Raw genomic sequence first — 72089 nt, 5'->3', positions numbered from 1 at the left:
CATACAGACTCTCCATCCCGTGACTGTCCGAGTAGGTATGAGCTCATTTTTATCATTAGTAACTACTGTGGTACCTCCTTTCTTTGGTACATACTGAACCGGATTCACGCAAGAACTGTCAGAAATGGGATAAACAATCCCTACATCCAGCCACTTAAGAATTTCCTTCTTCACTACTTCCTTCATGATCGGATTAAGTCTTCTTTGCTTCTTAACCGTAGGCTTACTACCTTCTTCTAGCAGAATTTTATGCATGCAATAAGAAGGGTCGATTCCTTTGATATCTGCTATAGTCCAACCAATTACCGATTTGAACTCTATCAGAAGCCTCAAGAGCTTTTCCTCGTCACTACCTGAAAGGTCAGATGCAATAATCACAGGCAGTGTAGATGCATCACCTAAAAAAGCATACCTCAAATGCTCAGGTAAAGGCTTAAGCTCAAGAGTGGGAGCTTCCTCAATAGATGGCTTGAGGCATTTAGGAGCTTTGTTCATTTACTCCATTCCAAGAGATTCAAAAGGTATATCAATCTTCCTCTTCCAGGGAGAAGCATTCAGATATTGCAATTGCTCTTCACCTTTGTCATCTTCACTATTTGAATTCCCCAATAAGGCCTTCTCTAAGGCATCAACCTCAGCAATTGATCAAGTTCCGAAGTCACCGCAGAATTGACCAACTCCACCTTTAAGCACTCCTTATTTTCCGTAGGAAATTTCATAGCATTAAACACATTAAAAGTTACATCCTGATCTAGCACTCGCATTGTAAGCTCTCCTTTCTTCACATCTATCAAGGTTCGACCAGTTGCCAAGAAAGGTCTTCCCAAGATTATGGGAATATTCTTATCCTCCTCGAAATCCAGAATTACGAAATCAGTAGGGAAGATGAGTTTATCGACCTTGACCAAGACATCCTCCAAAATACCTCGCGGATATGTAATAGAACGGTCATCTAACTACAAAGTCATATAAGTCGGTTTTGGATCAGGTAAGTCCAACTACTTGAAGATTGACAAAGGCATTAGGTTGATGCCAGCTCCCAAGTAACATAAGCATCTGTCAAAAGACACTTTTCTAATAGTACATGGAATAGTGAAGCTTCCTGGTGCTTTAAGCTTCGGAGGCAACTTCTGTTGCAACACTACACTGCATTCCTCCGTGAGAGCGACATTCTCTAAATCATCTAGCTTCACTTTCTGAGAGAGAATATATTTCATAAACTTTGCGTAACTAGGCATCTGCCCAAGAGCCTCAGCGAAAGGTATGTTGATATGAAGTTTCTTGAACACCTCCAGAAACTTCTCAAATTGCTTGTCCAGCTTTTTCTTCTGCAGCCGCTTCGGAAAAGGAGGTGAATGATAGATCTGTTTCTCCCCTGTATTACCCTCAGGAGGAGTGTGCTCAATAGTAGTCTTCCTTGTCTCCACTTCTACTTCCTGCTGCTCTACTTCTTTTTCAACCCCAGCTTTTTCAGTCGACGTTTGAGTTTGTTCGGGATTCACAACCTTTCCAAACCTCAAAGTGATTTCCTTTACCAGCTCCTTAGCTTCCTTCATGGCACTTCAGTGTCACTAGGTAATGTACCAGGTTGACGATTTAGAAAGGCATTGGCAATTTGTCCAATTTGATTTTTCAAGGTCTTTATAGAAACAGCTTGACTCTTGCACATAAGCTTCAACTCCTCTAATTCAGATTTTTCATTAGCTTGTTGCAACTGAAGTTGCTACTTTGGTGCATATTGTGGTTGCTGAAAACCAGGAGGGTTGTACTGCTTAGCTGGATACTATTGATAAGGCTGTTGAACTGCATTCTGAGCATTGCTCTAACTAAAATTAGGATGATTACGGTTGTTGGGATGATAAGTGGCTGGCACAGGTAGCTGCGAACGCTAAAAGTTGCTCACGAACTGAGCTGATTCACTAGAAATTGCGCACTGATCAGTCTCATGGGCACCAACACAAAGCTCACAGACACTAGCGATTTGATTAACTCCATAATTAGCCAAATTGTCCATCTTCATCGTCAAAGCCTTAAGTTGGGCAGCTATAGCAGTTGTTGCATCTAACTCCAGAATTCCGGCTACTTTTCTCTGAGTCAGTCTCTGAGAAGGATTCTGGTACTCATTAGCAGCCATCAGTTCAATCAATTCATAAGCTTCATCGTATCTCTTAGCCCACAAGGCTCCTCTTAATGCTGCATCGAGCATGGGTCTAGAAGTAGCACCCAATCCATTATAAAAATAGTTTATAATATTCCAATTAGGCATGCCATGGTGTGGGCACTTCCTTAGCATCCCCTTAAATCGATCCCAAGCCTCACACAGAAATTCTCCAGTTTGCTGAGCAAAATGAGTAAGAGCATTCCTGATTGCAGCAATCTTCGCCATAGGGAAGAATTTAGTAAGAAACTTTTGAGCAAGATCTTCCTAAGTGATGATAGACCCTGCTGGTAAAGAATGTAACCAGCACTTAGCTTTATCCCTCAGAGAGAATGTGAAGAGTCACAGCTTGATCGCATCTTCAATTACATCATTGAACTTGAAAGTGTCGCAAATTTCTATGAAATCCCTGATGTGCATGTTGGGGTCTTCAGTAGGAGAACCCCCAAACTGAACTGAGTTCTGTATCATCTGAAACGTGCCTGACTTGATCTCAAAAGTGTTAGCCCTGATAGCTGGCCTGATGATTCTCGACTGAATGTCATTGATCTTAGGCTGAGAATAGTCCATCAAAGCCTTATGATTTTCTGTTTGATCTCCCATCACTACTAAAAGTAGTTCTTCGACTTTCTCTTCTTCTCCTACCTTCTTTTCTTCTTCAAAAACTTCCTTTCGAACCAACACAACTTCTTCCTCGGCTTTATCCAAAGTTCTCTTATGAGTACGCGAACGCGTATGCATACACCCTCGCTAGAGTACCTGAAATAAGACAAGGAAATAGATAAGTAACAATGCCCGAGTCAATGAACTTTAACGACCACTGACGGAAAACACATAAACTAAAATTAACATTGCAGTCCCCGGCAGCGGCGCCAGAAAATTGTTAGTCGCTAAACACGCGCAAATAATACACGCAAGTATACGAGTTAGCAAGTAGTATAAGATATAAATCAGATTCATTCCCACAGAGACTGGCTTGGTTAATTAATTAATTTATGTACTTAAGTAACAATGGATGGTTATTATTCAATGCTAAGACGATAACAAATTGAGGTTGTTTATAACTAAGATTTAAACTAACAATTATAACTAAGAGAATAAGATTGATTGAATTAATATGTATGACAAACATGGGATTCTAACTTTATTAAGTACTTCATTCAATAGCCTTTTCATTCTCAACCTTAGCATGTAATGGTGATGACACTAATCAGATAACACGGAACTGATAAACGCCAACTTTCGTTGAACGAATACCATACTACCAGACATCTACAAAAGATATAGAAGCTGAATAGGCACCAATTATATTGAGACCCCATATCTCTACAGAATTTGACAATATAATGGTTTAAGAACAAGTTATCTATCTTGATTACATAGGGCAAGTGAGATGGTTAAACTTACCCATGAATCATGCATAACAAATACATGAACCTATGCTAGCATGGAAAGTTCTAATTCCTTAAATTCACTTTCGCTTCCTTAAGAATTAACACACTATCTTATAAGTTCGCGACGCTCATAAGACGAATAAGCACAACCAATACTAGGTTATCATACAATCACCACATACTAAGGCATTGAACAATTCAACTAAAGAAATCTATAAATAAATTCGCTAAAACCCCACAATAACGATTAGCCCATACTCAGACTCATCATCAATGTGGGTTCCGATGAAAGCATGGTATAATAAACGTAGTCTTTATAATGAATAATAAATAAAACCAAGTATGAAACAAAAGTAAGGTTCATAAATAAGAAAACTAGCATCCAGGTTACAACTTAGAACTAAGATTTCACAAGTAAAAATAAGATCTTCTTCGTCTTTGTTGAATCGTGCTAACACGGTCTTCTTACAGCTCTCCTTGTGATATATTATGAAAAATGACCTAAAGTTATGATTATATAGCAGCCCTGATTAGCATAGAAGTCCAGAAATCAGTCTTCTATTTAAAACAGGATTCTTGAAACCCGACCTGGCGCGGCCGCGCACTTGATCAGTGCGGGCGCGCTAGCTCTTTTTAGTTTGGGCGCGGGTGCGCGCTTGATCAGCGGGCGCGCTGGGCTTCTGCCAAAAATCATCTTTCTTTTTTTTCTTGCAGATTTGAGTCGGTCTTTGCGAGCTTTATTCCTTGGACACCATCCTAACACCATATTAACATCAAATCAATGCTAATTCACCTGATTCTCAGATTAATGCCTGAAAAGCAAAAACACTAGAAAACACATTAAAACACCAATAACTTGAGTACAAATACACCAATTCAAAGCTTTACGGAGCATAATAAAGTGTCATGAATGCCACTCAACATGTGCAAGATCAATGGTGAAGATTAATTAACAAAGGAAGATCAAAGTAAACACAGGATGCTAAGATATGCTAAGCCAGAAATAAAAAATACACTTTTCCTAAAATGGAAATAACAATTGACAGTTTACTAAAGCTAATAGTATGTCTTATTGTACACTGTGTCAACCAATAGTTAAAGTTAACACTGGTCTTTTAGTCAGTTGTAACAATTTAGAAAAAAAATCTTATAACACTCTCAAGAAGAAGCTAAGCTCTTTATTCACTAAGAGCCTAGAAATTTTGTAGCAAAACATTCTTAATTTTAATATAAAATTAAGTGAGTTTTGAAAGATCCGTGTTCTTTATTATTACATGTTTAATTTCTGCAGTAACACATTTCACTACAAGATTTAATTTACTTTGTTCAACCATAAAAAGCTCAAGAAAAGCATAAAAACAGTAAAACACATTCACCCCCCTGTGTGTTATTCATTTCCTAACAAGTGGTATCAAAGCAAAATCTGAAAGTAAACAGATTCAAGATCTTGGAAGAATGAATACACATAAAATCAGTAGCATCAAAATTCCTACATTTGACAAAGCTAACTACACTCTTTGGAAAAAGAAAATGTTGTTGTTTATTATGATGGCCAATCCACTCTACATTCAGATTCTCAAAAATGGACCCTTCATTCCTATGGTTAGAGTTGAAGAATCAACAGATGGTGATATGGTCATTCCAGCTCATTATGCTCCAAAAGACCCTTCTAAGTATACTGAGCCTGAAAAGGAGAAAGTTTCCCTGGATAGTGGCTTGCAATTGATATTGATAGAATCACTTGATAATGTGATGTACAACAACATTGTCAACTATGACACTGCCAAGCAAATCTGGGAAAAGATTGAAATACTCTGTGAGGGAACTGAGGAAGTTAGATCTAATCAAAGAAGGATTTTGATTTCACAATATGAGGGTTTTATGGCCAAGCCAAAAGAAAGCATAACTGATGTGTTTGAAAGGTTCAATAAGTTGATAAATGATTTGCAGCTCCATGATAAATACTATGAAGCTGAAGAAGTGAACTTAAAGTTCTTGTTTACTCTCCATGATCATTTGGAACAGAAAATCTCAGCAATTAGGGAAGGGAGAGACTTGAGTAGAATAACACTGGAAGTTCTATATGGAATTCTTAAAACATATGAACTAGAAATGATTCAAAGGAAATCATTGAGATCTGGTCAAGGACATGTTGTAGATGGCTCAAGTGATTTAATTGTAAGTGAAAGCCAAACATCTATTGATGAGCCAAGATCTCAAACTCCAGTTGCCTCACCAAGTGAGCAAAGAACAAATGATTCACATGAACAAGTCATTCTGGAATTGGAAGAAGATGAGTTCTACACTCTTGATGAACTGGATGAGCTAGATCAGTCAATGGCCTATTTGGCTAGAAAATTCTCTAACATTAGAGTAAAGAAGCCAAGATACTTCAAGGGTAAAGGATAGTCTTTCAACAAAGATAGCAACTGGAAAGGAAAAGGGAAGTATACTTCTGATAGCAAGTATGGTTACAAAACTGGATCTGTTGACAGATCTAAGATAAGGAGCTTCAACTGTGATGAACTATTCCATTTTGCTACAGAATGTAGGAAACCCAAGAAAGCAAAGAAATACAAAGCTTATCTTGAACTGGAAGCAAAGTATGAAGCTCTTCTGAAGAAACAGCAAAGCAAAGCTTATATTACAGAGGGAAAAAGTTGGGATGATTCTGATATATTGAAGATGAGGAAGTTGGAAATTATGCTTTAATGGCTTGGAGCAAGGAGAATCATCCTCATCAAAATCACAAGTACCAACTCTCACTACCATTAATTTAAATGTGAGTCAATATAAGGAAACTGTAGAAAAGATGAGCACATAAATGTTTTGTTATGGATAAAAAACTAAGGTTATTATTTGCTGTATTTATTACTAAGATTCGGGAGCTCAAGGCCTTTAATGGCTGCTCTCGTATTTCGTGGCTCGATCTGCCTTTACGAGATGCCTACGTATCTCTGTGAATTAGAGAATCAAGCCAAAAAACGTAGTTCTGATCTGTGGGGTGAGTCCCCTTATATAGATGTTGGGAGTCCTTGAATTGGACTTGGTATAGGAGACTTGGTGGGCAAGTCTCATAATTAGAATGGACTTAGGAGTCCTAAATAGTAGGAAACTGATTCCTTATCCTTTTAGATCCCCTTGAGGATAATCTATAAGGATTTATATCCTTATCAGGACTCTTCTCAATAGCTGATTTTTACCTTATTAATTAATTACGAAATTAATTAATAATCAGGGCTTTTGGGCCTTCTTTATTCCATCAGACCTGATCTGGTCTATCAGGCTTAACCTTTCCGGTCTGAGTATCATATATCTTTTTATTGGGCCTAGCAGCCCACACCTTGCAGTATTTAATCATAATTTATTTATTCCTATCATTTGCCCCCCAACTTTTGGGAAACATTGATTAGGTTTCGCAGAAGTTAAGTCTGTTTATTCCCTTACAGGGTTTCGTTTTTGCGTAAAGTGTGGAGCGACCTACACATTTACAATGAATCTTCCTTTTATTCAGGAATTATCTTAATTCCAGGAATTTTTCCCTAATTTCCGGGATTTTCCCTAATTTTCTGGGATTTTTCCTTTAATTTTTGGATTTTCCCTAATTTTCTGGGATTTTTCCTTTAATTTCTGGATTTTTCCCTAATTTTCTGGGATTTTTCCTTTAATTTCTGGATTTTTCCCTAATTTTCTGGGATTTTTCCTTTAATTTCTGGATTTTTCCCTAATTTCCCGGGACTTATCCTTAATTTTCTGGATTTTTCCCTAATTTCCCGGGACTTATCCTTAATTTTCTGGCTTAAAATCGATCAGAATGCATTCAAAATCGATCAGGATGCAGACAAAATCGATCAGGATGCAGCCAAAATCGATCAGGATGCAGCCAAAATCGATCAGGATCCTGATCGAATTAGCTCAGGATCTTACACTCTGGTCGACAGGATTCCTGATCGATTTCGATCAGGATTCTGACCGAATTGGCCTTCAAAGTGACACCCTAGTCGATTGTTATACGGGCTTAATCGACCAGGATTCCTGATCGATTTCGATCAGGACTCTGATCGAATTAAGTGGCTCTCGACCATTTTGATCGAATGGAATATCGATCAGGACTCTCTTCTGTGTCGATCAGGACTCTGATCGATCTTAGGGGATTTCTTCCCTTCTGTTCGAATAAGATATCAATCAGGACTCTCTTCTGTGTCGATCAGGACTCTGATCGAATTAAGTGGCTCTCGACCATTCTGATCGAATGGAATATCGATCAGGACTCTCTTCTGCGTCGATCAGGACTCTGATCGATCCTAGGGGATTTCTTCCCTCCTGTTCGAATAAGATATTGATCAGGATCCTCTTTTGCATCGATCAGGACTCTGATCGAACCATTTTAAGATTCTGGTCGATTTTTGACCTTTTAAATTCCACAGGAGCTTCTAGATTGTTCCTGATACTTCTTGTAGATGGGCCTCTAGGTTGGGCCTGGCTAAATGGGCCTAAAAACGCCTCGTATTCCGAGCTTTTCGCCTATATAAGTGCAGTGTGGAGTGAGAATCCTCACTTCACTTCCCACTTCTCATTTTCTTTCACAATTTTCTCTAGAGTTCTCCCTTTGAGAAGGCGATTTCCGGCAACCAAAGCCACCGCAGCTCCACCATTCTCAAGTATTTCTGGGTTTCAAGCCTTCAGCCGAAGCATATCAATGGCGGACCGTGACCTGGCTCGTTTGCAGAAGATGAATGTCTCTAAGAGAGGTACAAACATTCAAATTCAATCTCCATATACTTCCCTCATTGATATGATTAACTCGAGAGGTGATGAATATCCTTCTCTATCTGAGTTAGAATCGTATAATCATGGTAACACTTTTCATGAGTTAGATGGTAGGATAGAGTCTATGAACACCCTGTATAGACTTCCACCCCACCTTAGGATCACTCCAGCCGCCCCTGGGGATAGGACTTGTAATTGGGAGGGGGATACCCTGTTCATTTATCGAGGAGCCCTGACCGTAGGTCTTAGGTTCCCATTCCACGAATTTATTCCTCGTTTACTAGCCGATGTACAAATCAACCCTTGTCAACTCCCTCCTAACGCCTGGAGGAACATTATCTGTTTTATGGTCCTTTGTCTCAGGAATAGCTTCCCTCTTTCCGTAGCCGTCTTTAGGAAAGTTTTCCAATTCTATAATAGTTCCATGAGTCAGCCGGGCTGGGTTTTAATTCGCCAACGGCCCAAAATTCCCCATATCTTTGATAGTAACTCTATAGTCGAGAACAACCCTAAATGGAGGGATGAGTTTGTCAGGCTGACCTGGGCTGGGGGTGATTGGGCCACACTCTTCCGTAGGCTATTTTGCAAAGTATCAGATGGTAGTCCTGGTAGCATCAGATTAACTGATGAGGAGGAGGTGGCCTATCAAGCCTTAATTTCAGATGATGGGAAAACAGACACCTGGACCCTTTTAGAGGAGTTTTACTTGAAGAAAGTTGGTCTCTCCCAGGCCAGTGATAAGGGTAAATTTATACCTGCGTAATTATTTTTCCTTCTCTTTAATCGCACTTTTTCTTTTTTTCTGGATTTTAATATTCCTTCTACTTTTCCTTTCAGCTTGTGAGGCTATTAATAATGTCAATAGGCCCAAGGAGGGGGAATCTGGCCGCCAGAAGAGGGCCAAGTTAAACAGGGACCCAGGAGCAAACCTGACGGTCCTTCTTTCCTTAAGCCCCACGTCCCGGTGGTCGAGCTGGGGGACGATGTGGATCCTCCACTTAAGGCACATTCCTTCAGGCCTAACTGGGGCTTCAGGAGGAGCGATACGGTGGTTGGATCCACCAAACATGCCAAGGATTGGTCGTACCATTCCATCACTCCCCACGATTTCACTGACATTGTTACGGGGAGTGATATCGAGACTATTGAGCTTCTGGGTTCTCAAGCCCAAGCTGCGGTAATTTTCTTTTTTCTTCTCTTCCTTTTGTGAATTTCAACTTTTCTTGTATCCCAATGAATTTGTGCTAACTCATACATATTTCTTTGCAGAGTAATACCTATTTCCAGGCGGCCCTACATCAGGCTAGATCCTGGAAGGGTAACTCTGATCATTTTGAGAAGGAGATGAAGAAGTGGGAGGAGAGAGCCAAGGTCCTGGAGAAGAAGTTGGACACGAAGAAGGAGGAGCTGGATAAGGCTCATTCCGAGCTGGTGAAACTTAGGAGCGATAAGGAAATGCTCATTGATGACTACATGGGTTCTGACAAGTTTAAGAACCTCATGGAGATTCATGATGATGGTCTTTATTCCCTACAGTTCACTCAGGGATGGGATGCGGCTGTGAAGGCGGTTTCTGAGAAGTACCCGGGCTTAGTCGACCCTAAGGACTTTATAATTCCTGAGCAGGCTGAGTTAGAGGACAGCATAGATGCCCTCTTCAACTCCCCTCAGCCAGATGATCGCATCTTGGATCCTAACACTGCTTCTCCTCCCGCTTCTCCTGCGAAGGACGCTGAAGGCGCTGATAAGGAGAAAGAGAATGAAGGCTCCCGCATGGAGGAGTAGTTTTTCTATTCTGTAATTTTATCCTTAACTTATGTCTGGACTTTTGTTTGTATTAAAACTTATTACCCTCCGGGGCTATTTTATATGCTACTTTCCTTATTTGCATTCTCTCCTTCATTTTTCCGATACTTTAATATTCAAACTTGGCTTAATGGGCCACACAAGTATTATCACAACTCAAACATCCATAGGTTGAAATAATTTCGAACTCTTCAATTTCAAGTCTGGTTTTCCAAAACCTTACATAATGTGGGTTCGACCATGATCTATAATAGCTAAAAAATAAAAATCCTATGCAAACAAAGCTTCAAGGTGCTTTTAAACCTACTTGTCATAATGACAAGTGAGAATCGTACTTCGACCATCTTACACGTAGTAAACCTTCAGGTTTTGTGCGTGCCAGGTTCTCGGGACTTCAAAACCATCCATAGTCTCCAGCTTGTAGGTTCCTCTACCCTGAACGCTCTTGACTATATACGGCCCTTCCCAATTTGGGGCAAGCTTTCCTTTCTGTCCAACACCAGAAGCCTCTATTTTTCTCAAGACTAGGTCACCTTGTTTGAAAAACCTCTCTTTAACCCTTAGGTTGTAGTAGAATGAAGCCTTTTTCTGATATTCTACTATCTTTGCATGTGCTTTATCTCGCACTTCATCGATTAAATCCAGGGCTAACCTCTGCCCTTCCTCATTTTCTTCTGAATTGAAAGCTTGAATCCTTGGAGAGGAATGTGATATCTCTACTGGAACTACTGCTTCTGCCCCATATGCCAACATGAAGGGGGTTGCTCCTGTCGTGACTCTACAGGTAGTCTTGTAGGCCCATAATATTGGAAGTATTTCATCCACCCAATTATTTCTTGACTTCTCGATCCTCTTCTTTAGTCCATCCAGGATTATTCGATTTGCTACCTCTGCTTGCCCATTGGCTTGCGGGTGAGCCACAGAGGTGAATCGTAACTCAATTTCATTTTCTTCACAATACTTCTTGAATTCCTCATTGTTGAATTGTGCTCCATTGTCAGTGACGAGGATACGGGGAATTCCATATCGGCACATAATGTTTTCCCACAGGAATTGTGCAACCTGCTTAGTTGTGATTTTGGCCAAGGGTTTGGCTTCGATCCACTTGGTGAAATAATCAATGGCTACAATCAAAAATTTCCTTTGTGTCATGGCCATAGGAAAAGGCCCTAGAATATCCATCCCCCACATGGCAAAGGGAATAGGTGAGTTGATAGAGGTTAGCATCTCGGGGGTTGTCTAACAACTGGTGCATGCTTCTGACAGCGATCACACTTCTTCACATATTCTTTGGCATCAGCCATCATTTCTGGCCAATAGAAGCCTAAACGGGTTATCTTATGAGCCAAGGCCCTGCCCCCCAAGTGTTGCCCACAAATACCTTCATGCACTTCCTCAAGAGCCAAGCGTGCCTCGTCGGGCCTGAGACACCTCAAGTAAGGAACCACGAAAGATCTCTTATATAGAATTCCATCTATCAAGGAGTACCTTAGTGCTCGAATAGTTAACTTCCGTGCCTCAGTTGCATCACTTGGCAACCAACCGGTCTGAATGTGAGCCTTGATGGAATCAATCCATGACGTCCCCAAGCCTATGGGAGCCACAAGCTTAACATCTATGCTTCGTGTCTTCAAAATACGGAAGTACACACTTCCTGAACTCTCTTTAATCTCAGATGAAGCAAACTTTGATAGCGCATCTGCTTTAGCATTTTCTTCCCTTGGAATGTGTTTAACATGGCATTCATTAAATTGGGTCATCACAGCCCTTACTAGGCGAACATACTTAGCCATCGTATCATCTCTTGCCTCAAATTCTCCCTTTACCTGGGATATAATCAGCTTCGAGTCTCCACGGACCTTTAAGTTTTTGACCCTAAGTGTCCCAGCTAGACCAAGGCCAGCAATCAGGGCTTCATACTCTGCCTCATTGTTTGTGGTTGGGAAGTCTAGCTTCATAGCATACTCAATTAAGAATCCATCAGGGCTTTGCAAAACCAACCCTGCTCCACTGGAATTTGTTTTTGATGCTCCATCAAAATAGAGAACCCAATATTCTTTCTCCTTGTCCCCATTGTCGACTCCCTTGTCTTGAGGTATGGTATCTTCCTACCCCCCGACTTCTTGGTTGGGTATGGTACATTCCACCACGAAGTCAGCTAGTGCCTGGGCTTTTATGGCCGTACGTGGCTTATACTTGAGATCGAACTCTCCCAACTCTATTACCCACTTAATCAGTCTCCCACTTGCCTTGGGACTGTGAATGATGTTTCTCAGTGGCTGATTTGTTAGCACTTCAATCTGGTGAGCTTGAAAATAAGGACGCAGTTTTCTTGAAGCCATTACCAAGGCTAAAGCGAATTTCTCAATAGTTGAATAATTCAACTCTGTACCATGCAAGATTTTGCTGACATAGTATATGGGTTTCTGGACTTTCAGTTCCTCCTTAACCAACACCGCGCTCAAAGCGCTCTCTGAAACAGCCAAGTACAAGGATAAAACTTCACTCAGAACTGGCTTGGCCAACAACGGGGCCTGGCCCATATACTTCTTTAACTCTTCAAATGCCTTCTGATTTTCCTCACTCCATACAAAGTCTTTAATGTTCTTTAATGATTTGAAGAATGACAAGCACTTATCTCCTGACTTGGAGATAAATCGTCCTAGCGCCGCAACCCTTCATGTGAGCTTCTGTACATCCTTGACAGTTTTTGGTGGTTCCATATCCAGGATTGCCTTTATTTTATCGGGGTTGGCCTCAATTCCCCTCTTTGAGACCATCAACCCCAAGAATTTTCCAGATCCTACTCCGAAAGCACACTTCGTTGGATTCAACATCATCTTGTTGTACCTTAGGACCTCAAAAGCTTCCCTCAAATGGGTTATATGATCAGTCTTTACTAGACTCTTGACTAGCATGTCATCAACATAGACTTCCATAGTCTTCCCAATAAGATCCTTAAAAATTTTATTCACCAACCTCTGATAGGTGGCTCCTGCATTCTTGAGACCAAACGCCATAACAAGATAACAATAAACACCAAAGTCAGTGATAAATGATACCTTTGGAATGCCATCCTTATGCATTTTGATCTGATTGTATCCGCTAAATCCATCCATGAAACTCAGCATCTCATGTCCAGCAGTGGCGTCAATCAAAGTATCAATTCTAGGCAGTGGGAAACAGTCTTTGGGGCATGCATCATTCAGATCAGTAAAATCTATACACATCCTCCACTTTCCATTAGCCTTCTTCACCATTACAGGGTTTGCTAACCACTCCGGAAATTGAATCTCCTCAATAAAACCAGCCTCTAAGAGCTTTTCTACTTCCTGTTTTATAGCCTCTTATCTTTCCGGGGCAAAATTTCTTTTCTTTTGTTTCACTGTCTTCCGGCTTGGATCCACGTTTAGCTTGTGAGTAATTAACTCCGGGTCTATGTCTGGCATATCAGCTGCTGACCATGCAAACACATCACTATTTTCTTGCAAAAATTTCACTAACTTCCCTTTAAGGGGCTCCTCTAATGTGGCTCCAATGAAAGTCATCCTCTCAGGATTCTTGGGGTCTAAAGGAACCGAAACCAATTCTTCTGCTGGCCTTCCTCTATTCTCATCATTTTTTCGAACATCCATATCTTCAATAGGAAGAACCTGCCCCTCAACTCCATCTGCCCTCAAAGAGGCCACATAACAGCTTCTAGCCATTTTTTGATCTCCTCTTTCTTCTCCAATCCCGTTTCGGGTGGGAAACTTCATGACTGAATGGTAGGAAGAGGGGACTGCCTTGAAGGCATGTATCCCTGTTCTCCCCATGATAGCATTATAAGTTGAATTAGCCTTTACCACTACGAAATCCAGCATCTGCGTTGCTTGCCTTGGCTCCGTACCTATGGTGGTTGGCAATTTGATTATCCCTTCCACAGGACATTCTACTCCAGCAAATCCATATATCGGCATGTCGGTGGGTGTCAACTGGGAGTCGTTATACCCCATCCTTAGAAAGGTGTCGTGGAGCAAGATATCCACAGAAGCACCATTATCCACAAGGACCCTCTTAACCGGGCTATTTCCTATTATCGGTGTTATGACCAGCGGGTCGTCATGGGGAAACTTCACGCCCTCTAGGTCAGAATCATCAAAAGCCAATGTTACTTCTGTCCTGGCCCTCTTCGGGGCTTCTCCAACAATATGCATAACCTCCCTCGTATATGCCTTTCTGGAATTTTTGGACAATCCAGCAGTAGTTGGACCTCCAAAGATTGTGTTTATCACAGGCTCTCGAGGGTGTCGCGGTCCTCCAAAAATTGCATTTATAACCGGCCCTCTAGGTTGGGGATTCCGCCCCTGATCGTCTTGGTCCCTCCTACGATCTTCAAAGTTCTTCCTTCCATTATTATTTCTGTCCCCTCCATCTCCAGTATACTTGTTTAATCTTCCTTTTCGAATCAAAAACTCAATTTCATCTTTCAATTGCCTACACTCATCAGTGTCATGGCCAACATCCTTGTGAAACCTGCAATATTTGCTCTTATCTAGCTTGGCGGGATCAGCCTTCAAGGGCTTAGGCCAGCGAATATCTCTATCTTTCTCAATCTCCATCAAAATCTGACTTCTAGGAGCACTCAGCTTAGCGTATTCAGTGAACTTTTGCCCAGGTCCTCCCTTCTTGGGGGTTGAATCAGGGTTTTGTTCGGTTCTAGGATATTTGTCCTTAGCGATATACTCCAGATCAGTTTTTCGCTTCTTGCCTCCAGTGGGCTCATTACTTACTACGGTCTTCCTCATGCTTTCTTCAACCTTGATATACTTCACTGCCCTCTCTTGGAGTTGCAACATGTTTTCAGGGGGACGTTTGGCCAAGGACATCTTGAAAAACTCATCCCTGGTTCCTTGTTGCAGTGATATCATGGCTACCTTATCATCAAGGTCTGGGACTTTTAAAGCCTCCTTTGTAAAACGATTCAGGTAATCTCTTAAGGATTCCTTAGCTCCCTGCACAAGACTCATAAGAGATGCTGAACTTTTCTCATGGACTCTTCCACTGATGAATTGCTTAATAAAAGCCTGGCTTAATTCTCTGAATGATCCAATAGAATTTGGGGGCAGGCGACTGTACCATCTTTGAGCCATACCCGACAGGGTTTGAGGGAAGGCCCGACACTTTATAGCATCATTCACGGGTTGCAGCAGCAGTGCATTAGAGAATGTCCTAACATGATTAGCGGGGTCTCCCGTGACATCATAGGCTTTGATAGTGGGCATCTTGAATTTCCTTGAGATATGGGCATTCATTATCTCTTCTATGAATGGTGGAGTTGGATCATCAGGATCTCCAAGGGGAAGGAGATTGCTTGGATCAGTTCTTGGGACAGCAACCCTTCTTCTTACCAGACCATCCAGGTCTATGACAGGAGGAGGATTTCTCCCCCTAGGAGGTATCTGGGATCTGGTGGCCTGGTGAGCCTCCAAATCACGCCTCAGCCTTTGGATTTCAGCCTCATGAGCCCTGATCCTTTCTTGCACTTCTTGGGGATTCGCCCCTGGGGTGCTTTGGGGGCGTTGCCTTCCATCGGCCATTGGCTCTTTTCCAGGACGCCTCCTTCTTGGGGCCACTTCATCATCTGAAGATTCAGAGTCTCTCTCAGTATAAGGACCAGAAAATTCCCGATCCTCAGGGATAGGACCCAGACCTCGTATATAGGGGGGCGAATGCCCTCGTGCTTCGCTTCGCCCAGCATATCCGCTTCCTCCAACCTCAGGGTGAAGGGGCATCCCATAAGGGGGTTAGTGGTAACAACAGTTGAATATTCATACCCGACGGGTCGAGAATTCACAGGTATATGTACTTGTTGAACTCGAGGATTCGTACCTTGAATAGTCGGGGGAGTCGTTCCTTGTGGCTGAGATTGAGTTGCCCTTATCTGGGTCTCCGCTTGAGTAGATGCATAAGTTGAGTGGGGAGGAATCTCCACGGTTGACGAAATCACCTGAGTTGTCCCTGATGGTGTTCCCTCCTCCAGAGTGCTGGTTGTTCTCCGTGTTCTCGCCATGGTTGTTGTTCCTTTTCCCACAGACGGCGCCAAATGTTATGGATAAAAAACTAAGATTATTATTTGCTGTATTTATTACTAAGATTCGGGAGCTCAAGGCCTTTAATGGCTGCTCTCGTGTTTCGTGGCTCGATCTGCCTTTACGAGATGCCTATGTATCTTTGTGAATTAGAGAATCAAGCCAAAAAACGTAGTTCTGATCTGTGGGGTGAGGCCCCTTATATAGATGTTGGGAGTCCTTGAATTGGACTTGGTATAGGAGACTTGGTGGGCAAGTCTCATAATTAGAATGGACTTAGGAGTCCTAAATAGTAGGAAACTGATTCCTTATCCTTTTAGATCCCCTTGAGGATAATCTATAAGGATTTATATCCTTATCGGGACTCTTCTCAATAGCTGATTTTTACCTTATTAATTAATTACGAAATTAATTAATAATCAGGGCTTTTGGGCCTTCTTTATTCTATCAGACCTGATCTGGTCTATCAGGCTTAACCTTTCCGGTCTGAGTATCATATATCTTTTTATTGGGCCTAGCAGCCCACACCTTGCAGTATTTAATCATAATTTATTTATTCCTATCATGTTTCACATACACACAAGTATGGTTGCTACTAATGAAGATGTTAGCAGACTGACAAAGATAAATGAGAAGCTTGAAAGTGAGAAACAAGAAGCTGAATTGTTACTGGTGGAGCTTGAAACTGTAAGACAAGAAAATGCATATCTGAAGAACAAGCTCAAGTGTGCAAGTGAAATTGAAGCTGTGCTAAGGGAGAAGCTTGAAAAGAATAAAGTTAAATTTAAATCCTTCAAGAATGCATCTGAGTTAATTGGACAGTACCATGAGAAAAATAAGCCATGTGCAAACATTGCTATTGGCCTTGACTATGATGCTTTGAACAGTAAAAGAAAGACACAAGTGACAAAAAAAAAGTAGCAGAAAAAGAAAATGTTCCATCAATGCTGAAAAAGGTTGTCTCACCTATGTTCAAGGCATGTGAAGTAAATTTCAGTGAAGAAGAGTTGATTATCGAGCAAGAAATTGCTGATGAAGATAAAGAGAAGAAAAATACAGAAGCAACTCCATCTTCCAAAGCTGAAGAGAAGCTCATGGATAATCAAAGCTCCAAAATATCTGCCAAAGAAATCAAGACTGAATATGCAAGAAAGAAAAAGAAAAATAGGAATGGGAAAATTGGGATAAACAAAAACAATAATTTTGCTTATGTTGCAGATGCTCCAAGAAAGAAGTGTGAAAAATTTGGCTATGTAAATCATCTAACTCACCTTTGTAAAAAGGTTGTTAGCAAGACAGCTGAAAGAGCATGTAAATACAATGAAGCTGATGCAAATGATCCCTACTCATTATGTGACAAGTTTGACTGTATCCCTTGCAACTTGAAAGTGATGAAGAGTTGCCACAAACTGAGAGTAGACTTTAAAGAAACAAAAATTGGGTCTACATCAGATAGGGAAAATGCACAACAGTCATTGAATTCTATTTTATCTGAAACAACTCATTCTACTTCTGCTAAATCAGTTAATAAGAAGAAAGTACCCAACACTGCTTGGGTTGCTAAACATACTTAAAACTCATTGTGTGCAGGGAAAAATGAAGAAAGTCATATGGATCATTGAAAGTGGGTGTTCCATACATATAACAGGTGATAAGGCCCTGCTATCACAGTTTGAGGAGAAGGCTAGACCTTTGGTGACTTTTGGAGACAACAACAAAGGATTCATAATGGGATATGGAAAGATTGTTTCCGAAAATATTGTCATTGATGATGTAGCACTGGTAGCTGGTCTTGAAGTGAATCTTCTCAGCATTAGACAATTTGTAAACAAAGGTTTTCAAGTCTTATTTAACAAAGAAGAATGCACTTTTATCAGCAAGAAAACTGGTGAAGTTGCTCTGAAAGGAGCAAGGAAAGGAAGCTTGTTTGTTGCAGACTTGAACTCAACAAATAAGGATATAATTTGGTGCTTCTATATCAAGGAATCAGAAGAACAAATCAAGTTATGGCATAAGAAGTTATCTCACTTGAATTTCAAAACAATTAACACCTTGGTCAAAAAGGAGTTCGTAAGAGATATGCCTAAACTGGAGTTTGCTCAAGTTGAAGTCTGTAAGGTTTGACAGAAAGAAAAAATGAAAAGATCAAGTCACAAGTCAAAAAATTTAAATTCTATAAGTGCACCATTGCAAGTTATTCACATGGACTTGTTTGGACAAGTAAATGTCTTATCAATTTTAAGAAACAAATATGCACTTGTGATGGTGGATGATTTCTCTAAATACACTTGGGTAGAGTTCATGCACTCTAAATATGAAACTCCAGACATCATAATTGAGCATATCAAGAAGATAGAAAAACAGGCTGAAGATCAAAATTGTATGAAAAGATTGAGAAGTGATAATGGAACGGAATTCAGGAATGCAACATTGAGTGTATTCTGCAAAAACAAAGGGATTGTTCAAGAATTCTCAACAGCTAGAACACCTCAACAAAATGGAGTAGTTGAAAGGAAGAACAAAACATTAGTTGAAGCTGCTAGCACAATACTGCAAGATGCCAAGTTGCCAACAAGTTTCTCGGAAGAGGTTGTTAACACTGCATGTTACACTCAGAACAGATATCTCATTAACAAGGCACATGGCAAATCACCTTACTCAATCATGTCTAAGAGAAATCCTACTGTAAAGCATCTTCATGTGTTTGGAAGCAAGTGTTATATTTTGATAGACAACTCTGAATATGTGGGAAATTTTGACTCAAAAGTTTTTGAAGCAATTTTTCTGGGATATTCATTGGAAAGAACTGCCTACAAGGTCTATGTGATAGATCAAAAGAAGATTATGGAGAGCACATATGTGACTTTTGATGATGACAAGTGTCCAGGATTGGAATGCCTGATGAAAATGAAGCTGAAGCCCTTGCATTTGAAAACCTCAACATTGATAGTGATTCTGATGGTGAAGATGAAGTCAATGCACAACATATGTTGAATAAAGAGATTACTGAACAGGAAAATCATGAAAATGGAAGCTCATCTCAAACACCTAAATTTGATAGCATAAACTCAGGGAGAGAAAGAGATAAGGATCTAACAGTCATACCAATAATGAAGAGAATGATGAAGGCAGAAGTCAACAAACTCATACAAGGAAGTGGGATAGAAGTCACACTATAGAAGCAATCATTGGTGATCATACTGCTGGTGTGAGGACTAGAAGTGCAACTGCTAATGAGTGTCTACATGCATGCTTTTTGTCTCAAATAGAACCCAAGAAAACTGAAGAAGCTCTAATGGATCTTGATTGGATATATGCAATGCAAGAGGAGCTCAATCAGTTTGAAAGGAACAAAGTTTGGGAGTTAGTTCCTGCACCAAAGAATAGAAGCATTATAGGAACAAAGTGGGTGTTCAGGAACAAGATGGATGAAAATGGTATAGTTACTAGAAACAAGGCAAGGTTGGTTGCAAAAGGCTACTCACAAGAAGAAGGAATTGATTATGATGAAACTTTTGCTCCAGTTGCAAGACTTGAAGCAATAAGAATTTTTCTAGCATTTGCTGCACATTCAAATTTTAAAGTGTATCAAATGGATGTCAAGAGTGCCTTCCTAAATGGTGAGTTAGAAGAAGAAGTTTATGTGCAACAGCTGTTGGATTTTAGTCGCAGCGGAGGCATGGTAAAACACTTTTACACATATAAAATCCAAATAAAAGCATATAAATCATGATTAAAACATAGGGATCGATTACTAACCTTTAATATGCGATCCAAAAGCAACGATCGGAGATCCTTAGCAGCTGCTCCTCAAACGTGAAGCACTCCACCGGTATCCACCAAGAAAACGACGTTAAGGAGGAGGAGGAGGTGGAGAGAATTAGGTTTTATAAAATTTTGGGGTTAGAATAAAAATAGAATTTATAATAGTATATTTATAGGCAAAATTTTCAGCTGAAATTTTCCCATAAATATTATTATTATTATCCCATTTATTATTCTCATTAATAATTAAAACACCTTTTAATTATTAATCCTTTTTCTAAAACCTTTAGAAATAATTCTCTCTCTTGATTTAATTTCCAAAAAATTAAATCCTTAATTAATAATATTAAGAACTTTTCTTAATTAATTTATAATCAATTAAATCTCATTTAATCAATTATTAAATATGCCAATTAATTATTTATTTCATAAATAAATAATTATTAGCCATTATTAATTAATTCCTCCACCATTAAATCATTCTCTTTTTATGGTGTGACCCTGTAGGTTTAATATTAAGCCGGTAGTAGAAATAAATAATAATAAAATTATTTTATCATTATTTATATAAATTCTCTAATTTATTAAATATGATTAATTAATTAATCACATTTATTCTACATCGTGAGGGATACTTCTCAGCATATCGCGACTATCCGGATAATATGAATTCACTGCTTAGAATACCAAGAACCTATTCAGTGAATAGTTACCGTACAATAAACTCCTTCTACCCTACAATGTCCTGATTAAATACAAGGCATGGATCTCGTGTCAAGCCTATCTAATTTAATCACTTGCTTACCATTTACTATGCTTAGTTCTATGCAAATTAGAAACTCCTTTCTAATTTCATTCACTCTGGCCAGAGATTCCTGAACTAGCATAAGTGGATCAGCCTTGAACATTCGCTTCCTTCACTGGAAGGAGTAGATCCTTTATTGATCATATACTATCTTCGTGTACAAATTCCTATACCCAGTAGAGCCCTAATAATTGTCCCTGGAGACTAAGAACTAAACCAAAGCATAGTTCAGTGTACACAAGATGACTATGATGACCTCAAGTCTAATGATACTTGTACAACTATCACTATGTGAACAACTGCTGACACGTGAGTGAACTCCATCAGTTGTTCAGCTGGGCGAGTCATGTTCAGTGAACTTATTCTATAATAAGCACCTACATACTAGCTATAGTGTCACCACATAAATGTCTATGAGAATAGACATCCTTCATAATGAAGCAAGCTTAGTATGTACCGATCTTTACGGATTATTAATTACCAGTTAGTAATCCGATGACCAGGAACTATTTAAGTTTAGAGTTATCATCTTTTAGGTCTCACTATTATGATCTCATCATAATCCATAAAAAGCTTTACTCTAAACTATGGTATATCTTATTTAAACACTTAAATAGATAAAGCCCGTAATAAAAACAAAACAAGTCTTTTATTAATATCAATGAAATCAAAACAGATTACACAGGAAGTTATTCCTAAATCCTAATACATGATTGGACTTAGGACATATTCCTTTCAATCTCCCACTTGTACTAAAGCCAATCACTCTGGTATCTAATACCCATCTTGTCTTTATGACGATCAAAGTGACTTTCATAAAGTAGCTTTGTGAGTGGGTCTGCTATGTTGTTATGTGTGTCAACTCTATTTCAATACAATACAAGAAATGTTACCGCGCTCCCACTAACCCTTTTATAGACACATGGTTCATCTACGTTTTTGATAAAACCAAACTCTTTGATTGTCTCATCAAAATGGATGTTCCATTTACGAGAAGCTTACTTTAAACCACATATGGTTCGCAGCAGCTTACACACTAGGTTTTCATTTCCCTTGGAAAGAAAACCATCTGGCCATTTGCCAGATCTCATAGCCGTAGTAAGCAGCAATCGCAAGCAAAATCCGAACTGATTTTAACAGGGCTACAGGTAAAAGGTTTCATCAAAGTCAATCCATTGCCTTTGTTTGAATCCTTTTGCCACAAGCCTGGCCTTATAGGTCTCCACCTGGCCATCTGCTCTAATCATTCTTTCGTATACCGTATACATAGATTCCTTTTCGGATTTCATGGCACTATGCCATTTCTCTGAGTCAACACTACTCATAGCCTCATTATAGGTCACAGGGTCGTCATCATCAATAATCGACAACTCATTGTCATTCTTAATGACAAGGCCATATTACCTCTCAGGTTGGCGAGACACTCTCCATGTTCTATGAATGGGCTGTTCCACAAAAGGTTGTTCAGTCAGAACAGGTGTTTCCACTTGATCCGTAGTAGTTTGTGCTTCTTGAACTTCATCAAGTTCAAATTTTGCTCCCACTGTTTCCTTCAAGGATAAACTCCTTTTCCAAGAAGGTAGCATGTCTGGAGACAAACACCCGATGATCGGTGTAAAAGTAATACCCCAAAGTCTCTTTAGGATATCCCACAAAACTACATTTTACGGATCGAGATTCCAGCTTATCCGGGTCAACTTTCTTGACATAAGCTGGACATCCCCGAATCTTAACGTGTTTAATACTCGGTTTCCTTTCTTTCCATATCTCATACGGAGTTTGAGGAACAGATTTGGAAGGCACCTTATTCAGTAAATATGCTGAGGTTTCCAATGCATAACCCCATAGGAATACTGGAAGATTTGCATAGCTCATCATGGACCGAACTATGTCTAACAAAGTTCGATTTCTCCTTTCAGATACCAATCTGGAGGCGTCCACTGGGAGACTATACCATTTACTTTGAGATAATCCAGAAACTCTCCATTCAAGTATTCACCACCTCGATCTAATCGAAGAATTATAATACTATATTTGGTTTATTTCTCCACTTCATACTTATACTCTTTGAACTTTTCAAAGGCTTCAGACTTGTGTTTCATCAAACACATATCTGAATCTAGATCTATCATCTATGAAAGAAATGAAGTATGAAAATCCACCCATGGCTTGCGTAGACATTGGTCCACATACATCTGTGTGTACCATTCCTAGCAAATTTGCAGCCCTCTCTCCATGTCTACTAGATGGAGACTGTAGTGCCACAATGAAGTGAGATTTTCATCATCCCCTTTTCTTTTATTAGTTTGTTCAATCTGAAGTAAATTATGTCACATATATACAGACCATTATTTAAAGCACCACTTCCATAAAGAATATTATCTCTAAGAATAGAACATTCATTATTCTCAATAATAAATGAAAATCCAGCCAAGTCTAACATGGGAATAGAAATAATATTCCTCACAATCGAGGGATCAAAATAACAATTATTTCAAACAATAGTCTTGCCCGTAGGCATATGTAAATGAAACGATTCTACATTTTCAGCAGCAACTCTTGCTCCATTTCCCATCAGTAGAATCACCGCCTCTTCCTCAAGAGTCCTACTTCTCCTTAGTCCCTGCAACGAATTGCAGATATGAGAACCACAGGTGGTATCTAATACCCAAGTAGAAATTTGGCTTAATGACATATTCACTTCTATCATGAACATACCTGAATCAGAAGCGGCAGTCTCACTAGCCTTCTTCTTCTTCAATTCTGCAAGGTAAACCTTGCAGTTCCTCTTCCAGTGCCCCACCTTGTTACAGTGAAAGCAAACAACTTTGCTCTTGGGGTCTTCAGCTTTTGGTGGAACCGGCGTTTTCTCAGCTACTTTCTTCTTCTTGGAAGGGTTCCTCTTCCTTTTTTTAGGATTGGAACCTTCACCAATTAGAAGAACAGAACTCTTCTTAGGGGGAAAATTTGATTCCGCAGTCTTCAACATGTTGTGGAGTTCAGGCAGGCTGACATCCAACTTATTCATGTGAAAGTTCGAAACAAACTGCGAGAACGAACTCGGAAGCAATTGCAAGACCAAGTCTTGGCTCAGCTCCCCATCCATGGCAAAACCAAGTTGTCCAAGACGTTCAATCAAATTGATCATCTTAAGTACATGGTCATTCACAGATGATCCCTCAGACATCCTACAACCGAACAACTCCTTCGATATCTCATATCGAGCTGTCCTCCCCGCCACATCATACAACTCTTGTAGATGCATGAGGATAGTATGAGCATCCATATGCTCATGTTGCTTCTGTAGCTCAATGTTCATGGAAGCTAGCATGATGCATTGAACAACATTTGCATCATCTATCCACTTACGATACACAACATGTTCATCATTATGCGCATCGCTAGCAGGTTCAGTAGGCTTAGGTGAGTCAATCACGTATTCCAGCTTCTCAATCCTGAGAACAATTCTCAAGTTTCGAAGCCAGTCAGCATAATTAGGACCAGTCAACTTGTGAGCATCCAGTATGCTCCTGAGTGATAGTGCAGAAGACATAATGTATGTTGTAAATCTGTAAATGATAAACACATAACAACACTTAGCAAATATTCGATTTCATTTTAAAACACTATATGAATCGGGTCTTTATTCATAAGTGGCTCCCACTAGTTTATCTAATTTATTCAACCCCCTACGTGAAAAATTAAGCATTCATAATGCTAGTGGGAATAGGGATCCTACATTCCATTACACAACCCCGGCTGTAGCACGAACCGCCATGTAATGTTCAATAGGCAGACAACTCTTGTCAATTACATCTTATGTTATTCCCTAATCAAACTTTAGCCTCTTGAATAATTGAGTCTTGGATGTGGCACGACAAACTCAATATTCTAAGTCAAGTCTAACCCAACATTCCGTACATTTGAATCAGTCTCCAACGGCCCACGGCTATGGCACGTACCGACCTTTAGATTCTAATTCAACGTACACATCTCTATGTAATAGACAAGTATTTCTTATTTCGAAATCAAAGCCCTCGGCTGTAGCACGAACCGACAATGATTCAAAAATAGGAACTACTTTTCTATCATGTTGGAAGGCTATGACCGACACAAGCCCGTTGTGTCATTGGCCAATTACTACTTGATATTATTTAATTTTAGAGGGATTATATTACGTTACAATCATAATTATATTATAAAGAGATTCTTCCTTTTAAATTAAATATTTCAAATCAATAATCAGATGATTCCCAGATCGGGTGGAGCATTGTCAAGAGGCGTCACTTAATAACCCTTTCTTACAGATAGAAATCTGTTGTTGACAGAATCATCCTTTCTCTCATATCGAAAATTCATATTCAATTACGTGTTTCATAAACACAAGAATCTCATGATTGTATTCATAATATTATTATTGAGGTTATGAAACAATTTCACTATACTAGGTTGTCTAACAAACGCCTTATGTTCATTTAAGTTCACCTAAATCTATCATCGCATGATAAACTAAGCATATATCACATATATCAACATGAATAAACATCAAGGTAGGCATGTTACATCATCTAGCATATTGGTCTAAGCATTATACATCTCTATGTATCACATGAAGCATTTAAAAACAATTAAAATAGTCAAAAACAGCTTTAAAACACTTCTATTAGCTATAAACAGTATAAACCAATTTCATAAAATATCATATAATATACCATTAGAAGCGTCTCGAAAAGACGAATCCAACGGCACCAAAATCACCCAATTCTGAGCAGCCACGCGCCCTCACGCGCCAAAAGAAGCTTCCCCACGCGCACACGCGCTGTCAGACGCGTGTGTGACTGTCTTCCACGCGCCCCCACGCACACACGCGCGTCACACGCCTAACCCCCTATGCTGACGTCAGCATGACGTCATCTGATGACGTCAGCACGACGTCATCAGCGCGTGTCTACCACGCGCCGTGCGTGGCACGCCAGCGCGTGAGCCCCACGCGCGCGTGGTCGACGCGCGGTCCTCCTTCCGGTTTTCAGTCAATCGCCATTTTTTTTCTTTCTTGGTCACCGTGCCGCCGTACCGTACTCTGTCTTTTCTTTGTACCTTTGCTTAGCTTTCAACAGACAACAGGTAATAGCAGATGTATATATTTACAGCCATATATATATACAACAGAATATACATATATATATACTTATTTAATTACGAATTTTAATTGCAACAACTTCAAAAATTCATAATAAAAAATCTATACATCATAAAATTATGAAAAAAAATACCCAGACGATCTACAACACTTGTAGAATCCAGATCAACATTCAAAATTATTCTGAGAAACGATTTCTCATCAGACATAATTAATCCATAATATAAATTGTAAAAATCATAATTAATTCATACAAGCACATAAAATTCTGAAATTTTTACCACAGATATATATGCATACAACCTAAGCTCTGATACCAATGTTGGATTTTAGTCGCAGCGGAGACATGGTAAAATACTTTTACACATATAAAATCCAAAGAAAAGCATATAAATCGTGATTTAAACATAGGGATCGATTACTAACCTTTAATATGCGATCCAAAAGCAACGATCGGAGATCCTTAGCAGCTGCTCCTCAAACGTGAAGCAATCCACCGGTATCCACCAAGAAAACGACGTTAAGGAGGAGGAGGAGGTGGAGAGAATTAGGTTTTATAAAATTTTGGGGTTAGAATAAAAATAGGGTTTATAATAGTATATTTATAGGCAAAATTTTCAGCTGAAATTTTCCCATAAATATTATTATTATTATCCCATTTATTATTCTCATTAATAATTAAAACACCTTTTAATTATTAATCCTTTTTCTAAACACTTTAGAAATAATTCTCTCTCTTGATTTAATTTCCAAAAAAGTAAATCCTTAATTAATAATATTAAGAACTTTTCTTAATTAATTTATAATCAATTAAATCTCATTTAATCAATTATTAAATTTGCCAATTAATTATTTATTTCACAAATAAATAATTATTAGCCATTATTAATTAATTCCTCCACCATTAAATCATTCTCTTTTTATGGTGTGACCCTGTAGGTTCAATATTAAGCCGGTAGTAGAAATAAATAATAATAAAACTATTTTATCATTATTTATATAAATTCTCTGATTTATTAAATATAATTAATTAATTAATCACATTTATTCTACATCGTGAGGGATACTTCTCAGCATATCGCGACTATCCGGATAATATGAATTCACTGCTTAGAATACCAAGAACCTATTCAGTGAATAGTTACCGTACAATAAACTCCTTCTACCCTACAATGTCCTGATTAAATACAAGGCATGGATCTCGTGTCAAGCCTATCTAATTTAATCACTTGCTTACCATTTACTATGCTTAGTTCTATGCAAATTAGAAACTCCTTTCTAATTTCATTCACTCTGGCCAGAGATTCCTGAACTAGCATAAGTGGATCAGCCTTGAACATTCGCTTCCTTCACTGGAAGGGGTAGATCCTCTATTGATCATACACTATCTTCATGTACAAATTCCTATACCCAGTAGAGCCCTAATAATTATCCCTGGAGACTAAGAACTAAACTAAAGCATAGTTCAGTGTACACAAGATGACTATGATGACCTCAAGTCTAAGGATACTTGTACAGCTATCACTATGTGAACAACTGCTGACATGTGAGTGAACTCCATCAGTTGTTCAGCTGGGCGAGTCATGTTCAGTGAACTTATTCTATAATAAGCACCTACATACTAGCTATAGTGTCACCACACAAATGTCTATGAGAACAGACATCCTTCATAATGAAGAAAGCATAGTATGTACCGATCTTTGCGGATTATTAATTACCAGTTAGTAATCCTATGACCAGGAACTATTTAAGTTTAGAGTTATCATCTTTTAGGTCTCACTATTATGATCTCATCATAATCCATAAAAAGCTTTACTCTAAACTATGGTATATCTTATTTAAACACTTAAATAGATAAAGCCCGTAATAAAAACAAAACAAGTCTTTTATTAATATCAATGAAATCAAAACAGATTACACAGGAAGTTATTCCTAAATCCTAATACATGATTGGACTTAGGACATATTCCTTTCAACAGCAACCTGGCTTTGAAGATCAAGAATTTCCAAATTTTGTGTATAAATTACTCAAGGATCTATATGGACTAAAGCAGACACCTAGAGCATGGTATGATACATTATCAGAATTCCTACTGAAACATGGTTTCACTAGAGGTACTATAGATTAGACTCTCTTCTACCAGAAATATGGTGAAGATATAATCCTAGTTCAAATCTATGTGGATGATATCATCTTTGGATCTACAAATGAAAAGTTGTGCCAAAGATTCTCTAAGCTTATGCATAGCGAATATGAAATGAGTATGGTGGGGGAATTAAGTTACTTTCTTGGACTACAATGCAGTCAAAGAAGTGATGAGATCTTCATCAGCCAAACTAAGTATGTCAAAGACTTATTAAAAAAATTGGTATGATTGATTATTCACCTGCATCTACACCTATGTCTATTACAACAAAACTGGATGAAGATAAAAAGGGCAAGAGTGTAGATATTTCAAGCTATAGTGGGATGATTGGATCATTGCTTTACTTAACTGCAAGTAGACCAGACATCATGTTTGCTACATGTCTATGTGTAAGATTTCAAGCCAATCCAAAAGAATCACATTTGATGGCTGTGAAAATGATTTTCAGATATTTGAAAGGGACTTCAAACTTAGGATTATGATATCCTAAGGGAACTGGTTTTGAAGCTGTTGGTTACACAGATGCAGATTTTGTTGGATGCAGGGTTGACAGAAAGAGTACTAGTGGAAGCTGTCAATTTCTTGGACAAAGACTTGTATCCTGGTACTGCAAGAAGCAACAATTTGTATCAACTTCTACAGCAAATGCTAAATACATAGCTGCAGGAAGTTGTTGTGCTCAAGTGCTTTGGATTAGAAATCAGATAATGGATTATGGCCTAGTGTTACACAAAATCCCTATTATGTGTGACAATACTAGTGCTATATCCATAGTGGCTAATCCAGTTACTCATTCTAGAACAAAGCACATTGATGTAAGGTACCATTTTATTAGAGAACATGCTACAAATGGTACCATTGAGCTCATTTTTGTTCCAACAGAAAAATAATTAGCGGACATTTTTACTAAACCTTTGGATGAAGCAACTTCTACTAGACTTGTAGGTGAAATTGGTATGCTTAATTCTTCATCCTAAGGCAAGAACTCAGCTAATATTTTGCAGCAGATTAATCTCTAGTAAATCAAAAGTAATTTGATTTAATTGGAAATTAACTGAAATATGAATTACAAATATTTCAGAAATCTCTGCATATTTATATTTCAAAACAAAATTCTTAACTTGGAATTTTTCAAATTCTAAGTAAACTACTCAGTTGTTAATTTACATTCTTAATATGTGAAATTAACACAAGGCATAATTAATTAAATTGATCCAAAGGTTATATAGAACTGAGTTCTCGATTAGTCTAACTGACTTCTCGATAAGTCATTTTAAGACTTCTCGAGTGAGTTCTCGATAAGTCAATTTACCGACTTCTTGAGTGACTTCTCGATAAGCTTAAATATGAATTATCGATAAGTCCTTGTAGAGTTCTCTAGTAGTGTTATTTCATAAAGTTCTCTACAAGTACAATTTTTAGACTTATCAGTAACTCAGAACTGAAATAATTTAATTTAATAAATTATTTTGGTAAAATATTTTTGGAAAATTTATTCTAATTTTATTTTGAATTTATACAAATAAAAGTTGGAATTAATTCAGTCCATTTTTGGACAAACTGGGTATTTATTTGACATCTCGATAAGTCAAGTTTTAGTTCTCTATAAGAGAATTTAAAATAACTTCTCGATATGTTTTCATATCTTAAAATGACTTCTCGATAGACTAATTCCAAACGTCTATTTTTGAGTTCTCGACAAGTCATTTGCTTTTACTATAAATACCCAGACATCTCGATACATATACATACTTACAACTTTCGAGATCTCAAGTGACCTAGCTTTCAATCCAAAAATGATTTATCTCTCATTTTTCCTCCTTTCTCACAAATCTCTTTTACCCACTAAACTTCATACCTATAACAATGGCAGCCAACAATCTTGTACCCTTCATCCCCAGGGAGACCAACTTTCTTGCATTTCTTTATGCAAACCAAGCACCTGAAACTTTTCAGTGCTTTGTCAAGTTCTTATCTTAAACCTATTTTCTTGGAGCTCTCACAGCTAACCCAATTTTGTATCTGGATGTATTGGGTGATTCTGGAACTCAGCTGTGGCTAGGACAGTTATTCATGAGGATCAATCTTCAAGCTTGGTTGTCAACTGTCAAATCAAAGGACAACAGGTGGAAATAACTGAAGCTGACATGAACTTGGCCTTGAACATTCCAACTGACAAGGTGGTGGGGATCCTAACTCAGGATGAACTCTATGAATTCATGGACTTTATCAACTATTCTGAGAAGATCAACTTGGCAAGCATGAATAAGAAGAACTTGAGAAGAGAGTGGTCCTTCTTGTTTGACTCAGTAATAAGGGCATTCACATGCAGGAAGTCAGGATTTGACAACATATCCAGTATTCTCCAGAAGCTGGTCTACTCCATGGCTCACAACAAATAGATAAATGTAGGTCACTACATATTGGAGGAGCTGAGCACCAGACTCACAATGCCATTAGAGTCAAGAGGTAAGGAGATCTTTCTGCCTAGATTTATTATGTTAACTTTATATTATAAAGTTAATGACATACATATGCTAGCAGGTGTAAACAGGACACTAACTGGAAATTGTAAGCAAGTATCCAAAATTTTATTTGGATCACTTCTTACTAAGAATAAGGTTCCAGTCAGTCTTAAGTTAACACCTTTCATGATTGAAAGCATTTAAGACTTACCCTTATTCTATGCCAGACATGAGAAGTAGTGCAAATCAATCTAGTACAATAATGGTTCCTGATCCTCTGGAAGCACAAACACAGGCACACCCATAAAAACCTACCCATGTTGAGCCTGTTCCTTTAAAACCTATAGAAGCTAGGCAACCAACCACCTCATCTTCTCAAAAGGATGAGGTGAGTAAAAAGAAGAGAAAGGGGGTAAGTTTAGCAGTTATAACTGAGAGTGGAGAGGACCAAACTGAGACTGAGTCACCCTTGGTCAAAAGATCCAAAAGGAGTAAGAAATCTGAGCTGACCACTCAAGCCACCTCTGTATCCTCCCAACAGGATACAGTTGTAAATATGGGGACTAAACAGACTCTAGATGCATCCTCTCAACATGGTGTATCTATTGAAAAGAGCATTCACCCCAATGCACCATGTAAAGAGTCTGCACAACCTGCATTTGAAGTAATTCAAGTGTATGGTAGGAGAAATAAGGATGACAAACACTGTGAGGGCACATCTTTTGAAGCTCCCTCATCTATTCAGGGGGAGCTGCCAACACTCACATCTGAGCAACAATCTCTAATCTCTCAAATTTCTTTCCAACCTATAGCACTTAAACCAAATTCTCAAGTGAAAAATAAATCAAGTGACTTAGTTCAGGAAACCTTGTTCACCACCCAGACACTTCATTTAGATGGTGAGAGGCTACTAGTTGGGGTAGACCTTGATGACACCATCAAAACCATGAGGGATTCATCAGTTTTTACTGAAGACCCCAATGGAGATACTAAATGTACCTTCATGTGCAAATCAGTCTTCACAGACTGTAAGGTTTGAGGGTAGTACTCCTGAGGGGGAGCTATCTAAATCCTCTCCAATTCAATTGGAGGTTTCCACAACTAGTGTGGAACAACAACTAGCCATAATCACAGAGCAATCCGTGAGTAAAACTGTGACTACAGTCACAGGTGGTTCTGAATCTCAACCATCCACCTCACAACCTCAACCACACATTCTATCACAATGGCTGTAAGAGTCTGGTTCTCAACCCACATCTATTGATGAACTCCTAGTAGAACATATTTCTGGACTGGCAAATATCTCATAGCATCTACTGACTTCTGATATGAGCAGTCAAGATTATCAAGCTATCATGCTTATATACAATGAAGAAGTTGAGAAGCAAAAAGAGAAAATTGTCAATGAATGCAGAACAAGATGGAAATATGGATGCATGGCTCTCTCAGGACTTTGTATTGGAGATGGATCAAGTCTTGGCCAGATTTAGGGAAGAATACATCACTATTCTGGGAAGCAATGCAAAGGCCTTGACTCCATAAGATGTATATGATGCAATTACAGAAGTGTACAAAGCTCAGCTCAAAGCATTTCATATTTGGGTAAAGCTCTTCAAGTCAATATGACTGGTCATGAGGATAAAATCAGGAAGCCGGTGAATGATAAAATGGATGAAATCATTCCATTTCAAGTACAGATTGTTAGTCGCTAAATACGCGCTAATAATACACGCAAGTATACGAGTTCGCAAGTAGTATATAATCTTTTCTAGTTCGTTCCCACATAGACTGTATTGGTTAACTATCTAATTTATGCACCTAAGCAACAATGTATGGTTATCGCTCAATGCTAAGACTATAACAAATTGAGATTGTGTATAAATAAGAATTACTCTAACAATTATAACTACGAGAATAAGATTGACTGAATTGATATATATGACAAACATGGGATTCTAACTTCATTAAATACTTCATTCAATAGCTTTATTATTCTTAACCTTAGCATGCAATGGTGATGACACTAATCAAACAACACTGAAACTGATAAACGCCAACTTTCGTTGCACGAGTACCATTCTACCAGACATTCATAAAAGAGATATAAGCTGAATAGGCACCAATTATATTGAGACTCTATATGTCTATAGAATTTGACAACATAATGGTTTAAGCACAAGTTATTAATCTTGATTATATAGGGCAAGTAAGATGGTTAAAATTACCTACGAATCATGCATAATAAATACATGAACCTATGCTAGCAAGGCAAGTTTTAAATCCTTAAATTCACTTTCGCTTCATTAAGAATTAACACACTATCTTATAAGTTCGTGACCCTCATAAGACGAATACTGCACAACCAATACTAAGATATCATACAATCACCATATACTAAGGCATCAAACTAATTTAACTAGAGAAATCCATAAATAAATCCGCTAGAACCCCACGAGAACGATTAGCCCATAATCGGACTCATCATTAACGTGGGTTCCGATGAAAACATGATATAGCAAATATAGTCTTTATACGAATAAATAAAATCAAGTACAAACAAGAGTATAGGTTCAGCAAAATAAGAAATAAGAATCCAAATTACAACTCAAAACAAAGATTCACAAGAATAAACTAGATCGTCTTCGCCTTTGTTGAATTGTGCTAAAGGTCTCGTGTCGTCTTCTCCTTGCGCTCTGGTCCGTCTCTGACTTGATATATATTAAAAAGGACCTGAAGTTATTTATATAGCTAGCCCTTCAACAATCTGGAAGCCTTCCCTTTTATAATTGTGGTAGAAACAGGTCTGAAATTCGGCTTCGGCAGCGGCCGTACGCTATCACAGCGCGGGACGCGCCGTCCTTCTGGGAAAAACTCGGATTTCTTCTTAAATCTTGCTGCTTCGAACTGGCTTTCCACGAGCTTTTATTCCAACACCACCTGGACACCAAATTAGCACCAAAACAATGCTAATTCACCTGATTACCTGAATAGTGCCTGAAATACAAAAACACTAGAAAACACATTAAAACACATAACAACTTGAGTACAAATGCATCAATTCAAAGCTTATTAGAGCATAATAAAGTGTCATAAATACCACTTCACCTCATGAAGAAACTTCTTCCTTTGAGCATAAGATAAGTCGGGAGACATAATATTACTCACAAGATAGTTCACAATGTCTGCAAACCACGATTCTTCTTCTTGCACTCCAACGCGAGAGATGATCAGCAACTTGATTTTCAGTTCATTTTATGTCCTTGATCTCTAGTTCAAATTCTTGGAGCAAAAGAACCCATTGAATCAATCTAGGCTTCGAGTCCTTCATTGAGATGAGATATCGAATGGCGGCGTGATCAGTGAAAACTATCACCTTAGTCCCAAGTAGGTAAGATCGAAATTTCTCAAAACCGTAGACAATAGCCAAAAGTTGTTTCTCCGTAGTAGTGTAATTCAGTTGAGCACCATTTAGAGTCTTACTAGCGTAGTAGACTACATGAAATATGTTGTTCTTCCTCTACCCAAGAACTGCTCCAACTGCATAGTCGCTTGCATCGCACATCATCTCAAAAGGCTCATTCCAATCAGGTGCAGTTATGACATGTGTCGTGATTAAACTCTTCTTCAATATCTCAAAAGCTGCAAGGCACTCGTCATCAAATTTAAAAGAAACATCTTTCTCTAACAGACTGTACAAAGGCTTTTCCTCATCACTACCTGAAAGGTCAGATGCAATAATAACAGGCAGAGTAGATGCATCACCTAAAAACGCATACCTCAAATGCTCAGGTAAAGGCTTAAGCTCAAGAGATGAGCTTCCTCAATAGAAGGCTTGAGGCATTTAGGAGCTTTGTTCAATTCTTCCATTCTAAGAGATTCAAAAGGCATATCAATCTTCCTTTTCCAGGGAGAAGCATTCAAATATTGCAATTGCTCCTCACCTTCGTCATCTTCACTGTCTGAATTTCCCAATAAGGCTTTTCTAAGGCATCAGACCTTAGCAATTGATCAAGTTCCGATGTGACCACCGAATCGACCAACTCCACTTTTAAGCGCTCCTCATTATCAGTAAGAAATTTCATAGCATTGAACACATTAAAAGTCACATCTTGATCTAGTACTCGCATTGTAAGCTCACCCTTTTACACATCTATCAAGGTTCGGCCAGTTGCCAAGAAAGGTCTTCCCAAGATTATGGGAATCTTCTTATCCTCTTCGAAATCAAGAATTTCAAAATCAGCAAGGAAAGATGAGTTTATCAACCTTGACCAAGACATCCTCCACAATACCTCGCGGATATGTAATAGAACGGTCGGCTAACTGCAAAGTCATATACGTCGGTTTAGGATCAGGTAGATCCAACTGCTTGAAGATTGACAAAGGCATCAGATTGATGCTAGCTCCCAAGTCACATAAGCATCTGTCAAAAGACACTTTTCCAATAGTACATGGAATAGTAAAGCTTCCTGGGTCTTTAAGATTTGGAGGCAACTTCTGCTGCAGCACAGCACTGCATTCCTCCGTGAGAGCGGCAGTCTCTAAATCATCTAGCTTCACTTTCCGAGAGAGAATACCTTTCATAAACTTTGCATAACTAGGCATCTGCTCGAGAGCCTCAGCGAAAGGTATGTTGATATGAAGTTTCTTAAACACCTCCAGAAACTTCTCAAATTGCCTGTCCAACTTTTTCTTCTGCAGCCACTTAGGAAAAGGGGGTGGAGGATAGATCTGTTTCTCCCCTGTATTATCCTCAGGTGGAGTGTGCTCAACAGTAGTCTTCCTTGGTTCCACTTCTTCATCCTGCTGCTTTGCTTCTTTCTCAGCCCCAGTTTCTTCAGTTAAATCTTGAGTTTGTACGGGATTCGCAACCTTCCCAGACCTCAAAGTAGTTGCCTTTACCTGCTCCTTAGCTTCCTTCTTTCCTGTCACTTTAGTGTCACTAGGTAATGTACCAGGTTGACGATTTAGCAAGGCATTGGAAATTTGTCCAATCTGATTTTCCAAGATCTTGATAGAAACAGCTTGACTCTTGCACATAAGCTTCAACTCCTCTAATTTAGATTTTTTATTAGCTTGTTGCAGCTGGAGTTGTTATCTTGGTGCATACTGCGGTTGCTGAAAACCAGGGGGGTTGTACTGCTTAGTTGGATACTGCTGATAAGGCTGTTGAACCACATTCTGAGCGTTGCTCCAACTGAATTTAGGATTATTGCGATTGTTAGGATAATATGTGGCTGGCACAGGTTGCTGCGATCGCTAGAAGTTGCTCACGAACTGAGCTGATTCACTAGAAATTGCGCACTGATCAGTCTCATGGGCACCAGCACAAAGCTCACGGACACTAGTGATTTTATAAACTCCATAATTAGCCAAAGTGTCCACCTTCATTGTCAAAGCCTTAAGTTGGGCAGCAATAGCAATTGTTGCGTCCAAATCCAGAATTCCTGCTACTTTTTCTTGAGTCAATCTTTGGGAAGGATTCTGGTACTCATTAGCAGCCATCAGTTCAATATGTTTATAAGCTTCATCATAGCTCTTAGCCCACAAGGCTTCTCCTGATGCTACATCAAGCATGGGTCTAGAAGTAGCACCCAATCCATTGTAGAAATAGTTGATAATCATCCAATCAGGCATGCCATGGTGTGGGCACTTCCTTAACATCTTCTTATATCGATCCCAAGCCTCACACAGAGATTCTCCAGTTTGTTGAGAAAACTGAGTAAAAGCATTCCTGATTGCTGTAGCCTTCGCCATGGGGAAGAATTTAGTGAGAAACTTTTGAGCAAGATCTTCCCAAGTGATGATAGACCCTGCTGGTAGAGAATGTAACCAAAACTTAGCTTTGTCCCTCAGAGAGAATAGGAAGAGTCGTAGCTTAATAGCATCCTCAGTCATATTGTTGAATTTGAAAGTGTCGCAGATCTCGATGAAATCCCTGATGTGCATGTTGGGGTCTTCAGTAGGAGAACCCCCAAACTGAACTGAGTTCTGTATCATCTGGATCGTGCTTGACTTAATCAAAAAAGTGTTAGCCCTGATGGCTGGTCTGATGATGCTAGACTGAATGTCATTAGTCTTAGGCTTAGAATAGTCCATCAAAGCCTTCGGATTTTCTGCTTGATCACCCATAGCTACTACAATTAGCTCTTCAACTTTCTCTTCTTCCTCTAACTTCTTTTCTTCCTCAGAAACTTCCCTACGAACTACCACAAGTTCTTCCTCGGCTTTATCCAGTGTTCTCTTAGGCGTACGTGAACGCGTATGCATACACCCTCACTAGAGTACCTGAAACCAGACAAGGAACAAATAAGTAACAATGTCTGAATCAATGAACTTTAACGACCACTGATGGAAAGCACATAAACTATAAATTACACTGCAGTCCCCGGCAGCGGTGCCAATAACTTGTTAGTTGCTAAACACGCGCTAATAATACACGCAATTATACGAGTTCGCAAGTAGTATAGAATCTTTTCTAGTTCGTTCCCAAAAAGATTGTATTGGTTAACTATCTAATTTATGCACCTAAGCAACAATGTATGGTTATCGCTCAATGCTAAGACTATAACAAATTGAGATTGTTTATAACTAAGATTGACTGAATTGATATATATGACAAACATGAGATTCTAACTTTATTAAATACTTCATTCAATAGCTTTATTATTCTTAACCTTAGCATGCAATGGTGATGACACTAATCAGACAACACGAAACTGATAAACGCCAACTTTGTTGCATGAGTATCATTCTACCAGACATCCACAAAAAAGATAGAAGCTGAATAGGCACCAATTATATTGAGACCCTATGTGTCTATAGAATTTGATAACATAACGGTTTAAGCAAAATTTATCTATCTTGATTACATAGGGCAAGTAAGATGGTTAAAATTACCTACGAATCATGCATAACAAATACATGAACCTATGCTAGCATGGCAAGTTCTAAATCCTTTAATTCACTTTCGCTTCATTAAGAATTAACACACTATCTTATAAGTTCGCGACGCTCATAAGATGAATGCGCACAACCAATACTAGGATATCATACAATCACCACATACTAAGGCATTAAACAATTTAACTAAAGAAATCCATAAATAAATCCGCTACAACCCCACGATAACGATTAGCCCATAATCGGACTAATCATCAATGTGGGTTCTGATGAAAACATGATATAGCAAACGTAGTCTTTATACGAATAAATAAAACCAAGTACAAACAAGAGCATAGGTTCATCAAAACAAGAAATAAGCATCCAAATTACAACTCAAAACAAAGATTTACAAGAATAAACTAGATCGTCTTCGCCTTTGTTGAATTGTGCTAAAGGTCTCTTGCCATCTTCTCCTTGCACTCTAGTCCGTCTCTGACTTGATATATATAAAAAACGACCTAAAGTAATTTATATAGCAGCCTTCAATAATCTGGAAGCCTTCCCTTTTAGAATTATAGTGGAAACAGGAATTCTGAAATTCGGCCTCGGCGCGGGCGCGCGCTATCACAGCGCAGGGCGCGCTGCATTTCTGAAATCCCGGCGCGGCCGCAGTGCGGCCGCGCGCTATCACAGCGCGACAGCGCCGTCCTTCTTGGAAAAACTCAAATTTCTTCTTAAATCTTGCTGCTTCGAGCCGGCTTTCCACGAGCTTTTATTCCAACACCACCTGGACACCAAATTAGCACCAAGATAATGCTAATTCACCTGATTACCTGAATAGTGCCTGATATGCAAAAACACTAGAAAACACATTAAAACACATAACAACTTGAGTACAAATACATCAATTTAAAGGTTATTAGAGCATAATAAAGTGTCATAAATGCCATTCAACACAGATCACCTCCAAGTTCAAGCATTTTGCTGATCAGATGTCAAGGATGGATCTTACTACAATTGAGGAGGAAAATCAAAAATCTCAAAGAATCCTTTATCTCACTCCATACAGTTGTCCAGAAGCAAATCACTCATTCCAATGACACTAAGGTCAAGCTGGACCAACTTTACCAGAGCAGATATGAGCCTTCAGCATTGCTTATGGAAGGCATCAAACAGGCCGTAGAAGAACATTTTGGAACCTCAACATCTTCTAGCTCTTATCATCCTGGCTCCACTTCCACAAATCTGCATATCCAATCTCTTCAAACTCAAATCTCATAATTACAGAACTTCAATGCTTCTCTCAATGCACAAGGTCCAAGCCTTGACTTCTCTAGTCAAGAGTCAATAAACTGACATCCAGACCTTGGTGGACTCTCATAAGCACCTTCAAATGTAGAATTCTGTTGCTTTGGGGGCCATTATGGGGAAGCTCAATATTTCACTTCCTTCCTTACCTGAACAAATTAGGCCAGAAATTCCAACTCCCTTAGCTCATGCCTGTTTCCAAGACTAAGGGGGAGATTGAGGCTAGGATTGCAAAATCCAGGGATGTCAGGGATGCTAAGACACAATCTAAAGAGCCTATTTAGGTGGGACAAAGCTCAGGTGCTCAAGTTGATATTGGAAAAGAAAGACTACTAAGGGCTGTAGAAGGACCTAATCAAGATTAGGAATTCAATGACCTTCTTGCAGCACTGAGAGTGTCTCTTCAACACAACTATATGGGTTGCAAGAAAGCTTTAGGCAAGAACATAAATTTTGTAAGAGCGGTGGTGGTAAAGATTGACAATTTTCTAGAGAAAATGATTGTCATGAATATCAATGATGGTGGTGTAGACAGGTGCATTCAGGTGACTCTCTCAAATATCTAAACTCTAAGAGCATCTGAACTTGATGTAATGATTGACAGAGTAAATCCAGTCATTTAAGAAGACATTCAACTACTCCAAGAGCTCAAAAAGGCACATATAACAGCTTTTCCAGAAGCCTATCTACATCCACACAAATGAGTAGTTTATGTTTGTCCAACAATAAATCAGGCAAGGCGTCTCATTATTCCCAAACATTGTGTTAAATCAAATATGAGGATAATCATGTCATTGCAATTTGACTTGAAACACAAAAAGAACAAGAAGTCTGAGGATGTTGAAATGATAAAGATCTTGGACACGTATCTCTTGAATCCTAACACCATGTTGCCAAATACTCAGTACAATCTCAGGAAAGATGAGGACGATGATGAGCAGAAGGGTGACAAACAAAATCCTTCTGGCTCAAATCAAAGTCAATCTTCCAAAGCAACTAACAATAAGGATGAGCAGAAGAAAGGAGAAGACAAAGAGAACGAAGAAAAGAAGAAAGCTAATAAGAGAAGAAGTAAAAAGAGAAATGATGGCTCAGAACCACAGCAAACCCTAAAAATCCAAACAGCTCTAGCTCAACCTTTAGCCAAAACTTTTGTATCATCAACCTCAATCAACAAACCACTCTCAACCTTTAAGCCAAAATTTATGTACAAACAAACAGCCAACTCCTTCCTAAAAATTCCAATCATCACAAGCCAAACAAGTCTCAAGAAAATCACAACCTTACCTTTAGCCAAGCCTTCACTAAAAATCAATCTCAAATCTGTTGGAAGAAAATCAAGCTTACAAAGAAAGGAGAAAACACTGAATGGGCCATCTGGAACTGTTTCAAGCAATCTGACTTTCTACCTTTGAATTGGTGAATCTCAGATGAAGATCATTTTCAACAACTTGCTGAGGAAATAGTCAGAGTCTGGGTTGTCTCTCTTAGGGAAGTTAGAATTTTCTATGAAGATGGATCCTTCACCTTTCTTGGCAGTGATTTAATGGCTTCTCTTTCCCCCATAGAAATTAAGAGAATAATAAGTTTGCTAAAGGACAAGGATACTGTTACAAGGGCTTGGAGATCAATTATAGCTGAATGGTTGATTACAAGGGAGGAAACAAGAAAAAGAAATAAGGCTGAATCTGAAGAAAGAGTGAGGAAGTATAATGAGGAAATTGAGATGTTCATAAGAAGATCAGAAGAGCTCAAGGCCAAAGGAATGAGTAGAATCTCAAAGGATGGGAAATTTCTAAACATCAAAGCTGGTGGATTCTCAAGATTTAGGATTGATTTACTAGACAATGGTTATCCAAAGGTAGCAAGACAAAAACTTGTGGAAGCTCTAAGTGGAACACCTATCATAGAAGAACTGGAAATTGTTGATCACTTGAAGGATGTTCTTAGGGAAGAAGCAGATACAAAAACTGTCTTTACCTGATACTTGTAACCATTAAAACTTGTAAATCTCCTAATGTATAAAAGTTGTAATTCTATCAAGCTTTATGTACTAATTTCATTTTCCATTTTTTTAACTTGGGGTTAGTCCTGTTAACAGGCATGAATTTAAGCTAAGCAATCTTCTCACAAATTGGGGGAGATTGTTGTGCAAGACATGCCTGTACTTTAACAAGACTAAGTCAAATTGACAACCCTAATTAAGTTGTATTGTAATCTTAGTTTGTATTTATACTTGTAACATTTAAAGTCTTTAAAAATATAAAAGAGCAGACTAGAGTCTTTTTATTTAAATAGTATCAAGCTTAAGGATTCTATCTGGAAGAAGATCAAGAAGATCATGCCTCAGAAGAATTATGAAGAAGTTTGGAGTTGAATAAATCTATTTGGATAAAAATATTCTAAGTCAAGATCTCTACAAGTCACAGATTTAGTGTTATAGAGAAGTCACTCGAGAACTCCAAATGACTTATCGAGAAGTCAGGAAAGCTTATAGAGAACTCATAGAGATATCGACAAGCCAAATTGAAGACATGAAGATTGGAGATATCGACAAGCCATTTCTTCACTAGAGAACTCAGAGTTATCGACAAGTCAACATTCATTAGAGAACTCTGAGTTATCGATAAGTCAAATTCCACTAGAGAACTCAGATATATCGATAAGCCAAAATTCACTAGAGAACTCTGAGTTATCGACAAGTCAAATTTGACTAGAGAACTCTGAGTTATCGATAAGTCAATAAACCACTAGAGAACTCAGAGATATCGATAAGTCAAAGTGAAGATATGAAGACTAGAGATCTCAACAAACCAAATTCTCTTATAGAGAACTCAAAGACCTCTACAAGTCAAATTATCTATGGAGTATTAGAGATCTCGATAAACCAATATACTTATCGAGATGTCTAGTTCTCTATAGACCAAATGGAGATCTCGAGGTAAAATCTCAAAGTACAAAGTTGCAGACCAGTTCAATATCCAAGATTTACAATCAACAAACAATCCAAACAGCTAGATTGACAAGTCTACAAAAAGCAAGCTTGAAGGATGTACAAGATCAATGGTGAAGATTAACTGACAAAGGAATATCAAAAGTAAACACAGGATGCTAAGATATGCTAAGCCAGAAATAGAAGATACACTTTTCCTAAAATGGAAATGACAAGTGACAGTTTACTAAAACTAATAGTATGTCTTATTGTACACTATATAAACCAGCAGTTAACTAAATTATAAAGTTAACACTGGTCTTTTAGTCAGTTGTAACAATTTAGAAAAAAAATCTTGTAAAACTCTCAAGAAGAAGCTAAGCTCTTTATTCACTAAGAGCCTAGAAATTTTATAGCAAAACATTCTTAATTTTAATATAAAATTAAGTGAGTTTTGAAAGGTCTGTGTTCTTTATTATTGCATGTTTAATTTCTGCAGTAACACTTTTCACTACAAGACTTAATTTACTTTGTTTAACCATAAAAGGCTCAAGAAAATCATAAAAACAGTAAAACACATTCATCCCCCTCTCTGTGTGTTAATCATTTCCTAACAAATATTTTCAGAAAAATGGTTTCAGTGAAGAGTCCATACGAGCATGCCCTCTATACGAAGATAAATTCAGGGGAGATATTATGATCGTATGCTTATACGTGGACGACATGATATTTACCGGAAATAACCCTGGTATGTTCAATGATTTTAAGAAGGTTATGACTAATGAATTTGAGATAACAGATATTGGTCTAATGTCGTACTTTCTTGGAGTCGATGTGAAGCAAAACAAAGACGACATTTTTATGTCTCAGAAAAAATATGCAAGCAGATTTTAAAGAAGTTCAGAATGGAGGAATGCAAGCCAGTAAGCATGCCAGCAGAACCGAGCATAAAGCTCAGAGTTGATTTAACGAGGAAGCCGGTAAATCCAACGTTGTTCAAAAGTTTGGTTGAAAGTATGAGGTACCTAACTTTTACTCTTCCAGATATTATGTATGTAGTTGAATTGGTTAGTAGGTACATGGAGAAACTGAAGTAAGATCACTTCATGGAAACTAAAAGAATCTTGAGGTACATTAAAGGTGCACTTGATCATGGTCTGTTTTACACGCATTCTCAAAATTTAAAATTAGTTGGCTATTCTGATAGTGATTATGGTGGTGACTTGGATGACGGGAAAAGTACTTCAGGATATGCTTTTCATATCAGTTCAGGGATATATTCATGGTCTTCAAAGAAACAACAAACAGTTGCTCTCTCAACATGTGAGGCAGAATACATCTCAGCATATGTCAGGCTATGTGGCTAGGCTACATTTTGAGCGAGTTAAATCTTGCGAAGGAAGGTTCGGTTAAAATTTATGTGGATAATAAATCCGCTATTTCTCTCGCGAAAAATCCAGTGTCACACAATCGCAGCAAACACATCAATATTAAATATCATTTTCTTCGCGAACAAGTGAATGATAAAATCGTGGAGTTAGTGCACCGCAACATTAGGAAAATTTAGCGGATATATTTACAAAGCCGTTGAAGCCGGACGTGTTCCATAAAATGAAAGAAAAGCTCGGAACGCAAAGTCAAGTTTGAGGGGGAGTGTTAGAATTTCCAAACTCTCGAGAGTCTATCATAAATAATAACAGCTTGTATAACTTGTGTATACATGAACACCCATCCTGGAAATATGGTGGGCTACTTATCTTCATGCATGGTTAATACATGCATGGTTAATAGAGAAGGTTGAGTGTTGACAGGATGTATAAATATGTTAGAGTAAATAAAGGTAGGCAATCATACGAAACAAAACAAGGAGTTAACACAGCAGCTAGAAGTTTGATAATATCATCTTGAAAATAAGGAAAACAGCTGGTCATATGTTGAATCCATGAATTAAGGCGGGCTGAAGGAAATCAAAACTGCAACTCAACAAAAATAGGCGGGTCTTGTGTATATGTGCATCAGTGCCTGTAATACCTATAGACTAAGTTAGCAAATATATCTACTATATATACTGGTGGCAGGAATATGTGTAAAAAGCAGACTGCATATATATATATTGCAGAAGTAAAAAGGAAGCAGAAGCTCTCTCTCTTTAGTGAAAATAGAGAAAACACAGGTAGTAATCCTGCTGTATCAAAAATAAAAGTTGTAGTTTTGTTCTTATATGAGTGAATAGTCTGTGTTTTACGATAAGTCCACACACGTTTCCAACAAATGCTTTGTTGATTCCTAGCTCTGGCATCTCTCCATTCTTTCACCAACTTGAAGCTGATCTCCATAGCTATTGTTCCAGAAACCACCTTGTTTTCCCAGACTTTTTGTTTCTCCATGCCCATATACCATACAAGACAATACAGATTTTAACCAATTCTTCTTGAGATAACACCTCTAGCTTATGAAGAAGCCATTCAGGCGCATAATAGACAGTTCTCATGTCAAAATCAAGACTTGCGTGTTGCCAATAACACCTCGCGAATCGGCAGTCAAAGTAGACATGCAATAGATGTTCAATGTCTACATCACACATAGGACATATGATTGGAACATCCACCCCTTTGCCTCTTAGTCTATTTCTCACTGGAAAATTATTTCGATAAAAACACCACAAGAAAATTTTAACCTTACGAGGAAGTACTAGTCTCCAGATTTTGTTCCAACCCTGTGACATAATTATTAGCCTTATTGCAGGTAAGTGTTAACCGTTGATTTTGATGGATAAAGACTCATAGAACGGCTCGATGTGTGATTCTACTATATCTTTAATTTTCTAAATTAATTTACGATATTAGCCTTGACGACCAAACCATTTTATCCCTTGCTCTAATTATATATTTGTTACTTTTTTCTATTTGCCCTGTCTATTTTTCTGCCTGAAAAATGTATGCCTAATATATGAAATTATGGCTTTCGATTTAGCTGAAAGCCCAATCATGAATTTGTACAAATATACAATTTAACTGTACATTCATTCTGGGGATGCACTGTTTTCCAAAAGAATTGCAACCCTAACTCTTGATATCTTTGAATAATAATTCCAGTAAGTATATGTGCAAGGAAAGATTGACTATCGAATACTTATGTTTGATAATTACGTAATACACCCTCAGCCTCTAAAGGTGCAATTCTCACAATAATAGTTTCTCCATGTGGTTGAGCAGGTAGCGATGCCGCAGGCATGCTGCAATCCACTATTTTCTGACATGTCTGAATCAGGCAGTTTCTACAAGTAGGGCAGGACGAAAGTGGGAAGTGAGCCACCTATCGATGCATTTGACGTGAAATCCATGGTTGCACTTGGGCAGAATTTTCACACGCTCGCCTGGAGCAAACTCTGAGAGGCATATTACACATTCAGCATCTAATCCAGGTAGCTTCAGATCAGCTGAGTAATTTACTATTGGGAAAGTTTTGAGGGCTTTTTTCTTGATGCCGGTATTGGCCAAACAAGCCGACGAGCTTTCACTTGATTCAGAAGTTCCCAAGCTTGAACACCGCAATACACACCTAATTATAGAACTAAAGGCAAGCGAGCATATTACTGCACACAAGAGGACTGAGAGTATCATTACAACATTTGCATCGAAACTCTCATCCCCTGTAAAAGGTACTGATGCACCGTCAGTGTTGCCACTAGTTGGCGCAATCTGTTGTGGGTAAAGAGGGGTGTGTGTAACAACCTTCTCGAGTAAATGTGGCGGTTTACTTGCTGAGAGAAAACAGGGGCAGCTGTTGAAGTAGAGAAAGACATGTTTATGGGGATGCAAGTGCTTTTGATAGACTTGTTGTAAATCAAGAACTATATATAGGAAAGTTTAACAGGTGGTGGTAATGGCTGATTGAATAAATAAATAATTATTATAAGATTCCGAGAATATGTGAGGATTTGAAAATGCATGAATTTGATTGTAATCTAATCTTGTTTAAAAGTGTTAATCTAGGTATGTGGTTACTAATTAAATCTTGATTATATATAGGATCTACATAAACTTTATGCTACTAATATAGTTGACAAGTTGTTTGGCTTAAAGGTTCAGAACTGGAGATGGTTAATGAAAATTAAGAAACTAAAAGATTTTTGCAGGGTGCTTACCAAAGCATATCCTCAAGTTGTTTAAGAGACGGATAGTTTTTATTTGAGATAGCGTGCCTTTAAATTCTAGCCATGCTTCTTATTTAATTAACAAGTAATCAAGCACTAAAAGTTGAGCCCTTATCTTCTAAGCTGGATTATACTAATTAAACCTGAAATTGAATTGGAGTGGGATAGACTGTTTAATTTTATATGCAGGTACTTGCACTGTAATTATTACTCAAATGATAACCATATATCTACAAAATGCATTATTGAACAGGTATAGAATCAAGGTATACTCAAATTACCAACCTAAAAATTACTTTACTAACTTGAATAAGATTAAAAATCTTATTTACAAAAGTTACGGATTGGAACAATGAAAAATATTAGGTCAAATTGAATCTATTTGTTCCTGAAAAATAATATGAATACAGAGAGTAGTTAAGAGTAGAAAGCTACTAGTTTCGTCTCTTGGTCAATGTACATCGAGCTTACTACTAATTCAAATATCTTTTAAATGTTACCTTCTGCTAAAAATTACATTACATACTTCAACATAAATTTCTCAATTTATTTTATATTTTAAAAAATATGTCAGTATCCGACAATTATTTGTAATTTATCAAAGATTCTGTTCTGAGAATGAGTTTGCTTATTAATTAGGAAATCTTGTGTGTCATGTTTATTGTTATGAAGTATTAAACGGAGGAAAAGTGATAATGTGAAATGAGCCACCTAACGATGCATCTGACATGGAAGCCGTGGTTGCACTCGGGCAACACTCTCCGCAAGCACCGATAGGCATATTACCCATTCAGCATCCAATCCAGGTAACTTCAGGTCAGCTGAGTTATTTACAATTGGGAAAGTTTGAGGGCCTTCTTGTTGATCGCTGTACGAGGACATTTCACTTGGTTCTGAGCAGGGACGGAGCTAGAATCCCAACTTTGGGGTGGCGAAATTTTTTTCCGAGTAATTAATATATATATTTAATTTAATATATATTAAATAAATTAATAAATATTATTTTTAAAATTTTAATATACACAATATACCTGAATTCGTGTATCTAAATTCGTAATTACTGTAAATATCACTAATATTAGTACTAAATTCATAAAATTTATATATTTTTTAGGGGGCGAACATTCAAAATAATTTTTTTACTACTAAATATATAAATATATAATTTTTTTCCATAAATTTTAATACTAATTTCACGATTATACCGGAGTTTGGGGTGGCGGCCACCCCGCCTCCGTCCCTGGTTCAGAGGATTGCAACCTTCGCAAAGCGCACCTGACTATTGAATTCAGGCCCAGGGAGCAAACTAAGAGCAGAATAGGATTGAAATCTTAACAAGTAGGTATTACTCATCTGAATTCCGAGCTGAGTGAAAGCAGTTTTACTTGCTCCAGAGTTTGAAAATGGAGAGAAGAGAAGAGAAAAGAAAGGAAAATTTTATTCTTCCGAGGCGTGCTCCCGAGTTTTTTGGCGAGAGAAGAGAAATGATCGAGAGAGAAATTTCGTATAACTTTCCCCCAAAACTTTCTTCCCAAAAATGGGAAGATTTGGAAAGATTCTCTCACATTATCTTATTTTTTGGTCACTTTCTCTCTTTTTTTTTACACAAACTCGGGAGCACACGACTGATTTATTTTCTTATATTATTTCTCTTTTGTTCTCTTCTCCTCCCATCTCTTCTCTTCTCCTCCCAATAAATCTTGGGAGGTCATCCGTGTGAGAGAGAAGTAAGGTCGCTCCTAAGGAGAATTGCAGAACCAGGCGGATGTTCACGACCAAAATGAACATAACAATGAGAAGAAAAACAATACCAAGAAGAAATATTTATCATTTACACAATACATGAGACTATTCAAGGAAATCGCGTCTACTGATCTACTAGTAAAGTGAATATATTTTCGTGACGGAAGGTTCATAAGCTAACGCCCACCTATTCTATGTAGGTATAAGTCACATAACTTGTCTTGTTGTAACAAGTCAAATCAAGTCAAGTTACGATGAGTTTATCTCTTCCATGATGATCAATTTGATTCATGTGAGGAATTGTTGAAAAATGTAAAAATATTCAAATATTTTACTGATTTTTTAGGACAAAGAAAGTATTATATTTTAATAAAATATTAATCTATTTTTGGGACCCCTCAAATTAGATAAATATGTGAATTAAATTGATGCAACATTTACATAGCACTAATTACTATGTGCTAATTGAACATGATTAGCTCGAGCTTAGTCAATGTTAATTGTTTGATTATTACGTGATAAATTAGGGTGATATCTTTTGAATTATCACATAATGAGTTAGGGTTATCTTTTAACGAGTACTTAGCGATATCATTTGCAAACTGTTACACAATTCTTACATCCCCGTAAACGAGGCATGGGATCTCAATTCTAAACACACCGAAAAGTATTATACATTTCTTATTTCGCCTATAAACTCTTATAATAGAGTAAATGTATTGGTAAGTTCGGGGAAATATTCAAAGAGGTGCTTTTGAGTATTCGGGGAGTGGTCTCGTGTTTGGAAATCTGTGGCGGGATAGCATTAGCCGGCACTGAAATGACCCGATACTCATCCCTACAACCATTTCACTGTTAAGTTAAATGTTGATAACACATTATAAAATTTCTAATATTTTTCAATTATATTATTAAAATTTTAAACTTTTTTTGAAAGTTATTATGTAAGTAAAACCGACACCTACAAAAATCTTCTGCATCAGTCACTGACTTCAGGTTTATATATGAGGATATTTAGAAAAAAAAAAGAAGGCAGAATAGTTGCTGAAAAGCTGGTTTCAACTTTCAACCTCCTAAAAAAGGATAAGGTTTTATGTTTGCATTACCTTTTAAGAATAGTGCTACATGCTTAAAATTTGATATACAAAATATTTATAAAATAATTTACACATGAGGTGCGATATTTTAATCAGGTTGTTGATGTGATTGTAGGTGGATCATTCTCATCAATACCTACTATATATTCATTTTGTGAAAATTTTTGTATTCAATTTTTTGGATCTAACAATTATTCTACTTTTAAAGCTCCCAGCTACATCATAATTTACATGATTGAAATCTGCCTGCACTTTAGGATTTCATTGTTTTTTTCATTTACCCCGTCTATTCTTCTGCTTGAATAATGCGTGTCTTGTAAATGTAATAAATAGTAAGTTAATTAAGGCAAAATTTAAATCAATATATCGTTATAGATTAGCTGCAAGCACAATCATAAAATTTTGTACAAACGTGCAGTTGAACTGTACATTCATTCTGGGGATGCACTGTCTTCCAAAAGAATTGCAAGCCTAACTCTTGATATCTTTGAAGAATAATTCCAGTATGTATATGTGCAAGAAAAGATTGACTATCGAATACTTATGTTTGATAATTACGTAATACACCCTCAGCCTCTAAAGGTGCAATTCTGACAATAATAGTTTCTTCATGTGGTTGAACTGGTAGTGAGGCCGCAGGCATGCTGCAATCGACTATTTTCTGACATGTTTGAATCAGGCAGTGCCTACAAGTTGGGCAAGACGAATGGGAATTTAGCCACCTATCGATGCATTTGACGTGAAATCCATGGTTGCACTTGGGCAGAACTTTGACACGTTCGCCTGGAGCAAATTCTGAGAGGCATATCACACATTCAGCATCCAATCCAGGCAGCTTTAAATCAGCTGAGTAATTTACTACTGGGAAAGTTTTGAGGGCTTTTTTCTTGATGCCGGTATTGGTCAAACGAGCCGACGAGCTTTCACTTGATTCAGAAGCTACTAACCTTGAACATCTTAAGGCGCACTTAACTATAAAGTTCAGGCATAGTGAGCAAACTACGGCACAGAAGAGGATTGAGAGTATCATTACAATATTTGCATCAAAACTATTATCCCTGGGATTATGTTCTGCGTTGCCACTTTGCGGTGGAGTAGCTGCAGCCTGTTGTTGTTGATAAAGTGAGTTGTGTAATAGCAACCTCCTTGAGTAAATGTTGGTCTGAACTTGTTGAAAGACAACTGTGGCATCGATTATAGTAGTAAAAGACATATTTGAAGAATGCAAGTGTTTTGATTAGATTACTCGGAGCTTGTTGTACTATATATAGGAAAACTCAAAGGGGAATAGTGAAGCCTGGTTCATTAAACTAATAGTTTTATGATTTTGAGAAAATATCTAGCCAACTCAGCAACCCTAGTAGTAATTCTTAATACTAGCTGACAATGTGCGAATCATGTGTCCCAGATTAAAATATCGATATTAGAATAAAGTAGTTTTAGAGAACTTAATTTGAAGTTAGGATGAAAATATATGATAAATATTATTTAAATATGGAGTTTTAAGAAATTGAACCCGGATGAAATCAAATAAGTAAACAAAATAAATAAATCATGTATGAGAATCATGTGTTTAAATTAAATTTCAAAGCATTTTAAAATAGGCCTAAAAATTGAAGTGAACAAGTAATTTGGAACGACATGAGTATTTGGTGATAACCAAAATATAGAATTTTGATATGATTGTGTTCCACTAAAAGAGTGTTTAAGTTTTAAAATAAAGAGTATATATTTTGTTTAAAAAGTTTTCACCAGTGGATTCCTCCATTAAACAAAATCCATGACTTCACTAAATAAATAAACAAAATCCATGAGTTTGATCTTTATTTTCATGTAGTAATACTCCCCACTACAAGATTTTTTTTTATTGTACTCGTATCTTGTCTAAAAAGTGAGATGATCTTTGTGGTTCCTAATTTTTACCTTAATTATATATTGGATCTGCCAAATTTCTTTTGTATTAAAGAACTAGGCAAGTTGTTTTGGAGAAAAGTTCTAAAAAATACTATAAACTACATTGAATCCCATGACAATGGATGCAAAAGATAGTCATAGGACGTTGTTACTGGAAGCATATTTTTGGAGTTGGGTACATAGATATTTGATACAGATATTTGGAGATATGATAACTTTTAAAACTAGTTAAATCCTTATCTTCTAAGCTGGACTACACTTAGTTAAACCAAGAGGTGACAGTAACTTCCTGAAGTCACTTTACATGAATTTGTAATCTCATTCAGGGTCCAAAGCTAGGACTTGAAAGACAGGCTTGTCCTTTGATTTGTATGTATCCGGAGCCGGATCTAGAAAATTTTTCTTAGGAAGCACTGATTAAATTTTGGGAGACATTCTTTTGTTTTCCGATTTTTACCGAGATACTTTGATATTTTTTTCAAACATTAATGATAAAAAAAGATAAAAAATAAAATTATTAATTGGAGACACGTGTGTCCGTGTAAGATCCTCCCTGCCTCTATCTAAACATATTGTGCATCAACTTTTGTATTGTAACTTTACTCGGCCATCTACAATTAAGTGTGCTATTATGTGTATCAACTCCTTAAATCATCTGGACTAAGAATATGTTCTAATCCTTGAACGTGTTGTTGCTTCGTTATTTACCGCAGGTGAGTTAAACGTATGTGATAGCATTATAGGCCATTTGACAAAAATTTGGAACACACAATTTGATAATTAATTCGAATTATGTCAATTAGTTGTTCGACTTAACATAAGTGGGACGAGCATTACTATAGCTAGGTATAAGATATCTAAAGAGTAATAGAAACTTCTTAACTATAAATTGAATGGAATCTGTTAGATGCTCATACATTAAGGGACATGGAGAAGATTAAACCAACTCAAGAAATGTATAAGCTTCATAAATGCAAAATAAATGTTATTGTATTGCAATATATGACCAAGTCAGAAAATTTTTTATGGAAAACAATATTTACTCTTTAAGTGAGGAGGTAGGTACTATCGGTTTACCTTTCTCTCAAAACTAATGAAATTTTACTAGAGTTGTCAAACGGATAATTCGGATACGGATATAAATATGCTTATATCCGTATCGGTATCTGCAATCATCAGATTCGAATACGGATAATATCCGCTTTATTTCAGATACGGATAATATACGTTTTTTCTCGAATACAAATGCGGATATTTCGGACGAATATCGGATATTTTGAATTTTTTTGTTCCCCCTACCATTTTGACGATGATTATAGAACATTTTCTACGATTAAATACAAATAATATATTTATATATGTATAAAGTATGTGTACAATTATATAAATTTGTATAAATGTATTATTTAATACATTTACACACACTATGATCTAAAAAAATAAATTTTAAATTATATATAAATATATATTTATATAATTTAAATATCATATATATATTTAGTTTCGGATTCGAATATCCCGAATTCGGATACAGATAATATCCGCTTTTTCTCGGATACGGATAATATCCGCTTTTTCTCGGATACGGATGCGGATTTTTCGGACGAATATCGAATTTTTCGAATTTTTTTAACAGCCCTAAATTTTACTGCTTTATAATCGAGCAAGAAGTTCACGTGGAAATAACTATTTTCTCTTTTAGTGTAGACGTAATGTCTGCCATATAAGTTAGAAATAGAGGTGGCCAGTTGTGCGGGTCGTGCGGTCCGGGCCGGGTTTGAGTCGGGTTAGTGCTCGGAAGATCAAACTCGTAACCGGCTCGTAGATGGGACGGGCTGTGCCGGGCCGGGTTTGAACCGTGAAAATTGAATTCGTAATCGGCATTTCGGGTTGTGTGTGCGTGCGTGTCGGGTTGTGTTGTGTTTGTGCGGACTTGCAGGCTTTCCTTTCTTTTTTATATAAGTTTAATTCGTTAACATGCATGCAGTCAATATATACTCAAAAATAATTGATCTTGCCTTCCAAAAATTTTCTATTAAACAAATAAATCAATCTTATTCTCAATTACTCAACTTTTATATTGTATATATAAACTTGCATGCACATGCCTATGGAAAACTTCCTAAATACAATATTATATTAATAAAAAGGAAAGAAAGAGATGACAGAGCAATTCATAATCTCAATCTAATTTTAACTTATGTGCGGGCTTGTGCGGGCCGGCTCGTGCGGTTCGTGATTCGTGCGGGCCGGTCCGGTTCCGGGTTTCCATTTCTATATTCGTAACCGGCACATCAATTTTAACGAGCTGTGCGGGTTTGAACCGGGCCGAATAAAATCGAATTTTCAAGCGAATCGGTCCCGAGCAGGCGGTTCAAACCCGCACAAGTGGCCACCTCTAGTTAGCAATCTTTTTAAACCTTTAACCATGAGAAGAATAATATGAGCATGCATTACTTCTATATTGAAAGAAAAGATTACATCAATAGAAGAAATGTATAAGATTTATAAATGGACAATAAATATAATCGTATTGAAATATATGACCAATCCAGGAAAACTTCTATGGAAAAACAATCTTTACTTTTTAATTATGGAGTATGCATACCTTTTACGCTTATAACTTATAGAATTTTATTGCTTATAATCGAGGAAGAAGTCTTTATGGAAACAACTAATCTTCTCTTTTAATATTAGACGTAATGTCTGCTATATAATTTTCATATACGTTAACAATCTTTTTAAACGTAAGAAGCTGGCAATACTTTTACATTAAAATAGAAGATTAAACTTTAAACTGTTGGGCTTGCTATGCTGGCCTAACTTCACATTAATATGATATTGTCCGTTTTGTGTCAGACTCGCATGGATTTGTTTTTGGGTCACTCCCAAAAAACCTCATATTAGTGGAGTTAATTGGACAATCTCCCCCTTCACACATCGGACTCGATACCTGTCAGATCTGCCTCCTGATTGTATGATCTGGCTTCCCTTTGACCCATACTGGAAGGCCCATCTGCCTCCCCCTTCATCCCATCCTGGGATAACTCATTTGCCGCTTTCTATCTTCATTCTGAAGCCCACATGAGATTATTATGGACCGTCATAACCTTAGCTCTGATAACTGGTACAACTTGTTGAACCCATCTGCCGCTTTCTATGTTCATGCTGGAGCCCACATGCGATTGTTATGGACCATCATAACCTTAGCTCTGATAATCGTTACAACTTGTTGAGCCCATATGCCGCTTTCTATGTTCATTCTGGAACCCACATGAGATTCTTATGGACCGTCATAATCGTAGCTCTAATAACTGATACAACTTGTTGAGCTTGCTGAGCAGGCCTAACTCTATTATATTAATATGATATTGTCCGCTTTAGGCCAGGCTCGCACGGATTTTTTTTTGGGTCACTATCAAAAAATCTTATAATAGTGAAGTTATAGGCTCCGTTCTTTTTATAGGATAGTTGAACGAGTTTTTCATTTTTATGGGATAGCTGAACACAAATTAACAAATATGGCACAGAACGCCACTTTTTCTATTTACGTGAAGTGGCGTTCTCAAGTAATTTTCTTTTTTATTACTTTTTTTCTTTTCCTCCCCGTTTCTGACTTGTGTATTTTTATTTTGCTAGGAAAAAAAATTATGTGAAGGGCATATTTTGAACTCTCATATTAAATTAAGAAAAAATTATTTTGGTTTCATTTTTTGTTGTTGGGTATTTATGTAAACCTATTTTCAGTGTATATTTTCTATTTTAATTATAAAGTTGTATGTATATGACTTTTGTTGCTACAAAAAGGGTGTCATGCGAGCCGGGTGTGCATTTGTTACGCATGTTTTGGAACGCTTATATTTAATTCAAAAAATATTATTTTTGTTTCATTTTTTATTGGGTAGTTATGTAAACCTATTTTTAGTGTATATTTTTTATTTTAATTTTAAATATTTTTTTCAATGATTTTAGTTGCTTGAAAATGGGTATCATGGCGGAATATTTTTTTTCTTTACGAGGTCTCATAATCAAGAAATATAAAAGTGTAGTTCTACGTAATATATAAAAATATTATTTGTTTGATATTGACTTACATTTAGTATGTTGTGAGCATTAAAAATAAAACTAGCTTAATGCACAGGATGATTATTATGTCTTTATAATTTATTTGACTATTTATTCTTTATCTAATAATTTTGTTTTTAAATATATTTTATGTTCTTAATGAATAATGTATTTTTTAAAAAATTGTACTTTTTGTACTTATATATTTAGTCATTATTATATTATTATATTTGACATTCTAAATATAACATACATATTATAATTTATTTTATTTCTTCGATTGTTTGATTTTTTTTCTCACATTATAAATTTTTAAATTGAATATTTTAATAATATCATATAATATATTTACGTAATTAATTTTCTTTTATTTATATATATATATATATTTTTCTTAATCTTGTGCAGTTTGATCAAAAATTGGAAAGTTGTTTGGGATTTGCATTTTGCGGCGTTTGTAATAATATTTTATAATTTTTCGGTTCTAGTAATGATTTCGAAAAAAATATTTTATACTTAATTGTCATAGTACTATTAAATATATTTTATTAGCTTTGTATTTCAATTTTGAATTGTAAATTTTTTTATATTATTATTATATTTCTTCCTAATTTTTTTGTTTTATAGGATTCATGTGCTCTATTTATAATGTATTTTATTAAATTTGTATTTCAATTTTGAACTGTAATAGTTTTTATTAATATATTTTTTCCTTATTTCTAAGTTTTATAGGAATCATGTGTTGTATTATATTAATATTTTGATATAAAATAATATTTTAACTTTAATTAATTTCTCTTTATTGTTAATACTTACGTATTATAAATGTATTAGAAACAATTAGAGTTTATTGTGAAAATTACTTTTTCTAGTAGGGGTGTAGGAGTTTTATATGACCTGTGAAATAACATTAGTCGTGATGACCGAATTACACAATGGTGCCATATTAACTTGTTAGAGGATGTAACATATTTACATTTAAAAAACTTAAAATTATTATTGAAATGTATTGAATATTTACATATTATATTTGTGCCTTTTTTATATTAGTTTTAGGTTTATCAACATATGTATTGTGTTACGAACAAAAAACAACAACATATGTATGGTGTTACGTAGCTTCCTAGCTTTATTTTTTTATAAAATAAAAATTACAAGTATTTATTCATAAATATTTTAAATAAATTGTTTCTTATATTATATATATAGCATAATACTTTTAATATTATTTTATATCATTTAAAAATATATAATTATAGTTCACATAATATTTATTTTTATTAAGATAATTGTTGCTTGTTTTATATATTTATATATATATGTATGTATATATAATACTTTTATTAATATTTTATATTATTTAAGAATACATATTTATAGTTCAATTTCTTAATTAGTTATCTATTGGGTTTGCAAATTATTAGCTATTATAATAGAATAATAGAATAAATGAAATAAATATATTATACCTACACTTTAGCACGTGCAAAAATGAAATTATCTATTCAAAAATATTTTAAATCAAACTAACACATTTCAATTTTTTGTAAAAATATATAATACAATACTTTTATTAATATTTTATATCATTTAAGAATATATATTTATAATTCAATTTTGTTATACAAATTATTAGCTATTATAATAATATAATAGAATAAATGAAATAAATCAACTACCACCAAAATAATAAACTATTATACCTACACTTTAGCCTTTAGCACGTCTGTACACCAAAACCCTCTTACTCCAAGTATATATATGATATAATTATTTAAAAAAAAACTATAAAACATTTCAGTTTGTACGGTCTAAAAATTATTTTACATTAGTTAAGATTTCCAACATACTGAAAATAAAACAGAAAAAACAAAATGGAAAAATGCAAAATAATATTTTATAGTTTTTTAAAAATAATTATATCAAACAAATAACATTTTTATATATTACATAGAACTACACTTTTATAATTCTTGATTATGAGGCACGTAAAGAAAAAAATATTTCCCCATGATACCCTTTTTCAAGCAACTAAAATCATAAAAAAAAATTAAAGTAAATAATATACACTAAAAATAGGTTTACATAACTACCTAACAAAAAAAATAAAACCAAAATAATATTTTTAGAATTAAATATGAGCGTTTCAAAACATGCACTCACGTAATAAATACATACTCGCTGATACCCTCTTATAGCAACAAAAGTCATATATGTACAACTTTTTAATTAAAATAAAAAAATATACACTAAAAATAGGTTTACATAACTACCCAACAAAAAAATTAAACCAAAATAATTTTTTTTGAATTTAATATGAGAGTTCAAAATATGCCCTTCACATGATTTTTTTTCCTAGTAAAACAAAAAAAAACACAAATCAGAAACGGGGAGAAAAAGAAAAAAAAAGTAAAAAAAAAAAAAAGAAATTACCTGCCACTTTTTCAAGGTAACATTAACAGAACTCCAGATGGCTGTTTATATACAAACAAATTACCACTCCCATAAATGATCATTTGTGGCTCAACTCCCCACATAAACCAATCTAAGAAATGTATAAGATTCGTAAATGCAAAATTAATATTATTGCATTGCGTGATACATGACCAAACCAGGAAAATTTTCATGGAAAGACAATCTTCTCTTTAAATGTGGAGGTAGGTAATGTACGCGCATCTCTTACTTTCAGAACTACTGAAGCTGTATTCCCTTTATAATCTGTATTTCCTTTATAATCAACTAGGAGATAACACGTGCGAAGCATGGTAGAGATCAAAATATCAATATTTAATAATGATTATAATATTTTATTTTAATTTTTTTATTAAAATATATAATAAATAAAATTGTACGATTATTGTAATTTTTATTTTTTAAATTATATGTAGTTTTCATTAATTCAAATCTTATTATAACAACAAACTCAACGTTATTATGTATCTATTATTCAAAAAGACATAACTAATATTTTACATCAAAACTTTAGTCGCGACACGATTGATGGATAATGATAGGGATAAATAAATTATGATTGTATAATTAAATACTGCATTAATTGTACAAGTTGTGGGCTGCTAGGCCCAATAAAAAGATATATGAAACTCAGACCAGAAAGGTTAAGCCTGATGGACCAGATCAGGCCTGATGGAATAAAAAAGGCCCAAAAGCCCTAATTATTAATTAATTTCGTAATTAATTAATAAGGGAAAAATCAGCTATTGAGAAGAGTCCCGATAAGGATATAAATCCTTATAGATTAGCCTCAAAGGGACCTAAAAGGATAAGGAATCAGCTTCCTACTTCCTAGGACTCCTAAGTCTATCCTAATTCAGAGGCTTGTCCACCAAGTCTCCTATACCAAGTCCAATTCAAGGACTCCCACATCTATATAAGGGGTCTCACCCCCACCAATCAGAACTACGTTTTTTGGCTTGATTCTCTAATTCACAGAGATACGTAGGCATCTCGTAAAGGCAGATTTGAGCTACGAAACACGAGAGCAGCCATTAAAGGCCTTGAGCTCCCGAATCTTAGTAATAAATACAGCAAATAATAACCTTAGTTTTTTATCCATAACATTTGGCGCCGTCTGTGGGAAAAACGCAACAACAACCATGGCGAGAACACGGAGAACAACCAGCACTCTGGAGGAGGGAACACCATCAGGGACAACCCAGGTGATTTCATCAACCGTGGAGGTTCCTCCCCATTCAACTTATGCATCTACTCAGGGGGAAGCCCAGACAGGGGCAACTCATCCTCAGCCACAAGGGACAACTCCCCCGATTATTCAAGGTACGAATCCTCAAGTTCAACAAATACATATACCTGTGAATTCTCGACCCGTCGGGTATGAATATTCAACTATTGTTACTACTAACCCCCCTTATGGGATGCCCCTTCACCCTGAGGTTGGAGGAAGTGGATATGCTGGGCGAAGCGAAGCACGAGGGCGGTCGCCCCCCTATATACGAGGTTTGGATCCTATCCCTGAGGATCGGGAATTTTCTGGTCCATACACTGAGAGAGACTCCGAATCTTCGGATGATGAAGTGGCCCCGAGAAGGAGGCGTCCTGGAAAGGAGCCAATGGCCGATGGAAGGCAACGCCCCCAAAGCACCCCAGGGGCGAATCCCCAAGAAGTGCAGGAAAAGATCAGGGCTCATGAGGCTGAAATCCAAAGGCTGAGACGTGATTTGGAGGCTCACCAAGCCACCAGATCCCACATACCTCCTAGGGGGAGAAATCCTCCTCCTATCATAGACCTGGATGGTCCGGTAAGAAGAAGGGCTGCTGTCCCAAGAACTGATCCAAGCAATCTCCTTCCCCTTGGAGATCCTGATGATCCAACTCCACCCTTCACAGAAGAGATAATGAATGCCCATATCTCGAGAAAATTCAAGATGCCCACTATCAAAGCCTATGATGGCACGGGAGACCCCGCTAATCATGTTAGGACATTCTCTAATGCACTGCTGCTGCAACCCGTGAATGATGCTATAAAATGTCGGGCCTTCCCTCAAACCCTGTCGGGTATGGCTCAAAGATGGTACAGTCGCCTACCCCCAAATTCTATTGGATCATTCAGAGAACTAAGTCAGGCTTTTATTAAGCAATTCATCAGTGGAAGAGTCCATGAGAAAAGTTCAGCATCTCTTATGAGTCTTGTGCAAGGAGCTAAGGAATCCTTAAGAGATTACCTGAATCGTTTTACAAAGGAGGCTTTAAAAGTCCCAGACCTTGATGATAAGGTAGCCATGATAGCACTGCAACAAGGAACTAGGGATGAGTTTTTTAAGATGTCTTTGGCCAAACGACCCCCTGAGAGCATGTTGCAGCTCCAAGAGAGGGCAGGGAAGTATATCAAGGTTGAAGAAAGTATGAGGAAGACCGTAGTAAGTAATGAGCCCACTGGAGGCAAGAAACGAAAAACTGATTTGGAGTATATCGCTAAGGACAAGTATCCTAGAACCGAACAAAACCCTGATTCAACCCCCAAGAAGGGAGGACCTGGGCAAAAGTTCACTGAATACGCTAAGCTGAATGCTCCCAGAAGTCAGATTTTGATGGAGATTGAGAAAGATAGAGATATTCGCTGGCCTAAGCCCTTGAAGGCTGATCCCGCCAAGCTAGATAGGGGCAAGTATTGCAGGTTTCACAAAGATGTTGGCCATGACACCGATGAGTGTAGGCAATTGAAAGATGAAATTGAGTTTTTGATTCGAAAAGGAAGATTGAATAAGTATACTGGAGATGGAGGGGACAGAAATAATAATGGAAGGAAGAACTTTGAAGATCGTAGGAGGGACCAAGATGATCAGGGGCGGAATCCCCAACCTAGAGGACCAGTTATAAACACCATTTATGGAGGGCCGAGACCTCAAGGGCCTGTGATAAACACGATCTTTGGAGGTCCAACTGCTGCTGGATTGTCCAAAAATTCCAGAAAGGCATATACTAGAGAGGTTATGCATATTGTTGGAGAAGCCCCGAAGAGGGCCAGGACAGAAGTAACATTGGCTTTTGATGATTCCGACCTAGAGGGTGTGAAGTTTCCCCATGACGACCCGTTGGTCATAACACCAATAATAGGAAATAGCCCGGTTAAGAGGGTCCTTGTGGATAATGGTGCTTCTGTGGATATCTTGCTCCACGACACCTTTCTAAGGATGGGGTATAACGACTCCCAGTTAACACCAACCGACATGCCGATATATGGATTTGCTGGAGTAGAATGTCCTGTGGAAGGGATAATCAAGTTGCCAACCACCATAGGTACGGAGCCAAGGCAAGCAACGCAGATGCTGGATTTCGTAGTGGTAAAGGCTAGTTCAACTTATAATGCTATCATGGGGAGAACAGGGATACATGCCTTCAAGGCAGTCCCCTCTTCCTACCATTCAGTCATGAAGTTTCCCACCCGAAACGGGATTGGAGAAGAGAGAGGAGATCAAAAAATGGCTAGAAGCTGTTATGTGGCCTCTTTGAGGGCAGATGGAGTCGGGGGGCAGGTTCTTCCTATTGAAGATATGGATGTTCGAGAAAATGATGAGAATAGAGGAAGGCCAGCAGAAGAGTTGGTTTCGGTTCCTTTAGATCCCAAGAATCCTGAGAGGATGACTTTCATTGGAGCCACATTAGAGGAGCCCCTTAGAGGGAAGTTAGTGAAATTTTTGCAAGAAAATAGTGATGTGTTTGCATGGTCAGCAGCTGATATGCCAGGCATAGACCCGGAGTTAATTACTCACAAGCTAAACGTGGATCCAAGTCGGAAGACAGTGAAACAAAAGAAAAGAAATTTTGCCCCGGAAAGACAAGAGGCTATAAAGCAGGAAGTGGAAAAGCTCTTAGAGGCTGGTTTCATTGAGGAGATTCAATTTCCGGAGTGGTTAGCAAACCCTGTAATGGTGAAGAAGGCTAATGGAAAGTGGAGGATGTGTATAGACTTCACCGATCTGAATGATGCATGCCCCAAAGACTGTTTTCCGCTGCCTAGAATTGATACTTTGATTGATGCCACCGCTGGACATGAGATGCTGAGTTTCATGGATGGGTTTAGCGGATACAACCAGATCAAAATGCATAAGGATGACATTCCAAAGGTATCATTTATCACTGACTTTGGTGTTTATTGTTATCTTGTTATGGCGTTTGGTCTCAAGAATGCAGGAGCCACCTATCAAAGGTTGGTGAATAAAATTTTTAAGGATCTTATTGGGAAGACTATGGAAGTCTATGTTGATGACATGCTAGTCAAGAGTCTAGTAAAGACTGATCATATAACCCATTTGAGGGAAGCTTTTGAGGTCCTGAGGTACCACAAGATGATGTTGAATCCCACGAAGTGTGCTTTCGGAGTAGGATCTGGAAAATTCTTGGGATTGATGGTCTCAAAGAGGGGAATTGAGGCTAACCCCGATAAAATAAAGGCAATCCTGGACATGGAACCCCCAAAAACTGTCAAGGATGTTCAAAAACTCACAGGAAGGGTTGCTGCGCTAGGACGATTCATCTCCAAGTCAGGAGACAAGTGCTTGTCATTCTTCAAGTCATTAAAGAACATTAAAGACTTTGTATGGAGTGAGGAAAATCAGAAGGCATTTGAAGAGTTAAAGAAGTATATGGGCCAGGCCCCGTTGTTGGCCAAGCCAGTTCTGAGTGAAGTTTTATTCTTGTACTTGGCTGTTTCAGAAAGCGCCTTGAGCGCGGTGTTGGTTAAGGAGGAACTGAAAGTTCAGAAACCCGTATACTATGTCAGCAAAATTTTGCATGGTGCTGAGTTGAATTATTCAGCCATTGAGAAATTCGCTTTAGCCTTGGTAATGGCTTCAAGAAAGCTGCGTCCTTATTTTCAAGCTCACCAAATTGAAGTGCTAACAAATCAGCCACTGAGAAATATCATTCACAGTCCCAAGGCAAGTGGGAGACTGATTAAGTGGGCAATAGAGTTGGGAGAGTTCGATCTCAAGTATAAGCCACGTACGGCCATAAAAGCCCAGGCACTAGCTGACTTCGTGGTGGAATGTACCATACCCAACCAAGAAGTCGGGGGGCAGGAAGATACCATACCTCAAGACAAGGGAGTCGACAATGGGGACAAGGAGAAAGAATATTGGGTTCTCTATTTTGATGGAGCATCAAAAACAAATTCCAGTGGAGCAGGGTTGGTTTTGCAAAGCCCTGATGGATTCTTAATTGAGTATGCCATGAAGCTAGACTTCCCAACCACAAACAATGAGGCAGAGTATGAAGCCCTGATTGCTGGCCTTGGTCTAGCTGGGACACTTAGAGTCAAAAACTTAAAGGTCCGTGGAGACTCGAAGCTGATCATATCCCAGGTAAAGGGAGAATTTGAGGCAAGAGATGATACGATGGCTAAGTATGCTCGCCTAGTAAGGGCTGTGATGACCCAATTTAATGAATGTCATGTTGAACACATTCCAAGGGAAGAAAATGCTAAAGCAGATGCGCTATCAAAATTTGCTTCATCTGAGATTGAAGAGAGTTCAGGGAGTGTGTACTTCCGTGTTTTGAAGACACGAAGCATAGATGTTAAGCTTGTGGCTCCCGTAGGCTTGGGGACGTCATGGATTGATCCCATCAAGGCTCACATTCAGACCGGTTGGTTGCCAAATGATGCAACTGAAGCACGGAAGTTAACTGTTCGGGCACTAAGGTACTCTTTGATAGATGGGATTCTTTACAAAAGATCTTTCGTGGTTCCCTACTTGAGGTGTCTCAGGCCCGATGAGGCACGCTTGGCTCTTGAAGAAGTACATGAAGGTATTTGTGGACAACACTTGGGGGGCAGGGCCTTGGCTCATAAGATAACCCGTTTAGGCTTCTATTGGCCAGAAATGATGGCTGATGCCAAAGAATATGTAAAGAAGTGTGATCGCTGTCAGAAACATGCACCAGTGGCCAGACAACCCCCCGAGATGCTGACCTCCATCAACTCACCTATTCCCTTTGCTATGTGGGGGATGGATATTCTAGGGCCTTTTCCTACGGCCACAGCACAAAGGAAGTTTCTGATTGTAGCCATTGATTATTTCACTAAGTGGATTGAAGCCAAGCCCTTGGCCAAAATCACAACTAAACAGGTTGCACAATTCCTGTGGGAAAACATTATGTGTCGATATGGAATTCCCCGTATCCTCGTCACTGACAATGGAACACAATTCAACAACGAGGAATTCAAGAAGTATTGCGGAGAAAATGAAATTGAGTTACGGTTCACCTCTGTGGCTCACCCGCAAGCCAATGGGCAAGCGGAGGTAGCAAATCGGATAATCCTGGATGGACTAAAGAAGAGAATCGAAAAGTCAAGAAATAATTGGGTGGATGAGATACTTCCCATATTATGGGCCTATAGAACTACCTGTAGAGTCACGACAAATGCAACTCCTTTCATGTTGGCATATGGGGCAGAAGCAGTAGTTCCCGTGGAGATATCACATTCCTCTCCAAGGATTCAGGCTTTTGATGAAAAAGAAAATGAGGAAGGGCAGAAGTTAGCCCTGGATTTAATCGATGAAGTGCGAGATAAAGCACACGCAAAGATAGTAGAATATCAGAAAAAGGCTTCATTCTACTATAACCTAAGGGTTAAAGAGAGGTTTTTCAAACAAGGTGACCTAGTCTTGAGAAAAATAGAGGCTTCTGGTGTCGGACAGAAAGGAAAGCTTACCCCAAATTGGGAAGGGCCGTATAGAGTCAAGAGCGTTCAGGGTAGAGGAACCTACAAGCTGGAGACTATGGATGGTTTTGAAGTCCCGAGAACCTGGCACGCACAAAACCTGAAGGTTTACTACGTGTAAGATGGTCGAAGTACGATTCTCACTTGTCATTATGACAAGTAGGTTTAAAAGCACCTTGAAGCTTTGTTTGCATAGTATTTTTCTTTTTTAGCTATTATAGATCAGGGTCGAACCCATATTATGTAAGGTTTTGGAAAACCAGACTTGAAATTGAAGGGTTCAAAATTATTTCAACCTATGGATGTTTGAGTTGTGATAATACTTGTGTGGCCCATTAAGCCAAGTTTGAATATTAAAGTATCGGAAAAATGAAGGAGAGAATGCAAATAAGGAAAGTAGCATAGCCCCGCAGGGTAATAAGTTTTAATACAAACAAAAGTCCAGACATAAATTAAGGATAAAATTACAAAATAGAAAAACTACTCCTCCATGCGGGAGCCTTCATTCTCTTTCTCCTTATCAGCGCCTTCAGCGTCCTTCGCAGGAGAAGCGGGAGGAGAAGCAGTGTTAGGATCCAAGATGCGATCATCTGGCTGAGGAGAGTCGAAGAGGGCGTCTATGCTGTCCTCTGACTCAGCCTGCTCAGGACTTATAAAGTCCTTAGGGTCGACTAAGCCCGGGTACTTCTCAGAAACAGCCTTCACGGCCGCATCCCATCCCTGAGTAAACTGTAGGGAATAAAGACCCTCATCATGAATCTCCATGAGATTCTTAAACTTGTCAGAATCCATGTAGTCATCGATGAGCTTATCCTTATCGCTCCTAAGTTTCACCAGCTCGGAATGAGCCTGAGCCAGCTCCTCTTTCTTCGTGTCCAGCTTCTTCTCCAGGACCTTGGCTCTCTCCTCCCATTTCTTCATCTCTTTCTCAAACCCATCTGAGTTACCCTTCCAGGACCTAGCCTGATGGAGGGCCGCCTGGAAGTAGGTATTACTCTGCAAAGAAATATGTATGAGTTAGCACAAGTTCGTTGGAATACAAGAAAGTTGGGATTCAAAGAAGGAGAGAAAGAAAATTACCGCAGCTTGGGCTTGAGAACCCAGAAGCTCAATAGTCTCAATATCACTCCCCGTAACAATGTCAGTAAAGTCATGGGGAGTGACGGAGTGATAAGACCAATCTTTAGCGTGTTTGGTGGATCCAACCACCGTATCGCTCCTCCTGAAGCCCCAGTTAGGCCTGAAGGAATGTGCCTTAAGTGGAGGATCCACATCGTCCCCCAGCTCGACCACCGGGACGTGGGGCTTAAGAAAAGAAGGACCGTCAGGTTTGCTCCTAGGGTCCCTGTTTAGCTTGGCCCTTTTCTGACGGCCTGACTCCCCCTCCTTAGGCCTGTTAACATTATTGATGGCCTCGCAAGCTGAAAGGAAAAGTAGAAGGAACATTAAAATCCAGAAAAAAAGAAAAAGTGCGATTAAAGAGAAGGAAAAATAATTACGCAGGTATAAATTTACCCTTATCACTGGCCTGGGAGAGACCAACTTTCTTCAAGGAAAACTCCTCTAAAAGGGTCCAGGTATCCGTTTTCCCATCATCTGAAATTAAGGCCTGGTAGGCCACCTCCTCCTCATCAGTCAATCTGATACTACCATGACTACCATCTGATACCTTGCAAAATGGCCTACGGAAGAGTGTGGCCCAATCACCCCCAGCCCAGGTCAGCCTCACAAACTCATCCCTCCATTTAGGGTTGTTCTCGACTATAGAGTTACTATCAAAGATATGGGGAACTTTGAGTCGTTGGCGAATTAAAACCCATCCCGGTTGACTCATGGAGCTATTATAGAATTGGAAAACTTTCCTAAAGACAGCTACGGAAAGAGGGAAGTTATTCCTGAGACAAAGGACCATAAAACAGATAATATTCCTCCAGGCGTTAGGAGGGAGTTGACAAGGGTTGATTTGTACATCGGCTAATAAACGAGGAATAAATTCGTGGAATGGGAACCTAAGACCTGCGGTCAGGGCTCCTCGATAAATGAACAGGGTATCCCCCTCCCAATTACAAGTCCTATCCCCAGGGGCGGCTGGAGTGATCCTAAGGTGGGGTGGAAGTCTGTACAGGGTGTTCCTAGACTCTATTCTACCGTCTAACTCATGAAAAGTGTTACCATGATTATACGAATCTAACTCAGATAGAGAAGGATATTCATCACCTCTCGAGTTAATCATGTCAATGAGAGAAGTATATGGAGATTGAATTTGAATGTTTGTACCTCTCTTAGAGACATTCATCTTCTGCAAACGAGCCAAGTCGCGGTCCGCCATTGATATACTTCGTTTAAAAGCTTGAAACCCAGAAATACTTGAGAATGGTGGAGCTACGGTGGCTGTGTGCTCGCCGGAAATCGCCTACTCAAAGGGAGAACTCTAGAGAAGTTTGTAGAAGAAAATGAGAAATGAGAAGTGAAGTGAGGATTCTCACTTCACACTACACTTATATAGGCGAAAAGCTCGGAATACGAGGCGTTTTTAGGCCCATTTAGCCAGGCCCAACCTAAAAGCCCGTATACTAGAAATATCAGGAATAATCTAGAAGCTCATATGGAAAATGAATGGTCAAAAATCGACCAGAGTTTTAAACTGGATCGATCAGAATCCTGGTCGATATATTATTCGAACAGGAGGGAAGAAATCCCCTAAATCCGATCAGAGTCCTGATCGATACAAAAGAGAATCCTGGTCGATATATTATTCGAACAGAAGGGAAGAAATCCCCTAAATCCGATCAGAGTCCTGATCGATACAAAAGAGAATCCTGGTCGATATATTATTCGAACAGAAGGGAAGAAATCCCCTAAGATCGATCAGAGTCCTGATCGATACCAAAGAGAATCCTGGTCGATATATTATTCGAACAGGAGGGAAGAAATCCCCTAAGATCGATCAGAGTCCTGATCGACACAAAAGAAAATCCTGATCGATATTCCATTCGATCAGAATGATAGAAAATCGCTTAATTCGATCAGAGTCCTGATCGAAATCGATCAGGAATCCTGATCGATTAAGCACGTGTAACAGTCGTCGACTAGGGTGTCACTTTGAAGATCAATTCGATCAGAGCCCTGATCGAAATCGATCAGGAATCCTGTCGACCAGAGTGTAAGATCCTGAGTTAATTCGATCAGGATCCTGATCGAAATCGAGCAGGAATTCTGATCGATTTGGCTGAATCCTGATCAATTTCTTCTGCATCCTAATCAATTTTGTATGCATTTTAAACCAGAAAATTGCGGATAAATCCAGAAAATTACGGATAAATCCAGAAAATTACGGATAAATCCAGAAAATTACGGATAAATCCAGAAAATTGCGGATAAATCCAGAAAATTACGGATAAATCCAGAAAATTGCGGATAAATCCAGAAAATTACGGATAAATCCAGAAAATTGCGGATAAATCCAGAAAATTACGGATAAATCCAGAAAATTACGGATAAATCCAGAAAATTACGGATAAATCCAGAAAATTGCGGATAAATCCAGAAAATTACGGATAAATCCAGAAAATTGCGGATAAATCCAGAAAATTACGGATAAATCCAGAAAATTACGGATAAATCCAGAAAATTACGGATAAATCCAAAAAATTGCGGATAAATCCAGAAAATTACGGATAAATCCAGAAAATTGCGGATAAATCCAGAAAATTACGGATAAATCCAGAAAATTACGGATAAATCCCAGAAGTTAAGGATAAATCCCAGAAATTAAGGGAAAAATCCAGAAATTAAGGGAAAAATCCAGAAATTAAGGATAAATCCCAGAAAAATAAGGAAAAATCCCAGAAAAATTAGGGAAAATCCCAGAAAAATTAGGGAAAAATCCAGAAATTAGGGAAAAATCCCGGAAATAAGGGAAAAATTCCTGGAAATCAAAATAATTCCTAAATAAAAGGAAAAATTCGTTGTAAACGTGTAGGTCGCTCCACACTTTACGGAAAAACGAAACCCTGTAAGGGAACAAATAGACTTAACTTCTGCGAAACCTATTCAATGTTTCCCAAAAGTTGGGGGGCAAATGATAGGGATAAATAAATTATGATTGTATAATTAAATACTGCATTAATTGTACAAGTTGTGGGCTGCTAGGCCCAATAAAAAGATATATGAAACTCAGACCAGAAAGGTTAAGCCTGATGGACCAGATCAGGCCTGATGGAATAAAAAAGGCCCAAAAGCCCTAATTATTAATTAATTTCGTAATTAATTAATAAGGGAAAAATCAGCTATTGAGAAGAGTCCCGATAAGGATATAAATCCTTATAGATTAGCCTCAAAGGGACCTAAAAGGATAAGGAATCAGCTTCCTACTTCCTAGGACTCCTAAGTCTATCCTAATTCAGAGGCTTGTCCACCAAGTCTCCTATACCAAGTCCAATTCAAGGACTCCCACATCTATATAAGGGGTCTCACCCCCACCAATCAGAACTACGTTTTTTGGCTTGATTCTCTAATTCACAGAGATACGTAGGCATCTCGTAAAGGCAGATTTGAGCTACGAAACACGAGAGCAGCCATTAAAGGCCTTGAGCTCCCGAATCTTAGTAATAAATACAGCAAATAATAACCTTAGTTTTTTATCCATAACAGATAATTTAACAAAAAATTAAATTAACAGCACTAAGTAATTGCATATTAAATTTCTTATTGTTAGCTGAATTTGTGTCTTTATATAGTTTGTAATTGCATAATTTTTTCTGATAAAATATTCATTATGTATGTATAAATTTGCAATTGGTACTAAAATAGCATTCTGTAGGTATGAATCTAGAAATTACAATGTATTTACGATTTTATTTATATAAAAAATAATATAAATATGTGGTATATAAGAATCAAAAAACGGGTAAAGTATTACATATAGAATTATAAGTCATATATGAATAAAAAAGAATAAAAATGGTATATTTAGAGATATAGCAAGATTTAAAAAGAGTGAAACCAAAAGTTCGTAAAACCGAAAAGAGGTGAGATCAAAGTATCCGTTAAAAATAATGTCCTTATTAATTAATAATAACACTGTTTAAAGGATTCTATTTTATTATTTTAATAAAAATTAAAAAAGAATTCTACGAAAAATAGAAATATCGTAATTATAATATGATCCCAATCTATATTTGGTTAAAAAACAACATAGAACTCTACATGAAAGAGAACTATAGGGGTGAAACCAAAATACGGCGTAACCGTACTAAGATAAAACCAAGTACAATTAAAAATATAATTAAAAATATGATTCAAACCTATAAAAATAATAAAAAATTATGGCTTATAAAAAATTTAAAAATGAGTAAAAATAATACATATACAATTATAAGTCATATAGGAATAAAATGGGATAAAAATAATACACTTGGAGTTATAAAAGGTGAAACAAAAAGGTGGTGGAACTAAAAAATAAGTGAATATGTTTCGTTTATTAATAAAGAAAAACGGATAAAAATAATACATATAGAATTATAAGTCATATAGGAATCAAAAGGGATAAAAATATTACACCTAGAGTTACATCATGAATCATAAAAACAAAAAAATAAAAATGGATAGAACCAAAAAATAAGTTAAAACAAAGTATTACTTAAAAAAATTTATTAATAAAGAAAAACGGGTAAAAATACTATATATATAATTATAAGTCATATAGGAATCAAAAAAGATAATAATAATAATATAATTAGAGTTATAACATGAATTATGAAAAGTAAAACCTGTACCAAAAAAATAAGTGAAACCAGGTAACAAGGGATTTGTTTATTAATAAAGATTATTAAAAGAAGTCTTTACATAAACAACTATACTTCCGTGAAACACGTAAGAGCTCAGACGTAATACTCCAGGACTATTACGGAGTTCATCGTGGCTTCAAAAGCCAGTGCAGAAAATGAAAAATCGTTACATCTTTTTAAGACTTTCAAGCAGTTGCTAATCAGCAGCAAATGACGAAACAGGGTTACCCATTCATATTTCTGTTGTTTACTTCTTATGCTAACAGGAGCCACATTAGAAGATAATTAATATTATCCGTTGCCTATGTGCCATTCACCTATCATGTTTATTGAGTACCTAACTATTCTAAATCACCTTTTCCTACATTGTATTGATCATGATCTGAAAGTAATGTGATCCCACAAAATCCATGATTTTGGTCTTTATTCTGATATAATACTAGTACTACATAGTACTTGCAAGTTTTCTGACTGTAATATAGTCATGGGGTTAATTATAAAATAGGTCAGTTACTGCATCTAAATATATCAAGTGAGTCATTGATTATAAAACTGATTCAAATAGGTCACTCATTTAAAAATTTGTATCAAAAATATCACTTCATCGTTAGTCGAAATTCTTAAAAGTATTATATATTGAGTTTCACACATTTTTTATGAATGATATTACATTCAAATGAAAGATTCTGAGTTCTACTATTTTAGATAATATTGTTAGAATCTTTTATTTGGATATAATATCATTCATAAAAAAATATGCGAAACTCAATATATAATATTTTTATTTTGATACAAATTTTCAAATTAATGACTTATTTGAGTCAGTTTTGTAACTATTGACTCACTTGTAGTAAGTAACCTGCTTGATAATTAACACTATAATCATGTCCAAAAGTTCTGATAATCTTAGCCATACAATGGATCTACATGAATGATCTGCCATTAAAAAAGTTGACAAGCTGTTTTTTGATGACAAGTTCTTACTTGGATCTTGATCTTGTAAACATCCCAATTACTCAAATATACTCAAAAAGTCATGTTTTGTGCACTTTTCTTAGTAAGGAATTCACTGTTTTTGGAGATAAGATGCAATAACTTCCAATAGAATATGAAAAATTAATGGAAACTAATTTCCGATTATCAGTGCTGTACTTGTGGTTTGGCTCAAAACTTCTACCATTCTCTGCCACAAGTCTAAACCACAGTGTGTGTGTTTACCTATCACTTTATATTAGACTGTGCTCCTTTCAAATGCATAAACTCAGTGACATAATTAGTAGGTTGTGCCTTTTCAGATTAAATAGGGATTTGTAACCTTCATCTAGTCGTTTCCTATGTTGTTTGTGCTTAAGATATTTTTCATCCACAAGCTTTACATGATAAAATAAGGAAATTGTTTATAAAATTTTATTTTCTCTTTTTTTTTCCTTTCTTTTATTTACCTTTCTTCTCCAAATATCTCTAGAGCACAAGAAAAAAAAAGGAGGATGACGAATAGAAAGCCACTAGTCTACAGTTTTCTCTTGGTGTAAGCATATGCATACAAAAATTAACGGATATCCTATAGTACATACAAATTTCTAATAACATGACAAAATATATTTCGCATAAAATTTAATAGTGGCGTTGAACCTATCATAAGTAAAGTTACAACATTTCAATATTTCTCTCAAAAAGTAGTGCTATATATCCCAAAAACTATAAAAAAATGTTCCCAAATGACACTTGACCTGTTTTTATTTGTGAAATTCATATATATGCACAAAGAGTCTATATCAATTCGGAAAATATTATGTACCTTGAATTGGTTACCAAAATCGTTCCTAAAATACTTACGCGTTACATGTATAGTTGATAACCTTCCTGATAATAAGATGGGACCCGTGTACATAAATATTGTAAAGCTACGTCAATGGTCAAATTTTTTTAGAATCAATTCGGGATACCTAGAAGTACTCTAGGTTTATAGGGATCAATTGATATCAATTTTGATTGAGAGTACAATCAATAATATATTGACGACTCCGCATTTGAGTTGGGGAATCTATCATTTTTTCCCTTATACTGATCTGCCTTTTTGTAATCAAATTGCTCTGCCTTTCTGTAATCTGTTGTAAATTGTGTCTTACACTACTATTCTGCCTTTCTCCCTTCTTGAAAAAATTGTCTGCTGACATATCGACATGCATGGGAGATTGGGAGTTCTTTGTTTCTGTTGACGGAGGAATTTGGTATCAACAAAATTTGAGGTTCGTAGCCGGAATCAAGATTTGTGATGGCGGTTCTTTGTCGGAAACGTGAACAGTAATCGGTGGATCTGATGAACAATATTCGTCGGAAAAGATGAACAGTGTTTGGTGGTGGTGATTATTGGGGGCTGAGATTGCTTAGGGTTAGTGGTGGCTCCTTTGCGCTCTCGCTTCTGACCCCTTGCAATTTTCCTATGTATCCCTATTTATAGGGAATCAAGCCCACGTAGTTCT

The 72089-nt window shown here is 37.3% G+C and overlaps 1 protein-coding gene, 2 non-coding genes and 1 pseudogene across 3 annotated transcripts; 2 read left to right on the top strand and 2 right to left on the bottom strand.

Annotated features, from left to right (window-relative positions):
• Positions 1-2264: 2264 nt before the first annotated feature.
• On the top strand, positions 2265-2371 carry LOC141716303 (small nucleolar RNA R71). Its single transcript, XR_012573016.1, has one exon. It is a non-coding gene; the product is annotated as a small nucleolar RNA R71 (small nucleolar RNA).
• A 33782-nt stretch (positions 2372-36153) lies between these two features.
• On the top strand, positions 36154-36260 carry LOC141716189 (small nucleolar RNA R71). Its single transcript, XR_012572907.1, has one exon. It is a non-coding gene; the product is annotated as a small nucleolar RNA R71 (small nucleolar RNA).
• Positions 36261-43750: 7490 nt separating this feature from the next.
• Positions 43751-46681, bottom strand: LOC141714272 (RING-H2 finger protein ATL78-like; annotated as a pseudogene).
• A 2499-nt stretch (positions 46682-49180) lies between these two features.
• LOC141714271 (RING-H2 finger protein ATL78-like) lies at positions 49181-49852 on the bottom strand. Its single transcript, XM_074517802.1, has one exon. The coding sequence runs from the start codon at positions 49850-49852 to the stop codon at positions 49181-49183; it is 672 nt and encodes a 223-aa protein (XP_074373903.1).
• Between the last annotated feature and the right edge of the window lie 22237 nt (positions 49853-72089).

Source organism: Apium graveolens, chromosome 3 (assembly GCF_009905375.1).
Source record: "Apium graveolens cultivar Ventura chromosome 3, ASM990537v1, whole genome shotgun sequence".
In the NCBI taxonomy this organism is placed as follows: domain Eukaryota; kingdom Viridiplantae; phylum Streptophyta; class Magnoliopsida; order Apiales; family Apiaceae; genus Apium; species Apium graveolens.
The sequence above is the reverse complement of the archived record's forward strand: the minus strand, read 5'-3'. Positions and strand labels throughout refer to the sequence as shown.

Bases quoted from the DNA above. Each gene is read 5' to 3' on its own strand.
- LOC141714271 (XM_074517802.1), bottom strand. From the start codon at position 49,852: ATGTCTTTTACTACTATAATCGATGCCACAGTTGTCTTTCAACAAGTT.